The sequence below is a fragment of the Trachypithecus francoisi genome, unplaced genomic scaffold (genome assembly GCF_009764315.1).
Source record: "Trachypithecus francoisi isolate TF-2019V2 unplaced genomic scaffold, Tfra_2.0 Lachesis_group8, whole genome shotgun sequence".
Classification (NCBI taxonomy): Eukaryota; Metazoa; Chordata; class Mammalia; order Primates; family Cercopithecidae; genus Trachypithecus; species Trachypithecus francoisi.
Window position 1 is genome coordinate 102,306,093 of NW_022681473.1, and position 71,284 is coordinate 102,377,376.

At 47.9% G+C, this 71,284-nt stretch overlaps 1 protein-coding gene across 2 annotated transcripts; it reads left to right on the forward strand.

Annotated features, from left to right (window-relative positions):
* The first annotated feature begins 18,034 nt into the window (after positions 1–18,034).
* Positions 18,035–33,583, forward strand: HTR3A (5-hydroxytryptamine receptor 3A). Of its 2 annotated transcripts, XM_033204319.1 has the most exons (9): positions 18,035–18,353; positions 20,722–20,888; positions 22,201–22,245; positions 24,167–24,276; positions 26,031–26,200; positions 28,917–29,074; positions 29,417–29,627; positions 29,724–29,945; positions 32,691–33,583. In XM_033204319.1, exons 1-9 carry the CDS (start codon positions 18,287–18,289, stop codon positions 32,987–32,989), a joined length of 1,449 nt encoding a protein of 482 aa, XP_033060210.1. In that variant the 5' UTR covers positions 18,035–18,286; the 3' UTR covers positions 32,990–33,583. The 2 variants fall into 2 exon arrangements, with proteins under 2 accessions (XP_033060210.1, XP_033060209.1); XM_033204318.1 differs by having other exon boundaries at positions 29,417–29,945.
* Positions 33,584–71,284: the final 37,701 nt, after the last annotated feature.

The following is a 71,284-nucleotide window of genomic DNA, read 5'->3' on the forward strand; positions in this document are numbered from 1 at the left end:
CCAGGCACTTAGGTCCCCCTGAGCCTGTTGACTCTTCTGCCACACAGCCTGTCCTCCCATCACACCCTACTCCCTTGCACTTCAGCCACCACATCCCTCTCCCTGCCATCCTGAGCTTGACATAGAGGGCACTAGGCAGAGCCCCGGCTTATCATTGTGGCTTTATAGGCCTGGGGTCCCCTACTCTGCCTCTTTGGGCAAGAGGGAGAGAGTGAGTGTACATGTGTCTGAGGCAGTAACTCAAAGTTGGAGGAGAATCTAGACCAGCTCATGCAAAGCTCTCATTCTGCAGATGAGGCTGAGAGAAAATAACAGTATACCCAAGATAACACTAAAGACAATGATAATGATTACTGATAGCTACTGAAGTGGGAAGCGTGTTTGTGTCATGCATTGTATGAGGACTTGGTGCAGCTAATTTAGCCCCCATGACCATCTTCCATGGTATGTTACATTTACAAATACAGAAACTAAGGCTCAGCCAGTTTAAGAACCCTGCCTACCATCACACAATGAGTGAGTGAAAGAGCAGAATTTGGTATCAGGATGATTTGCTTGAACATCAAGCAGCTTTAGTAGCTTCTTCTGAAAAGCAAAGTGATGAGAGTAAGAGCCCATGCCCCTCCCACCCCAGGGAGCTGTGGAGGAATTACCTGAGCTCCTGGGGTGGAAGCTGCAAAGGTGAGGGGTTATCATCCCCATGCAGTGTTATACCCTGCTGGGGAAGAGGCCCCCCACCACTCCAGGTGAGAAGATGCACACATTGCCTTGGGCTGAAATCCTGAGGCCCCCAGAGGCCTCCCTGCCCAGGCCGAAGAGATGTAAATGGGAAGGGAAGCGGGGAAGGGAGAGGTATCAGAAATGGGGCTAGGCTAGGCCAGCATGGTGGCCTGTAATCCCAACACTTTGGGAGACTGAGGCCAGGTGGATCACTTAAGGCCAGAAGTTTGAGACAAGCCTGGCCAACACGATGAAACCCCATCTTTACTAAAAATACAAAAATTAGCCGGGCATGTGGTGGATGCCTGTAATTCCAGCTATTTGGGAGGCTGAGGAAGGAGAATCACTTGAACCCAAGAGACAGAGATTGCAGTGAGCTGAGATCATGCGACTGCACTCCACGTGAGACTCCATCTCAAAAAAAAAAAAAAGGGGGAAAAGAATCTTACTCAGATCACCTCATTAAGTCCTCCCCAAAACTCTGTGGTAGGTGACACGTATCCATCCTCCCAAGCTTCGGAGAGGCTGACTGACTTGTCCAAGGCATGTAGCTAGGAAGTGGCAGAGTTGGCATTTGAATGACGTTAGGACAGGCTAGGTTATTGCTGTGGTAACACGTGATCCCCAAATCTCTGTGGTTTATGACAGCAAGCTCTGTACCCACAGAGGTCAGCCCCAGCTCTGGTCTTACGTCCTTGCCCTGAGACCCAGGCTGCTGCAGCCTCCATTGGGAACATCACCAGTCACCATGGCAGAGAAAGATACACACGTGGCTGGGTGTTGTGACTCACACCTGTAATCCCAGTACTTTGGGAAGGTGAGGTGGGTGTGAATCATTTAAGGTCAGGAGTTCCAGACCAGTCTGGCCAATATGGTGAAACCCCATCTCTACTAAAAATACAAGAATTAGCCAGGTGTGGTGGCAGGCACCTGTAGCTCTAGCTACTCAGGAGGTTGAGGCAGGAGAATTGCTTGAACTCAGGAGGTGGGGGTTGCAGTGAGCCTAGATCACACCACTGTACTACAGCCTGGGTGACAGAGCAAGTAAGACTGTCTCAAAACACAAAAACAAAAAAAGAATGGTGGGCGCGGTGGCTCATGCCTGTAATCCCAGCACTTTGGGAGGCCGAGGTGGGCAGATCATGAGATCAGGAGTTTGAGACCAGCCTGGCCAATATGGTGAAACCCATCTCTACTAGAAATACAGAAATTAGCAGGGCGTGGTGGTGTGCACCTGTAATCCCAGCTACTAGGGAGGCTAAGGCAGGAGTATCCCTTGAACCTGGGAGGTGGAGGTTGCAGTGAGTCCAGATTGCACCACTGCACTCCAGCCTGAGTGACAGAGGGAGCCTCCATCTCAGAAAAAAAAAAAAAGAAGATACATACATCCTTTCTGCTCATTCCTACTGTCCTTGTCATGCAACCCACCGAACTACCACAAGGCCGGGAAGTACAATCCTTACAAGTGCCCAGAAAGGGGGAGAACTGGAATATTTGAGGCACAGTGCTCACAGTTACCACATAGTTCGCAATCACCAAGCTCAACTGATTCCCTCAGTGCACTGAGCTGACGTTTCCTCATTGGAAAGGTGGGAATAGTAACTCTACCTTGCAGGGTCGTTGTGGTGAATAAATGAGACAATATACAAAAATCTCAAGCCTAGGAACACTGAATCATAGCCATTTGTATGTTCATGTGTGAAGTTCGGGAATACTCTGGGGCTGTTCAGTTCGACCCTTGTTCAGTGCAATGACAAATCAAGATACAGGATTTAGAAGAGTTCTCTGAAACAAGAGGACAGACTTTGGGAAGTGCTGTTGCTCGCTGCATGCATGAAACCACCTTCAGGGAACCCAGAGAGGAAGGAAAATTTCCAGGATTGCCAATCACTGACAACAGCCAATGTGCAAATGTGATTATGTCAGCATACATGCAGACTGCTGAGCGTTTCTGCAGGACTCTTCATTTAGGACTAATTAAATGCTTGGAACTAGGAAGATTGAGAGGGTCCTCTCCAGGAAGCTACTCCAGGCCAGCGAGACACTTCAGGGTCTATTTACAGAGGTGGAATGCTCCAGAGAAGGAGGAAGAAGAGGGTAGCTCAACTTAGAGCACTCCAGAGGAGTTACAGGAGGCCAGAAGGGCTGAAAACCACTCAGGATATTGTGGGGTCCTCCCGCCCCAACCTTGGCCTCCGAGGGTCTGAGGTTTTGTGTGATGTAAGAAAACAAAACTAGGGTTTGTGCTGGTGATTGCAAAATGGGCATTGCCTGTGGAATGGCACAGGTTTGTTTTCCTTTGCCGCAGTGAAGAATTATCACAAATTTAGTGGCTTAAAACAACACGAGTTTATTCTCTTACAGATTGGGAGGTCAACAGTCCGAAGTCAGTTTCACTGGGTTAAACCATTTCTGCCGGTCAAGTTGGTTCCTTCTGGAGGTTCTCAGGGGAGAATCTGTGCCCTTGCCTTTTTCATTTTCTAGGGGTCACTGGCATTCTTCAGTTCATGTCCCCTTCCTCCGTCTTCAAGGTTCAAATCCAGTTTCTGCTTCTGTCATGCACAGCCTTCTCTTCCATCATCAAATCTTCTGCCTCTCTCTAATAAGGACACTAAATCATTACATTTAGGGCTGACCTTGGCAACCTGGTATAGCTTCTCATCTCAAGATCCCTAATTTAATCACATCTGGAATTTTCCCTTTTGCCGTCTAAGGTAAGAGTTATAGGTCCCAGGGATTAGGACCTGAGTATCTTTGGGGCAATTATTCAGGATACCACACAAAGCTTTTGAGATGGTTTGAAAAGCAAAAGGGCAACAATTGTCTTAGGCCATCTTGCACTGCTCTAAAGGAATACTCGAGGCTGGATAATTTATAAAGCAAAGTTCGTTTGGCTCATGGTTCTGCAGACTATACCAGAAGCATAGTGCCAGCATCTGCTTCTGGTGAGGGCTTCAGGAAACTCCCACTGCTGGTGGAAGGTGAAGGGGAGCAGGCTTCAATGGTGAGAGAAGAGGAAAGAGAAAGAGGGCAAGGGGGCTCAGCTCTGCAACAACCAGCTCTTGTATGAACAAATCAAGCAAGAATTCACTCATCACCATGGGGAGGACACCAAGCCATTCAAGAAGGATCCACCCCCATGACACAAACACCTCCCACTAGGCCTCACCTCCAACCTTGGGGATCACATTTCAAAACATGAAATGTGGAGAGGACAAACATCCAAACTATATCAACTGTGAAGCCGACTGAATCCGTAGATCTTCCACTTGGCCCTGGGGTAGGGGGCACCCTTCCGGGGGGTAGCTGCGGATAGAACCTCTGTGGTGACCCCCAGCAAGGCTGTCTCCCTTCAGCCGTGTTGCCAATGCCCAACAGACAGTGATACAAAGCAGTAATCATGTAATGATCACTTTCATGTAATCAACCAATGATTACATGAGTTGATTCCAAGAGACATGTCATGGAATCAACCAATCTATTAACAACCATAGTTTCGGTGTCTGTGTCCTGTGGGTGGCAATTCAGACCTGGGGCCCTGCAGATTCTCTGAGTAGGAGATTCAGTCAACAAATATTTATTGAGGTCCTACTATGTGTCCGGCACTGTTCCAGGCACTTGGGATAGATACATCAGTGAACAAAGCACACAGAGATCCCTGCCTTCATGGCGCTAAAGTTCCATCGGTAGAGACAGACAGTAAAGACTCAATTGAAGTCAAAAGAAGTTAATTGTGTAGAATGTTAGGTGGTAATGGGGCTATGGAAAAATAGAAAAAGCAGGGCAGGGGAAGAGAGATCAGGCATGCGAGGGTGGGATGGGGCAGATGAAGGTATTACATGGAGTTGCCACGGGAGGCCTCACTGAGCAGGGGAGATTTATGTAGACTTGAAGGAAGAGGGAGTATTCGCCAAGTGGACATGCAGAGGGAGGGAGCTCCCGTCAGAGGGGAGAGCTGGGGCATAGGCTGTAAGGCAGAGCATGCCTGGTCTGTGCAAGAAACAGAAGGAAGGCCATGAGGTTGAAGTGGACAGACTGATGGAGAAAGTCACAGCAGGCCAGGTGTGGTGGCTCATGCCTGTAATCCCAGCACTTTGGGAGGCCGAGGCAGGTGGATCACTTGAGGTCAGGAGTTCAAGACTAGTCTGACCAACATGGTGAAACCCTATCTCTATTACAAATGCAAAAATTAGCCAGGCATGGTGACAGGCACCTGTAATCCCAGCTACTAGGGAGGCTGAGGTGGGAGAATTGCTTGAACCCAGGAGGTGGGGGCTGCGGTGAGCCAAGATTGCATGACTACACTCCAGCCTGGGCGATACTCCTGGGCAACTTGCCTGGGGGGGGGTGGGTGGCGGGGGCGGGGAAAGAAAGTCACATCAGGGGAGGACAAAGAGGTAACAGGGGCCAGATGAGCTATGAGGGCCTCTGTGAAGCTAACCAGGCCAAACCTGAAAAGAGAAAAGAAGACAAAGTACATTAGGGCTGCAAGCACTCTGGTATGAGACGCTCGAAAATCCTCCAAACTGGGAGCTAGTTCCTGTGCTGGGAGCTGTGTGACCTTGCTCGAGTCACCTATCACTACAGAGATTCACTTTCCTCACTTATCAATTATGCAGCTTGCACCAGATTCATTCACTCGTCCACCCATTCCACAGGCTCCTTAGCACCTCTGAGGCCCCATGCACATGTACCAGCACTGCGGACACTCAGAGGAGTCTCTGCCCTCCCTGTCCAGAGTCCTGCCAGCTCCAACACTTGGTGCTGAAAGAACTGAGGGGTTTGTGCCTAGAGAAGAGAAGGTGTTATAGCGTAAGGACTTTCACATCCAAAAGAAATTAGTCCCAAAGGATAGGACTGGATGGGTGGAAGTTTTAGGGAAACAGTTTTGGAGGTCAATGTAGAAAAGAGTTCTCCAAAAATGAAATGGGCTATCCTGAGAGGTCTCATCCCTGGAGGTCTGCAAAGGCTGAAAGATCTTTTGCTGGGATGTCATTGAGGTTTGTGTGCTGGAAAGAGCCTGGACTAGATAGTTTTTAAGGCCCAAGGGAGTTTTTTCTGCTATCTCTATCTCTGGAGGACTAGGATACCAAAGCAGGCTTGTGTCCATTGGGATGTGTTGAGGGTCTTGCTTTCGGCTGGGAGTTGCCCTCCCACAAATGCTGAGGTGATTGAGACAGTGGCCCCGGGGAAGGAGGACAACGTGACCTCCTCAATGGGTCTTGCCTCTTCACAGAGTAGTGTGGACAGAATTCTTATAAGGTGAGGTGTCCCCTCAGGGGAATATGGATGTGGCACCTCACTGCCTCCACCCTTTCTCCCATGCCTGCCCTCTCCTCATTGTCTCATCTCTCTGTCTACTCATTCAGGGCTACAGGCTCCGTGTCCCAGAGCATTTGCTTTCTCTAGGTAACGGCAGCTTGGGGGCCCAAATGTTCCCCATGGCCAGTGAGTTCCATTATGTTCCACTGCTCGAGACAGCAGCAGACCCAGAGTCCAGGCAGCAGTGGGACAAGGACTGTCCGCTGAGCGCATTCCCAGAAATAGAGGAGGTAGCCAAGGATTCCAGCTCCAGGACTGGTGGCATCCTTCCCCCTCAGTTGACTGGCCTCTGAGGGAGCAGAGAGAGCCCCGGAGCACAGGTGCATTTTGCCAGATCCCCTTATTTATCTGCTAATACCACTCATTCATTCAACAAATATTTATTGAGCATCTACTATGTGACAGACACTCTTCCAGGTTCTGAGATTGGAACCAACAAAACAGATAAAAATCTCTGCCTTGTAGAGCTTACATTCTAGTGGAGGTGGGGACAGAGAGAGATAATAAACCAGAAAAATAAGCAATACATATATGTGGTATGTTAGATGTTGACAAGTGCTATGGAGAAGGTCTCTAGAGAGTACTGGGGGTATAATTTCATCTATAAAATAGAGTGGAGGATGGAGAAGGTCTCGCTGAGAAGTTGGCCTTTGAGGAAGATGATGGTCACTTGGGTCACACTTGAGCTACTGCTTTCCAGTCCTCTCTCCAGGCTCTGCCCGTGGGCCACGGAGACAGGCTGCTTAGAATAATCCCTCTCATGTTGTATTGCTGTATTTAACTCTTTTAGACTGCTCATGACCTATTCATTTATTTATTAATCCTCTCAATCTCTTCTATTTGTAAGTAAAAGGGACATATGGTTTGTTAGGGGTTATATAGTTTGATAGTTTGTTGAGTATATGCTACATATGCTGAGTACTTTATCTACAACAACTCATTTAATCTTCACAGCAACCTATGAGGATAAATATGGCCATGCCCCATTTATTTATTTGCTCATTCATTCATTCACTCATTCATTCATTTATTTGAGGCAGGGTCTTGCTCTGTCACCCAGGCTAGAGTGCAGTGGTGCTACTACAGCTTTGAACTCTTGGGCTCAAGGGATTCTCCTGCTTTAGCCTCTTGTGTAGCTAGAATTACAGGTGCATGCCACCATGCCTGGCTCATTTTTTTCTTCATAGAGGTGAGGTCTTGCCATGTTGACCAGGCTGGTCTCAAACTCCTGGACTCAAGCAATCCTCCTGCCTCACCCTCCCAAAGTGCTGGGATTGCAGGCGTGAGCTACCGTGCCCGGCCTATGCCCAATTTAGACATGAGAAAACTGAGGTTGGAGCTAGGCGCAGGGGTTCATGCCTGTAATCCCAACACTTTGGGAAACTGAGGTGGGCGGATCACTTGAGGCCAGGAGTTCGAGACCATGCCTGGTCAACATGGTGAAACCCCTTCTCTACTAAAAATACAAAATTAGCCTGGCATGGTGGCATATGCCTGTAATCCCAGCTACTCGAGAGGCTGAGGCAAGAGAATCGCTTGAACCCAGGAGGCAGAGTTTGCAGTGAGCCAAGATGGCTTCACTGCACTCCAGTCTAAGCTACAGAGTAAGACTCCATCTAAGAAAGAAATAAAGAAATGAAGGAAGGAAGGAAGGAAGGAAGGAAGGAAGGAAGGAAGGAAGGAAGAAAAGAAAACTGGTGTTGGGTTTGGACACTTGGTGTTGGGTTCTGTACCAGGCTTGGTCATACATAGCTGAGAGACCTTGGACAATTCCTTTCTTATTTATTATTGCTACTTGCTGTATTGTTAGTTATTGCTATAGACTGAATGACTGTGTTCCCCCAGCATTCACATGTTAAAACCTAACCCCCAGTGTAATGGTATTAGGAGGTGAGGTCTTTGGGAGGTGATTAGTGCCCTTATAAAGAGATTCCAGAGAGCTGGTAGCACCGTGAATTATCGTTTTTATGATTTCTGTGTAGGGTGAAGAGAGAGTGGATATCAGAATATCTGGGAGAAGGGGCATGCATAATTTGAACCAGGTGATGTTGATATTGCCTTACCCATTCCAGGTTAATAATTACTGAACTATAATATTCCCAAAAAGTCTGGTGAATTCAATACATAGGTGAATTTAGTAGGCAGGGCAATTGTTTCTTTATTCCCATTAGATAGGTGATGAAATTGAGTATATGATTGAGACAGTTTAGTTGGTTTGCCCAAGTTCACATAGTTCGCAATGGAACCAAGACGGGGGCCATGCTCTATTTCATTTTCCCATTGCTTCTTATTAAAAACTCACTTCATTTTTTTAAAAATAAAACACTCATTTTTAAAAATAAAATTTAAAGCATAACAGGGTGGAGAGTGAAAAACGTCTTTCTCCCCACCCTGTCTGCCAGACATACATTCTACCCTGAAAGGCAACAACTGTTACAATTGTTGTATTTTCTTCCTGTTTACATTTTTCCTCAATAGAAAAGGCAGAAGACAGAATCAGATCTTCAGGAATGCTGTCTTAGCTTGGCTTAGGGTTCTGTACCGGGCTTGGTCATACATAGCTGAGAGGCCTTGGGCAAGTCAGTAAATATCTCAGAGTTGTAGTTCCTCGTGTGTAAAATAAGTGTAATGTCACTGATAGGGTTCGGGTATTTGTCCTCCACAACTCTCATGCTGAAATGTGATCCACAGTGTTAGAGGTGGGGCCTAGTGGGAGGTGTTTGGGTCATGGGGGCAAATCTCTCACGAATGACTTGGGCCATGCTCATAGTAATGAGTGAGTTCTTGCTCTATTAGTTCACGAAAGACCTGATTTTTTTTTTTTTTTCAGATGGAGTCTCGCTCTGTCGCCCAGGCTGGAGTGCAGTAGGGTGATCTCAGCTCACTGCAATCACTGCAAGCTCCGCCTCCCGGGTTCATGCCATTCTCCTGCCTCAGCCTCCTGAGTAGCTGGGACTACAGGCGCCTGCCACCACGCCTGGCTAATTTTTATGTATTTTTAGTAGAGATGAGGTTTCACCGTGTTAGCCAGGATGGTCTCGATCTTCTGACTTTGTGATCCGCCCGCCTCGGCCTCCCAAAGTGCTGGGATTACAGGCTTGAGCCACCGCGCCTGGCCCTGATTATTCTTAAAAGCCTGGCATCTCCTCTCTCTCTTGCTCCCTCTCTAGTCATGGGACATGCCTGCTCCCCGCTCCCCTTCCACCATGAGTAGAAGCTCCCTGAAGTCCCTTACCAAAAGCAGATGCTGGCACCATGTTTCTTATACAACTTGCAGAACCATGAACCAAATAAACCTCTTTTCTTTATAAATTTACCAGCCTCAGGTATTTCTTTACAGCAACACAAGGGACTAACACAGTCACCTGCCTCAGAGTGTTAGAATGAGTTCATGTAAGAGAGAACATGCCTGAAAGCACATTGTAAACCATGCATGGCCATGCAAAGATTGGTCAATGTGATTATTCTCTGCTTCTGTTTTTTTTTTTTAATTTCCTCTGGAAGAGCCCATGGATGACCACTATGTTTCCACTGCTTCTCAGACTCTGAAAAGGATGGATCGGAGATGGGACTCATTTCCACAGGATGCAAGGATATGATTCAAAAGTTTACCAAGTGCAATTAAAGTTAGATATTAGAAGGAACTTTGTTTAGAATCCCAAAGGGATTTTTAAGGTCTCTGAAAATTTCTGAGCAAATACTAATAATACATTAAGCCTTTATTTTTCCCAGAAACAGGAAGATGGATTAAGATAGACTTTTTGTTCCCTTCTTTTCTAGAAGTTCTTTAGAATTCAAGTAAGAGAGAAATTTAAACCCAAGCAACTGGCCCCAGGTCCAGTTCTAGGGTGGTCGGATGGGTGAATGGCTACTCGCCAGGAATAGGATGACTTCTCTGGTTCTTTCGTCTTTGAAGTTTATTAACTCTCTTGAGTTAGAGAGAAATCTAAGCCAAATGACCTTCTACCCCCAGGTCTAGCTCTGGGGTGACTAACAGGCTGGTGACCCATCACTAGTCCCATTAAAGCCTAGCTTTTGCTACCAGCTTGCTAATTTTAGATACAATTTCCAGGATAACCTACCCTGAAGAGCACTCTAAAGTTGACTGAGTTGTTTGGGGGACAGATAAAAGCTTCCACCCACAAGTAGTTGAAAAAATTAGAATTTGATGGAAATTTGGGGAAATGAGTAGGGGGAAAGTTTCATTTTCTAGGAAGGAGAGATATTCAAGAGGCTAGAACATTTCCATCTTGAACACCTGTAAGAACTAGGGTGAAACCATCTTTCTGTGTCAGAAAGGAGGGGAAGGGAAGAAATAAGGAAGGATTCTGCCTACTCTGCCATTTCTCATACCTATCATTCCCTGATGGCTTGTATGAAGGATTACCTCCTCCCTTATGAGCATAAGTCCCCAAATCTCCAAAGTTTAGCACCAGGAAGATCTCCAGGCAGACAGAGCAGGAACCAAGCAGCACCATGCAGTTCTTTGGGTCTCGCCTTACTCTGGCGCTTCTCTCTCTCATACAGGTGTTGCTGCCACCACATTGGCCTAACCAGGAACAAAGACCCCTTCCTTCTCTTCCACTCAATGTGGAGCATGATGGTTGGAAATTCCAGAATGAATACACTAACAGAAGAGACAGAGGCAGTAAGCAAAAGGGGTATGTGAAGACTGAACTATGAACTTGTAACGCCCAGGGGTCTCAGTTCTTCTAGACCTGTGCAATTTTCCTGAAATAGCTTTATAGGGTCTTAAAAGTACAGTGCCACTTCAGAGGCCCACTTGGGTTTTTAAATTCCTTCTTCTTCTTCTTCTTTTTTTTGAGACAGGGTTTCTCTCTATCACCCAGGCTGGAGTACAATGGTATGATCTCAGCTCACTGTAACCTTGGCCTCCAGGGTTCAAGCAATTCTTGTGCTTCAGCCTACTGAATAGCTGGGATTATAGGTGAGCACTACCACACCTCGCTAATTTTTGTATTTTTAGTAGAGACGGGGTCTCACCATGTTGCCCAGGCTTGTCTCAAGCTCCTGACCTCAAGTGATCCACCGGCCTTGGCCTTCAAAAGTGCTGGGATCACAGGTATGAGCCACCGCACCCAGCCAGGTTTCATAATTCCTATTCCTTGCTTGTACCCGTGTAGAAGATGGCAATACACACACCCAACCAATAGGAACGACCTCCCATTCATCTGACCTTTTGAGGCCAAAATTGAGAATAAAAAGTTTCACTGTGCCACTACTTAAAATTTCCAACCTGTCCAGTTGGAGATCTAGAAAAGACCTCTTCCCCTCTTCTAGATGATGGGGGCAGGAGACAAAAAATAACCCCACCTTTCAGATGAAGCCAAACCTCATGCACTCAGACATAACATAACAATAATACACTCCCCAAACTCTAGCATCCCTTCCATACCATCAGGAGCACTGCAGACAGCTCACTGCAACCTCAAACTGCCTGGGCTCAGGTGATCCTCCCACCTCAGCCTCCCGTGTAGCTGGGACTATAGGCATGCGCCAGCATGCTGGGCTAATTTTTCTAGTTTTTGTAGAGGTGGGGGTCTCACCATGTTGCCCAGGTTGGTCTCAACTCCTGGGCTCAAGTGATCCACTCACCTTGGCCTCCCAAAGTGCTGGGATTACAGGTATGAGCCACTGTGCCTGGCCACTTTACCTCAATTTTTTCATCTGCAATATGCGAGTAATGACAATATCTTCTTCATAGGAAATAAAGATTAAATAAGATAAAGAGCTGAGCACAGTGCTGGGCACATAGTATATGCTCGATGAATAGAGGCTACTGTTGGCGGAGTGGTGCAGAACAGGGCCATTCCAAGGACCCAGGGCCTTGGTGGAGGAAAGCTCTGAGTCATACATGATTGGACAGTAGGGTAAAGAAGACCAGGAAGGAAGGTGCTCTCCTATGTCTGTTGAAGACACTGCTGTGCCTCTCTCCTTCCTATCATGCCCACTGCTGCCTCTTCAGGCAGGCGAACTAGGAAACCTGAGTCAAGCATTTTGCCATCCTGCTGGCTTCCACTCCCTCCATGAGTAGACAGCCCCTGAATCTTCCAGCCTCCATACCAGGGTGCGTCAAGTCTCTGGAACTGGGTGATAGGAAAGGTGCTCCTTATCTGACCCCTAGCACAGAGAGAGGTAGGCTCTGCAGGGGCACCGTATGAGCAAGTGCCAATCATGGGTGCCCAACCAAAGGGGCGATGAGGGAAGAGGAAGGTAAATCTTCCCTTTAGCACTGTGATGACAAACCTTAAGCCTCCCCCAGCCCTTTTCTAGCAGGTGGGTCCCTAGTGTGGCCAGATGTTACCACAGGTCACAGAGTTGTGGTACGTTTATAGGTTTTAAAAGGTCAGGCTCTTTGGTGGTAAAAGTTTTACAGACTAGTAAAATTTTACTGCAGAAGATGGGAGACACAGCTGTAATAGAAAAGACTGGAGCCAAGAGTCTGGAAGATCTCAGTTCCGTCTGTAACTAGCTGTGGGAATTAAGGCATGCTATGGAGGCTCTCTGGGTTCTGTGTTTTAACCTGGAAAATGGGAGCAAGAAAAGCAATAAGGGGTAGGACAAGGGGCAGCGGCATCCAGCGATAGGTGGGAAGTTGAGGCCCATGTGTGATCACATCCTTCTCTCCGCGGTGCTAGAGCTGCTGGACACAAGGGGAAGGAAGGCTCAGACCTGTGAGTCCTGCAGTCTCGGAGCTTTTCATTACCCAGACTGGATTGCTGCCATCTGTGTGTCTGCCTCCGTTCCTTGGGAGGAGCCTGGCTGTCTGCAGGCAGAGCTCAGGAATCAAATTAGTCCGGCCTCTGCTTTTCCCTCATCCCCATCGGCCAAGGCGAGTTCATCAAGGCCTCACACTAATTCTTATCTTATTTAAAAGGGGCAAAAGTGACTCCACAGTTTCATCTGAGGCAATTTACACCCCGCCACTGGCCACACGGCTCCAGCTTCCCCCTATCTATTGTGCCATCAAATCCATTAATAGGACATTTCTTCAGGGGAAACTTGATTGCCGCTCCATCAGAAAGGCACACAGGCAATACATCTCCATCTGAGGCCATGGCCTGCCCGGCTCCCTCTAATCCTGTTACCCAAGGAGCTAATTATCAAATGCACGCACTGTGCAGAGGACTTCCTCTTTCCTTCCTAACACAATTGGACAGTCCCAGAAGATTACAGGAGCTCAATGCAGAAATGAACTCTTGGGGCCCATGGGACAGGATCTCCCGGATTTCTCAGGACCTCTGGAGGGGTCGTAACACATGCTCATGGCTGGCACCCCACTCCCCTTTTCTAGAGTACTACGGTGGGGAGGGGTGAGCCACACCCAGGCCACCCTGGCTTCATAGTTCAGCCACCTCCTACTTCTGCTCCATCCTTCCTCCACCTCCTCCTTCTCTTTCTTTTCTCCTTTCATTTTCCTCTCTTTTTTCTCCCTTTCTTCTTTGCCTTTTCCACCAATCTTCCTTTTCCTCCTCAGTTTCTTTCCTAACTTTCTTCCTATCTGGTCTTCTTTTTCTTCTCGTTCCTGTTATTTTTTGCTTCTCCCCTCCTCTCCTTCTCCAGATCCCCACAACTTGAAAATATTGTTTTACCTTCCATTTTTTTGTGCTCCCTTCCCTCCTGCTTTGGCGCTGTCCTTTCAGAACAGGTTCAGTTTCTAATGCTTCTTCCCAGCTGTCTCCAAATGGTTCGGCTCTGTGGGAGGAATGGGCCCCAGGCCACACCAGCCTAGGTGTGGAGCAAGAGGTAGGGAGGGCCTCGTGGATATACACAAACACCCCAGGTACAAAATGGAGCATTGTGGTAGTGCTTAGGGTGTGTCAGAGGAGCAATTAAGTGTCTATTTGCTCTCCAATGAGGAAATGATTATAATGGCAACCCCAAATGGGTTTGTTACTGCTAAAGGCCACACCCTAGCTTATGGCTGTATGAAGGGACCCCATCAACAAATGGCATAATGCTCTATGCAGATTTCATAATGCACATAAACAGGAGGAGAAAGTCATCTAGAAATTTTCAGATTTCTAAGTGCTAATGGCCACTTAGAGGTAAGAGGGAGCTTAAATACTTTGTTGGCCAGGCACGGTGGCTCATGCCTATAATCCCAGCACTTAGGGAGGCCGAGGCGGGCGAATCGCTTGAGCCCAGGAATTGGAGACCAGCCTGGGCAACATGACAAAACCCTGTCCCTACTAAAAATACAAAAATTAGCCAGGCATCTTAGCACGCCCCTGTAGTCTCAGCTACTTGCGGGGCTGAGTTCTCTTCTCTTCTCTTCTCTTCTCTTCTCTTCTCTTCTCTTCTCTTCTCTTCTCTTCTTTCTTTCTTTCTTTCTTCCTTTCTTTCCTTTTTTCTTTCTTTCTTTCCTACAATTCAGAAAATTCCTCCTTACTGCAGGGTTCCTAGCCTATTCCACACTTAGAGTCAAGTGGAAAATAAATTAAAGGGAAAGAAAGCCAGGGAAGTTGAGGTTGCAGTGAGCTGTGATCATGCTACTGCACTCTAGCCTGGGTGATGGAGTGAGATCCTGTTTCAAAAAAAAAAAAAAAAAAAGAATCTTTGTTGGGCTTGAAGATGCATTTAGGAATCTATAGTGCTCTGCTTGGGCCCCATTCAAGACCTCAGCCTCGTGGCCCAGGAGGCAGCCTGGTTCTTCTTGCCTTGCCTTATCCTGCTGTCACACCTCGAGTCTGAGGCCATTCATTCTGGAATTCTGGAGAGGTCTGGCTCTATAATTCTCTAGAAGTTTGGGGCTCTCTTTCTATTCACTGCCCTCATCTCCATTCTCCCAAGGGAAAGGCTTGGAGCTGATTGTCCATGTATTTCTGGATTGTGCAGTGAAGAAGCACATAACTTAAGAGAAGAGTAGCCCAGGCTCCCTGAACTTGACTGCATGTTGCAGAACCACACCCCGCTAATGGCCCCAGGAAAGGACCCCATAGGTGAATGGTATAATGCTTTACGCAGATTTCATAATGCACAGGAATAAGAACCAAAAGGGACGCAGCCCTGACCAAGATAGTTCTCTTCTCTTCTCTTCTCTCTCTTCTCTTCTCTTCTTTCTTTCTTTCTTCCTTTCTTTCCTTTTTTCTTTCTTTCTTTCCTACAATTCAGAAAATTCCTCCTTACTGCAGGGTTCCTAGCCTATTCCACACTTAGAGTCAAGTGGAAAATAAATTAAAGGGAAAGAAAGCCAGGGAAGTTGAGGTTGCAGTGAGCTGTGATCATGCTACTGCACTCTAGCCTGGGTGATGGAGTGAGATCCTGTTTCAAAAAAAAAAAAAAAAGAATCTTTGTTGGGCTTGAAGATGCATTTAGGAATCTATAGTGCTCTGCTTGGGCCCCATTCAAGACCTCAGCCTCGTGGCCCAGGAGGCAGCCTGGTTCTTCTTGCCTTGCCTTATCCTGCTGTCACACCTCGAGTCTGAGGCCATTCATTCTGGAATTCTGGAGAGGTCTGGCTCTATAAATTCTCTAGAAGTTTGGGGCTCTCTTTCTATTCACTGCCCTCATCTCCATTCTCCCAAGGGAAAGGCTTGGAGCTGATTGTCCATGTATTTCTGGATTGTGCAGTGAAGAAGCACATAACTTAAGAGAAGAGTAGCCCAGGCTCCCTGAACTTGACTGCATGTTGCAGAACCACACCCCGCTAATGGCCCCAGGAAAGGACCCCATAGGTGAATGGTATAATGCTTTACGCAGATTTCATAATGCACAGGAATAAGAACCAAAAGGGACGCAGCCCTGACCAAGATAGTTCTCTTCTCTTCTCTTCTCTCTCTCTTCTCTTCTCTTCTCTTCTCTTCTCTTCTCTTCCCTTCCCTTCCTTCCCTTCCCTTCTTTTCTTTTCTTTTCTTTTCTTTTCTTTTCTTTCTTTTCTTTCTTTCTTCTTTCTTTCCTACAATTCAGAAAATTCCTCCTTACTGCAGGGTTCCTAGCCTATTCCACACTTAGAGTCAAGTGGAAAATAAATTAAAGGGAAAGAAAGCCAGGGAAGTTGAGGTTGCAGTGAGCTGTGATCATGCTACTGCACTCTAGCCTGGGTGATGGAGTGAGATCCTGTTTCAAAAAAAAAAAAGAAAAAAGAATCTTTGTTGGGCTTGAAGATGCATTTAGGAATCTATAGTGCTCTGCTTGGGCCCCATTCAAGACCTCAGCCTCGTGGCCCAGGAGGCAGCCTGGTTCTTCTTGCCTTGCCTTATCCTGCTGTCACACCTCGAGTCTGAGGCCATTCATTCTGGAATTCTGGAGAGGTCTGGCTCTATAAATTCTCTAGAAGTTTGGGGCTCTCTTTCTATTCACTGCCCTCATCTCCATTCTCCCAAGGGAAAGGCTTGGAGCTGATTGTCCATGTATTTCTGGATTGTGCAGTGAAGAAGCACATAACTTAAGAGAAGAGTAGCCCAGGCTCCCTGAACTTGACTGCATGTTGCAGAACCACACCCCGCTAATGGCCCCAGGAAAGGACCCCATAGGTGAATGGTATAATGCTTTACGCAGATTTCATAATGCACAGGAATAAGAACCAAAAGGGACGCAGCCCTGACCAAGATAGTTCTCTTCTCTTCTCTTCTCTTCTCTTCTCTTCTTCTCTTCTCTTCCCTTCCCTTCCCTTCCCTTCCCTTCCCTTCTTTCTTTTCTTTTCTTTTCTTTTCTTTTCTTTTCTTTTCTTTTCTTTTTTCTTTCTTTCTTTCCTTCCTTTTTTCTTTCTTTCTTTCCTACAATTCAGAAAATCCTCCTTACTGCAGGGTTCCCAGCCTATTCCACACTTAGAGTCAAGTGGAAAATAAATTAAAAGGAAAGAAAATGTGTTGTTGTTGACGCTTACCATGGTTGGTACAGGAGCATCTACCAAAATGGTGAGCTAGGGTAGGACTCCTTTACATAGAAATGCACGGTAATTCTTCTTGCGGGCAACTTTAGGGGTACACAGCTGAGGCCTGAGGGATAGGTACTTGTCTGTTTAACTTGCAATGAAAAAAGAAACACTTCTTTCAAGAAAGCCACTTTCATTTAAAAGGAAGGTATTGAAAATGCTTCTGAGGCCAGGTGTGATGGCTCATGCCTCTAGTCCCTTTGGGGGACTACCAAAAATACAAAAATTAGCCAGGCGTGACTTGCATCTGTAGTCCCAGCTCTTCAAGAGGCTGAGATGGGAGGATCAGCTGAGATGGGGGAGGTTGGGGTTGCAGTGAGCAGTGATCACGCCACTGCACTCTAGCCTGGGTGACAGAGTGAGACTTTGTCTCAAAAAAAAAAAAAAAAAAGGAAAGGAAGAAAAATGCTTATGAAATGATATCAAGCAAGAAAAAGAGGAGGATACAAAATTATATGTGTGTGATATTTACTTCGTTGCATACACATTGCAGAAGGAAATTATGGAAGAATATACACCAAAGTGTTAAGAGTGGCTATCTCTGGGTCGTAAGTTTACAGATGATTTTAATTTTTCTTTATATTTTTCTATGAAGTGCATGTATTATTATTATTTTTACTACATGTATTTATTATGTACAGTAAGAATGCATAAAATAAATACATATAGTAAAAGTTTATTTTTATTGTATATTTATTATTTGTTAATATATATTTTACTATTTAAGTATGACTAATTAGATGAGGGCAAAAGGGCAGACCTGTGGTGACCCCAGTTACCCTTCCTGTAACTGCAGAGGTGCCCAGTCACCTACTTGGTTATGTTATTCTGGGGAGTAAGAGAATGGCCCACCTGCTCCTGCCTGACTCACCCTATCCTGCCCCAGTCCAGTGCCACAGAAACATGCTTGCCAAGGGACATCAATGAAAGCAACAGCCTGGTTCACCTCCCGGGGGTCAGGCTGCACCCTTGTCTCAGGGGCTTCTGCAGCCCCTGTCCCCACCTAAGTTACTCCTTGGGGAAACATGACCAAGCCCCCTGGCTGAATGGGTGGACTGAGCTCCCACAGCATGACATCAGCTAGGGCGGGCTCCCCTCTCAGCCGTCCCCTCCCCTTTCCTCCCGCCTGAAACATGAACCAGCTGAAGGACTGATTGCAGGAAAACCTGGCGGCTCTCCAACCTTGGTGGCCCGGGGAGTGCGAGGCTGCAGCCTCAGAAGGTGTGAGCAGTGGCCACGAGAGGCAGGCTGGCTGGGACATGAGGTTGGCAGGGGGCAGGCAAGCTGGCCCTTGGTGGGCTTCGCCCTGAGCACTCGGAGGCACTCCTAACGCGTGAGAAGCTCGCTATGCTGCTGTGGGTCCAGCAGGCACTGCTCGCCTTGCTCCTCCCCATGCTCCTGGCACAGGGAGAAGGTAAGTGGACTTCGGGAAGCAGCAGGACTTGTCTGACCATCTGCTGAGGTGCGGTGGGGGATGCTTCCGTCCTTGGAGGGCTGTGGAGACGAGGGTGGGGAACGGGGTGGCTACAGGAAGGTCAGCTGTCTTACCACCTGTGAGCATGACAGCATTTGAAGCATGGTGGTCAAGCTAGAGAGAGTGGGGAATGTTGAGTTCTGGGGCAGGGCAAGAGCGGAGTTTGCAAAGAGGGGAGCAGAGAAGTAGCCTGGCATATCAGCAATAAAAAGACAGGCACCAGGAGGGGGCTCCTCTCCTCTTTGCCCCTTCCCTAAACTCTTTGAATGAAAGCTACAAGGGACCTTAGAACTCATTTGGTCCACCCCTGCCTGTTATAAATGGGAACGCTGTGGCCCAGGAGTAGGGGGCGGGTAATTCATTCAAGGTCACACAGTTTGTTAGCAGCAGAGTGGGGACCAGAACTAGTCTAGTCATCTTTCCTCAGCTTCACTGGTTTTGTTGCATAGGTTCATTCTCTGGGTCTGAGGTTTCCCCAAGTTCCTTTCCAGGACTAAACTACAGTGACACCCAATTTCTCTTTACATTCCCTACGCCCGTCCTTTCCTGACTCTCTTGAATGTAGGGTGTTTTAGCCACAAAGGGGCCTGCTTCCTTTTGCTGCAGACCATATTCATTCCCCTCTGGGAGGCTTCTCTCCCTACAGAGCTGGGGTGGAGCACACTGGGGCACAATTAGAAGGAGGCCATCCAGGGGTTGGACAGACGTAAAGGGCTCTGGGCAAGATGTCCTTCCTCCTGGGAGCGGTCATTTGGGGATGCTCCGTAGGTTAAGAAAACGCAAGCTGTAAGTGATGACTGTGGTCGGGGGCTTCCTTGACTGAGAAGAAACTCTGTCCCTCCCAGCAATGGTCCTTTGCCCTGGGCCTGCTGGGATGAGTTCAGTGCTCTCCAAGCTGGTTAGGATCCAGTCAATAGGACCCAGGCTGTTGCTGGTGTAGTGAAGACGCACACGGGTCTGCATTTGAATCTCAGTTCCTCCACTTGCAGGGCACAGTGTTCACCTTTCTGGGGCTTGGGGATCCTTGTCTGCAAATAGCCACTCTGGTGGACTGTTCTAAAGTTAAATGAAGAATATGTACATTAATGTTATTCCAAAGGACACACTTAAAAAAAAGTAGTGTGTGTGTGTGTGTGTGTGTGTGTGTGTATGTTCTCTCTTTGCTCTTCTCTGTCCTTCTGAAGGAAGCCAGCAGCTTATCAGGGAAAAGTGGGTGAAAGGGCGGGGAATCCGCAGGACTGATTTGTTGCCAGGTTGCACACAAGATGAGAGAAGACGCAGTCTTGTTTAGCAAAAGCCAGGCCTGCTGGCACCTGGTTAGTGAAAGACCCTGGCTACCCTGCCAGCTCCATCTCCCCTCTGCTCCCCTTTGCTGCCCTCTAGGTTGTACTCCCTTCACCGTCCCATGAATTTTCACTTTTGTATGTCAGGCCACCCTTCTGAAGTGCTCCTACTGCTTCCAGTGTGAAAACTGAGCTGCACATGAAAGCTTCATAGAACAGGACCAGGGCCCAGGAGCTGGGCTGTCTCATTACTGGTTTGTTCCCATAGGCCACCTGCCCAGGAAGTCATTTGATTTCTTCTCACTCTCTCCACACCTCGCCCCAACCGCCTTTTCTAAGCCCATCAAGTTTGCCCATACAGCAACCCTAGGAGGTGGACTGGGCCAGCCCTCTGCCCATAGTCTGTGTGTGCCTGGGGCAGGGTGCGAGGATCCTCTTGGGGTGGCTTTGCAGGATGTAGAGGGAATGTCAGTTTTCACCAGATGCCCACACTTCCTTCTTTCTTTACCAGTTTCAGACTCAAAAAGTACATGATGTGTGCAGATGCTGAGGTTTGACCTCGGCTGAGGAAAACCCTGATGCAGACCCTTGGGCTTAGAAATTGTGCACTTGGAGTCATGCTTTCTTGCAACCCTCCTGCTTTTAGTATCACACCCTGACAGCCAGCTTCCCTGTTGCTCCCCAGAGGCCCTTGCTTAGGCCCCATGGGCCACCTACTCTCCACCTTTTTTAGCCCTCAGCCTGCTTTGAGCCTCAGCTGTCTCGTGCCACCTGCTCTTCTAAGCCAGATCTCTGCTTCCTGTCAATTAATGCATAGGTCCTTTCTACAAGGTAATCCATTTGAATTATGGTAGCAATCTCTGCAGACAAAATGCTCTAGTGGTGAGAATATCAGTCTGTGGTGATATTTTAGAATTTTGTGAGGTGGGGATGGTGGGGATACATCTCTTTTAAAAGCTTACAAACCAGGGCAAAGGGAAGACTTGGGGGAGCTGGTGTCTACTTTGAACTGTTTTCCTTCCCAGCCAGGAGGAGCGGTGGCCTTCAGGGCCGAAACACCACCAGACCTGCTCTGCTGAGGCTGTCGGATTACCTTCTGACCAACTACAGGAAGGGCGTGCGCCCCGTAAGGGACTGGAGGAAGCCAACCACTGTATCCATTGACATCATTGTCTATGCTATCCTCAACGTGGTGAGGCTCAACCCCGAACTGCACACAGGCAGACCTTTTGGGGGTGGGAGAAGGCCATGTGAGACAAGTCACCCCCTATGCAGCTTGGTAGGCCTTTGAAAACCCATAGGACCTATGGTCTGGCACCACAGCTCAGGCTGGATTGCAGCACCATCTGCACAGCTGCCCAAACCAGAAACCTGGGCTCACCCTGTGGCTGCTGCTCCCACACCCGTACAGTGAGGAAGTCACTTCCCACATGTGGTTCTTCATACACTGCATAATGCTAACCATCTCTCTATGTCAGCTGTATGAGGATTAAGACTGTCCCATGCATCTCTATGCCCTCAGTGCCTCACAAACATCCCTGGTACCTGGCAGGTGTCACTAAATGATTGTTGAAGAATCAGCCAACAGATCAATTATTCATCAATTCCTTCATCAACTATCACAGTAGGGTGGGGTGCACTGCTCAGAAGAAGTAGGCAGACATTGTGCAGAGATAAACAAGAAGGCAGTTGTGAGATGCAGTGGCTCTGTGTTGGGGTCAGGTAGGCAGGACCTAATTTCACAGTCTCTACTAATTTTAGTCTACTAAAATTACTCTACTAAAATCAGTCAACCCGCCTGACTAATTTTTGTATTTTTAGTAGAAACAGGGTTTTGCCATGTTGGCCAGCCAGGTCTCGAACACCTGGCCTCAAGCCATCCGTCTACCTAAACCTCCCAAATTGCTGGGGTTACAGACGTAAGACACTGCTTCTGGCATTATATGTATATTTGAAGTTGAAACATAAATCGTTGTTGGCAGAGCATGGTGGCTCATGCCTGTAATCCCAGCACTTTGGGAGGATGAGGTGGGCAGACCACTTGAGGCCAGGAGTTCAAGACCAGTCTGGCCAACATAGCCACTGCATCTCTACTAAAAAATGCAAAAATTAGTCAGGTGTGGTGGCACGCACCTGTAGTCCCAGCTACTTGGGAAGCTGAGGTATGAGAATCGCTGGAACCTGGGAGGTGGAGGTTGCAATGAGCTGAGATTATGCCACTGCACTCCAGCCTGGGCAACAGAACAAGCAAGACTCTGTCTCAAAATCAATCAATCAATCAATCATTGTTGCTTCTTTCCGGGTGTGCCCTAGTGAATGACTAACTTTTCCTGTCTGGCCAGGGAGCTCCAGTCTATCTACTTTCCCCACCCCAGCCCCTGCTCTTCACTTTTACTTCCCAAAGCAATAGGGGCAGAAGGAAGCCTCTCCTTTAGGGGCTGGCGTGTGCGGGGTGCCCCTCCAGTCCACAGGGTTACTTGTTCAAGCTCCCTTTCCTTTCACAGGATGAGAAGAATCAGGTGCTGACCACCTACATCTGGTACCGGCAGGTGAGTAGACCCGCCCCTCCCTGCCCCCGTTTCTTGGGATAGGGACCCATCCTTCTGGGAAGGAGTCAGGAGTTTCAGTAACCTTGGTGACGGGAGGTGAGGGAAGAGGCTCAGAGGCACCCTCAGCCTGAGATCCAGGAGTGTGGAATCTCCTCATCTCAGGTCTGAGAGTGGAAGGAGGCTTAAAGATAGTGGAGGAGAAACCCTCCAAATCTCCTCTGGCTTCTGAAGTTCTTCAAAGCACCCCAAACTACGGTTTGTTCAGTCTCTGTTGAAGAGAACTCATAAGGCAGCCACTTCACTCTCAGCCAGCACTATTTGCTAGACCATTCTTCCTTTTATTCAGCCAAATTGGACAGCAACCAAATCGGGTGATTGAAACAGGATGGTTCGTTCCAGCCACTTAGTCCTCACATCCTCGGCCATTTCCCCACTCTTTTAGCTTCTGATGGGCCTGGGTCAGCCCATGGTGTGTGGATGTGTCTGAGGCTTGGCAGGAATTCTGGCTTCGAGCTGGGGTGGGGTAGGAAAAGAGTGGAGGTCACTATCCAAGAGTCCTGCTCTGGAAGCCCCTGGGGTTGTTGGGGAGAAGTCAGAGCAGAGGGGAAACTAAAGTGGCTGAACACACGGAGGCAGGAGCATGAGGACAGCTGAAAGAGGTCACGCCCAAGAGGCTCTGGGGACACACCTGGCATAAGTGGGTCTCTGTTATCCCTCCCTACAGCTTATGGCACATCCATCACCACCACCAGGCATGGGACAGGGCATGGGGTGGAGGAAGAAGCTAGAATGCTGATCCCTGGGATACTGCTCTGTCCCTGCCTCACAGAGGGATCCCTTACTGCAGTGCACAAAGGGAATGGACCCGAATAAGCACAGGCAGACTGGAGCTCCTTTTCCAGGACATCCAGCCAAGCTCCCACCTCTGGAGCTCTAGGGCCACTTGTTTGCCCCAGTTGCTTGCATCAGCAGTGAGGGAATGGCAGTCTACATACACCAGCGACTATGCTAAGAGACTGGAATTAGAGACACAAACTAGATCAAGGCCCTGCCCACCATGAGCTCAAAGACGAGATACAGGTACTGACAACTGAAATGCAACAAGACAGCCACTCCAACATAGCGAGGACAAGGTGCTAACCATGGGAGCACAGAGGAGACACATGTCAACCAGCGTAGGGTATGGGGGTCATGGACAATGTCCTGGAGAAGAGAGCAGACAGATGCCTTGCCTAAGTCCAGAAGGATGAGGAAAATGAACCTTGGTAAAGAAGATAGGGGAGAGGGAGCAGGGTATGCAGAGAGGTTCCAGCAGTGTTTCATTACATATGGCTGCAGTGTAGAAGTCACAGAGAGGCATGGCCAAAACTGAGGCTAGAGAGATAGCAGAGGTCAGATTATATCAGCCTGTGTTGGCTGTGAAGTTTAACTTTACCCTAAAGGCGATGGGGCACTCCTGAAGGATTTTAAATAAGGGAGTGACATGATCAAATTTACATTTTAGACTGGCCATCCTGTCATGAAAATGGAGAATACACTAATCAAAACTTAACAACAGCCATCTCCACCCTGTGAAGTAGATGTTATTATCTCCATATAAATATGTTGAGACCAAGATCCAAGAAGTCATTTGTCTGAGATTCTCAGCTGGCAGAGGGGAACTCACAGCATTCGAAATGACTGACTTCCTTCCCGGGGCAAGGCTGCATCTAGCTGAGTTATGTGTAGAGGCACAGTGTGAATGAAGAGGTCGGGGGACTCTCAGTTACTGCTGAGGGATTTGGATGCCACTGACACCTGCTTCTCCCAAGAAGATGCCCACCTGTTTCCTGGGCACTGAGGGTGAAGTCTGCCTGAGTTGCAGGCGACCCTCACTGGAGATGGAGGGGGCTGCCCGTGACCATCTCTGCTCCTCCCCTAGTACTGGACTGATGAGTTTCTCCAGTGGAACCCTGAGGACTTTGACAACATCACCAAGTTGTCCATCCCCACGGACAGCATCTGGGTCCCAGACATTCTCATCAATGAGTTGTGAGTACCGTTATCAGTTGTGGGGTGGCTGGGAGGCTTAGGGGCTGGAGAAGCCTGGGGACAGAGAGAGAAGATTGTCATTGTTGCATTTGAGATGTCCCACCAGGAATCACAAACTATAGATAAAGCTGATGTGAGCAAAATTCCCTTTGTCTTCTTCCCCCACCTTTTTCTGTTCTTTTCTTTTGAAAACTCCTTCTTTTCTGTGCTTATTGTTGAAATTCCATACTTCGTAGTCCAAAGGCCCCTGCCATGCGGAAAGAAGCCAGTGAATGAATTCACACTGAGTTATAATCACCTAACGGGACAGCTGCACTTCTAAAGAAGACAGTAAATGTTTCTTAAAAGAAAAAAAAAATGAGCACTTGTCTGGGCTCAGTGGCTCACACCTGTAATCCCAGCACTTTGGGAGGCTGTGGCAGGCAGATCACCTGAGATCAGGAGTTCAAGACCAGCCTGGCCAACATGGTGAAACCCCATCTCTACTAAAAATATAAAAATTAACTGAGCGTGGTGGTGAGCACCTGTAATCCCAGCTACTAGGGAGACTGAGGCAAGAGAATCACTTGAACCTGGGAGGTGGAGGTTGTGGTGAGCCGAGATCACACCATTGCACTCCAGCCTGGGTGACAGAGTGAGACTATCTCAAAAAAAATAAATGGAGCACTGATAGTGGCTGCTGCTTCTGGCCCCCAAAGGAGATTTGGAGCTGGGGGACACGCTTAGACCTCCCAAGTCACACATGTACCTGACAGGCCACAGATTGCTTCTCCAATACGAAGTGGGTCCCACCAGGCTTTATTTCTGGCAGCCAAACACGGTCCCATTTGGCCCCAGCTAACATTCCTTCTCCCCATCCTGCAGGTTCATTCAGGGCCCACTAATTGGGTTTCAGAATTCAAGGGCAGGGAAGACGACTGGGGAGACAGAGGGAAAGGGAAGGTGACCCACAGCATTATCCAACTCCAGGGGGTGCCACTGACATTTTTTCAAGGGAGACAGTTGACCTTGACCACACCCCATCCCCTGCATAGCTCAGACTGGAGGGTTCTGGGAAATCCTAGTTTCTGCTGGAGCTCCAGTTTCAACAATGAAGTGGTCTTAGTCTTGACTTCTCATCCCTCAGCCTGAACTCAGAGAAGGCTGAGGGCTTAGCACCCTGGGCTCAGCCCACTCCATGCCACAGTGGTCACTCAAGAGGGCCTACCACTTTGAGATCAGCTAAGAGAGTGGAATGAGGTCTTGTGGGGCTTTTCTGGCTTTCCCGAATTCATATCCATTTCTTTAGCTCCTTTTCATCCAGAGATGATTATTTTCATTTCAAAGGACTTCTAGCAGTGAAAGCAAAGAGAAGCCAGAGTCAGGATGGAACACAAGATCCTGCTTTCACCAAGCTCCCTGGGAGCCAAACTTTGCCCAGCCCGGGGCAGTGACGGGTTGGGGCCGCTGGGCACGCTCCCTACTGTCCATGGCTTTTGGGCCCATGGGTTTTCCTCCCTGCCTTGTGTGGCCAGGAGCCAGGGGAATAAAGGAGAAATGCCCACTACTGCTTGATAAGTAGCCTTGACAACAGCAGGTCAGGAAGCCTAAGATAGGAAGGTTGGAAAAACCGAGGCCAGACAAAACATCCAGGTTGTCCGGCTGCCTATACCCTCCCCGAATTTCATTCCTTACCCAGTTGTTCCAAGATATTTAGGCCCCCAGGGCTTGCCCTGCCTCTTGAGCTCCCAAACTGACCCCTTTTCCCTGGCCAGTGTGGATGTGGGAAAGTCTCCAAATATCCCATACGTGTATATTCGGCATCAAGGCGAAGTTCAGAACTACAAGCCCCTCCAGGTGGTGACTGCCTGTAGCCTCGACATCTACAACTTTCCCTTCGATGTCCAGAACTGCTCACTGACCTTCACCAGCTGGCTGCACACCAGTGAGTATGTGGGCTTCGCCGGGGCAGGGGTGGAGGTTGGGAGACCCCAGGGACACCTGAGCAAGGAGTGCTCCCCAGGGTGCCTTCTCACATATCCAGCCTACTCACCACTTATTAATCCTCTGGGCCTCTGCTTCCTCATCCTCTACATGAGGTGAATCTGCTACTCTTGCTGCTCCAACAGTAAGAGTTGACCACTTTTATCAGTAGAAATTTCATATAGCCCAGTTTATTTTTCCAGATCCTTCTCTACACATTTACATTCACACATGCATGTGTGCATATATACACACACATACACATCTATGGAAAGTACATGGAAATTGTTCTATGAGTTTGTATTTTACATTAATATAGCAGTATTCAATGAGAGTGTGAACTGACTGCAAGATGCTCAGTAAGGGACAATTTTTTCCAATATCTCCAACAGAATCTGGCACTAAGCATCTCTCAGATCCATTTATTTCCCTTCATCCCCGTGCAAGCCACCCTTGTCTCCTGCCTAGGTTTCTGCTTTAGCCTCCTACCTGGTTCCCCATGCATTCATGTCCCCCTTAATTCGTGATTCTCACAGAAGCCAGTGAGATTTTAGTAAAATGCAATCTGACCATGTCACTCAAAACCCCTCAATGGGAGCCCAGGTACCTTGGAACACATTGCACCCTCTTGAGCTGATTCTGCCACAGCCCGCTGCTCCAGGCTCATCTGCTTCCCTGAAGTCTGCTCCCCCCTAATTGCCTTCCTTTCTAGACCCAGCTCTCATATTCTTTCCCTTTATCACATGTTATTTCCTCTCCAATGCTACCTGGCCCTTTCCTCCCTCTCCCATCCTGCCCCACACCTGCTCCCCCCAACCACACCTAGCCTGGCCAACCCCTCTACTCACCCTTCTGATGGCAGCATAAGTTTCAACTTCTCAGTTTCCCCTCTCATCCCCTAGACTAGTCCATCCCTGTTGTCCAATTTATGGCATCCTGGTCTTCTCCCCACCTCTGTTACCCATGTAAGTACTTGTTCAATGTGTACTTCTCTCCTAGATATAAACTTAGAAAGGGGCAGATGCAGTGGCTCACAAATGTAGTCTCAGCACTTTGGGAGACCAAGGCAGGAGGATTGCTTTAGCCTAGGAGTTTGAGGCCAGTCTGAGCAACATAATGAGACCCTATAAAAATAAAAAGTAAGAAAACTTGGAAAGGGCAGGGACGTGATTTCTTGCCCACCTTTAGATCCCCAGCACAGGGCCTGGCACAGAGGAAGATTCTCAGCAAATGTTACCGAGCAGATGAATGTTAGCTAAGGGCTTGCTAGAGGGTTGGTGAAGTGTACACCACTCTGCTGCAAGAAGCCATCCCCCAGGCCGGGCACGGTGGCTCACGCCTGTAATTCCAGCACTTTGGGAGGCCGAGGTGAATCATGAGGTAAGGAGATCGAGACCATCCTGGCCAAGATGGTGAAACCCCGTCTCTATGAAAAATACAAAAAATTAGCCAGGCACAGTGGCAGGCGCCTGTAATGCCAGCTACTTGGGAGGCTGAGGCAGGAGAATCACTTGAACTCAGAGGGCGGAGGTTGCAGTGAGCCGAGGTTGCGCCACTGCACTCCAGCCCGGGTGACAGAGTAAGACTCTGTCTCAAAAAAAAGAAGAAAAAAAAAGGCATTCCCCACTTCTGTTTTGATGTATTCATTACCTTAAACTTAAGTTATGACAGTGATGCATGACTGCCTTGACCAAAACCAGAACTACAGATAAGACTAACATCTCCTTTGACTTCTACCCTCAATCCCAAACTTCATCAACAAGAGTTAACCACTTTTATCAGTAGAAACTTCATCTAGAACAGCATATTTTTCCAAATCCTTCTCTACACATTTACATACACACATACACATCTATGGAAAGTACATGGAAATTGCTTTATGAGTTTGTATTTTAGATAAATATATCTATATAAATTATTATATACTACTACTTGATTCTTTTTACTCAACAATAGGTCTTGGACATTTTTCGAAGTTCATGCATATTTAGGTCATCCTCAAAAATTTTAGCTGCTATAAAATAGCTCAGGATATTGGAAGGCAGCTGTGCTCACCACTACCACCAATGCAAACATCTAATGATTTTGGTTGCATCCTAGCTTATTAAGCATTTTTATGATTGATGGATATTTCAGTATTTTCCAATGTTTTTCTGCAATGGATATTCCTATCTTTACCAGTGCATATGTCTCTGCTGCAGATGTTGAGAAGTGGAATTGCAATCTATAAGTGAGGATTTTGCTTATTGTCTTAATTCACTTTTAAAGACAGGCAGTTCCATCAAGGCAAAGGTGAAGAATGTTGACTTCTGTTCATTTTTGCAATGGGTAATTCTAACAGGGAAACCTAGAAAGCTGTTTGGAAGGGGCGTGTGTGTGTGTTTGTGTGTGTGTGTGTGAAAGAAAGTATTTTTTAATGAATGGTTTGCACGGTTCTTTGCACCGTGTGTTTTCATTTAAGACTTCATCTGCCCTCAGTGTGGCCCTGTGAGAGAGGTATGATGAGTACCTTATTTTATAGCTGAGGACAGCGAGGCTGAAGGTGATGTGCTGAGGCTGAGGTTCGGCCATCGGATATCTGCTCCCCTTCGTTGCTGCCCACCTGTGTCCCATTATCACAGGGTCCGGCAGGCTCTGGGCACTAGATTCCAAAGCTGGCTTGCTTTATTCTCTCTCAGTCCAGGACATCAACATCTCTTTGTGGCGCTTGCCAGAAAAGGTGAAATTCGACAGGAGTGTCTTCATGAACCAGGGAGAATGGGAGTTGCTGGGGGTGCTGCCCGACTTTCAGGAGTTCATGGAAAGCAGTCACTGCTATGCAGAAATGAAGTTCTATGTGAGTGGGAGTGAATGTGGGTAAAATGTTGAATAAAGCTTCATACCCAGGTAGACTTAAGGAGGCATGCTGGGAAGAACTTCTGTGCCTTTGTCCAACTCCAGGTTGCACACATCTGGAACTTCAGTGAAGTAGATGGGGAAACTCCGTGAATGTCCTTTACTTATTCTAAACAGCCATAAGCCTGGATTGAGAGACAGGGTATGGGGGTCTGTCTGTTTTCTTCTCTGAGTAATCCAGGCTGGAAGCCCCATAAAACAAGGAGTCTGAGCTTATGGGCTGGTTCCTGGGAGCAGAGCCTGTATGCCCCAGGCTTCCCACAAGCTCCTCTCCTGATCCCAGGTGGTCATCCGCCGGCGGCCCCTCTTCTATGTGGTCAGCCTGCTGCTGCCCAGCATCTTCCTCATGGTCATGGACATCGTGGGCTTCTACCTGCCCCCCAACAGTGGTGAGAGGGTCTCCTTCAAGATCACACTCCTCCTGGGCTACTCGGTCTTCCTGATCATCGTTTCTGACACGCTACCGGCCACTGCCATCGGCACTCCTCTCATTGGTAAGGTCTCTCCTGGCAGCAGAGCTCAGTCTGGTGAGAAACCCACCCCCTCCCACCTCCTGTATGTGTCTCTTGCCTCTGCCCTGGACTGCACAGGTGTCTACTTTGTGGTGTGCATGGCTCTGCTGGTGATAAGTTTGGCTGAGACCATCTTCATTGTGCGGCTGGTGCACAAGCAAGACCTGCAGCAGCCCGTGCCTGCCTGGCTGCGTCACCTGGTTCTAGAGAGAATTGCCTGGCTACTTTGTCTGCGGGAGCAGTCGACTTCCCAGAAGCCTCCAGCTACCTCCCAAGCCACCAAGACTGATGACTGCTCAGGTGAGAAACAGAAAGGAAGAGTCCACACAGAGGGGCCGCTTCTGGCTTGGATGTTGTGGAAAGTCTCTGGAGGGTGTGGCCTGCCAAGGAGGTGCTGTACTGCACATGGCATCCCATGCCCTGCCTTATTGGGAGGGGCAGACTTCAGCCAAAGGTGTCAGTCCAGATCCTTTCTTCACTTACACAACCTCTCATCACCTTGGATATTGACAGAGAGGGTAGGAATCCCAGAGGCTCAGCATGTCAGGAGCTGAGACCTCTGGGCTGAGAATGGCCTCTCTCTAGGAAGGACCCATGGGGGAAGTCAAATGGATGCTCCTTAGGCAATTATTGGTCTCCCTGCCTCAGACAGTTAAATACTGCCACTGGGATTTCTAAAACTCTTATTCTAAACAGCCCAAACCAGGGCATGGTGGCTCATGCCTACCATCCCAGCACTTTGGGAGGCTGAGGTGGGAGGATCACTTGAGCCCAGGAGTTCAAGACCAGCCTGGCCAACATAGTGAGACCTCATCTCTACTGATTTTTTTTTTTTTTTTTTTTTGAGACAGAGTCTCGCTCTATCGCCCGGGCTGGAGTGCAGTGGCCGGATCTCAGCTCACTGCAAGCTCCACCTCCCGGGTTTACGCCATTCTCCTGCCTCAGCCTCCCGAGTAGCTGGGACTACAGGCGCCCGCCACCTCGCCCAGCTAGTTTTTTGTATTTTTTAGTAGAGACGGGGTTTCACCGTGTTAGCCAGGATGGTCTTGATCTCCTGACCTTGTGATCCGCCCGTCTCGGCCTCCCAAAGTGCTGGGATTACAGGCTTGAGCCACCGTGCCCGGCCCTGATTTTTTTTTTTAAGTTGGCTGGGCATGGTGGTGTACACTCCTGTGGTCCTAGCTACTTCAGGAGGCTGAAGTGGATCACTTGAGCCCAGGAGGTTGACACTGCAGGGAGCTGTGTTCGCATTACTGCATCCCACTTAGAGACAGAGTAAGACCCTGTCTCAAAACTAAAAACTAAAAACAACAAATACACAGCCCAAATACCAGGTTCTTTAGAATCTCAAACACCTATGAGGCACAGAAACATTAAATGTGGAGTTCATACTTCCTGAGGAATTGTTATAGCTACCATTTGTTGTTGTTGGTGGTGGTTAGTTGGTTGGTTTATTCACTGAACATTTTGTGCCAGGTGTGTGCAAAGTGCTTTGTCTACATGATCACATGTAATACTCATGACAACCCAAGAGGATTCTCATTCTCATTTTTCAAATAAGGGAAGCAGAGCTATAGAGAACTTGCTTGTCCTAAATCACAGAGCCAGGAATTGGTAGAACCCAGGCCCATCTAACCCTAAGCTTTTCTTTCTAACCACTCCTCTCCACTCCACTCCTCTTTGTCCTTCCTCCTGGCTAGGGCCAGGCCTTTTACATGAGATTTTTGGCTCATCTAAGGCCATCTCATCAAGAGCTAGTGAATGAGTCTGCCAGCCTAGTGCCTAATTTACCTTGGTAAAGGAAGCCACTTCTGTAGGTGCATTTCCTGGTCCAGGACCTGCAGTCAGGGACATGAGAGCAGCACCCTCCATCCTCCTGCCCCTCTGAGGCAACAAAATGGAGCAGAAGTAGCAGTAGATTGGGAGTCCAGACACCTGAGCCTTGGTGGTCTCGCCATTAAATGATCCTCCAAGTATGTGATCACACGCTAGTTACCTAACCTCTCTCAGCTTCACCATTTTTTATATGGTGGGAATAGTTGGCCGGGCACAGTGGCTCACACCTGTAATCCCAGCACTTTGGGAGGCTGAGGGGAGTGGATCACGAATGAGGTCAGGAGTTCGAGACCAGCCTGACCAACATGGGGAAACCCCGTCTCTACTAAAATTACAAAAATTAGCTGGGTGTGGTGGTACACGCCTGTAATCCCAGCTACTCAGGAGGCTGAGGCAGAAGAATCGCTTGAACTGGGGAGGCGGAGGTTGCAGTGAGCCGAGATTGCGTCACTGCACTCTAGCCTGGGCAAGAGAGTGAGACTTGGTCTCCGGAAAAAAAAAAAAAGGAATAGTAATCACACCTCCTCTGCCTCTCTTGTGAGACTATTGTGAAGCTCAAATGAAATAATGGATAGCCAATTGCTGAGGAAAGCCCATAGGTTGAAAAGCAATGTATAGGAAGGATACTTCTTGATATTAATGATCTGGAAGGGGGTGGAGGATGTGCATAAGGAGAGGTACTCAGTCGTGAGTCTGAGTCTGGGTACTCAGGTACCCAGAGATACTAGGGTCCTCAGTCATACTGGTTTTTCAATTTAAATTGGATGATGGGTTTGCAGTTATGTAAGTTACTCTTTATACTTTTTATGTCTGAAGTTGTTCCTGGCCAGCCACGGTGGCTCACACCTGTAATCCCAGCACCATGGGAGGCCAAAGTAGGTGGATCACTTGAGGTCAAGAGTTCAAGACCAGCCTAGCCAACATGGTGAAATCCCGTTTCTACTGAAAAAAAAAAAAAAAATTAGCCAGGTGTAGTGGTATGTGCCTGTAATCCCAGTTACTCAGGAGGTTGAGGCAGAATTGCTTGAACTCGGGAGGTGGAGGTTGCAGGGAGCCTAGATCGCACCACTGCCCTCCAGCCTGGGCGACAGAGTGAGGGAAAAAAAGTTATTCCCAGCAAAAATGTGCAGGCTATAGAAGCATAAGGGACCATGTTCAGGTCACCACCTGAGGTCTCCCTCTCCTGCCAATGCTCTGCTCTTCTTCCAGCCATGAGAAACCACTGCAACCACATGGGAGGACCCCAGGACTTGGAGAAGAACCCGAGGGGCAGATGTAGCCCTCCTCCACCACCTCGGGAGGCCTCGCTGGCAGTGTGTGGGCTGCTGCAGGAGTTGTCCTCCATACGGCACTTCCTGGAGAAGCGGGATGAGATCCGAGAGGTGGCCCGAGACTGGCTGCGCGTGGGCTCCGTGCTGGACAAGCTGCTGTTCCACATTTACCTGCTGGCGGTGCTGGCCTACAGCATCACCCTGGTTATGCTCTGGTCCATCTGGCAGTATGCTTGAGTGGGTACAGCCCAGTGGAGGAAGGGGTACAGGCCTGGTTAGGTGAGGGCAAAGGATTTCTGTTTAGGACCCAGGGTTCTGTTAGGTTCTGTTAGGACCCTGCATTCCCCTCAGGACCCAGGGAATGCCAGGGATGTTTTCAAGACACAGACAAAGTCCCATGCCCTGTTTCCAATGCCAATTCATCTCAGCAATCCCAAGCCAAGGTCTGAACCCTTCCACCAAAAACTGGGTGTTCAAGGCCCTTACACCTTTGCCCCACCCCCAGCAGCTCACCATGGCTTTAAAACATGCTCTCTTAGATCAGGAGAAACTCAGGCACTCCTAAGTCCACTCCATTTCTGTATATATCAAGCCTTTTCCCCATTGACCCTCCCCTGAATAAGGGACTTTGGAATTCTGCTCCTCTCTCACAACTTTGCATTTAGGTTGAAGGCAAAACCAACTCTCTACTACATAGGCCTGATAACTCTGTACTAGGCTTCTGTAACCCCTAGTGTCTCTTTCTTCACCTCACTTGTGGCTGCTTCCCTGAACATCCATCCCCTATCAGATGATGGGAGTGGGAAGAATAAAATGCAGTGAATCCCTAAATTCTCTTCTTAACCATTTGTCAGCAGCTTTGGGAAGAGGTTGGATGGTTAGAAGAAGAGATTTACAGTTAGTTAATCCCAACACTTTGGGAGGTCAAGACAGGGGGATCACTGGAGGCCAGGAGTTTGAGACCAGCCTGGCCAACATGGTGAAACCTCTCGTATACCAAAAGAAAAGCAAAAATACAAAAATTAGCCAGGCGTGGTGGTGCATGCCTGTGATCCCAGCTAATCAGGAGGCTGAGGCAGGAGAATCATTTGAAGCTGGGAGGCAGAGGTTGCAGTGAGCCGAGATCGTACCACTGCACTCCATCCTAGGTGACAGAGCTAGACTCTGTCAAAAAAAAAAAAAAAAAAAGGAGAGAGAGAGAGATTGGTGCCTCCAGGCCTAGGAAACTGGGAGATGACAAATAGGTTGAAAAGCATTTGCACAGGAAGGATAAACACTAACTTCATAATATTAGTAATCTGGAAAAGGAGTGAAGGATGGGACTAAGTAGGGGTATACAGGGATTCTCAGTCATACTGGTTTTCACATTTAAATTAGATGGTGGGTTTGCAGTTATGTAAGTTACTCTTTATACTTTAAGTAGCTATTATGAAGAAGAAACACTAGGAGGTGGGATTTAAGGTACGAGGCTCAGGACCATGAACACTTAGCAATGGATAGAAGAGTGGGGGGAATCTCCGCTTTACAACCCCTTGGAAAGATGTTGGAAGGGTCCACACAACCCTGTTACCTGGGCTCATGATCTTTTAGTGAAGGTGGGAGCAAGCTCTTTCCCTGCAAGTGGATGCTGCAACGGAACAGAGACGAGATCTTCAGCACCACGGCCAGCACCAGCTGGTTTGGTGTTTGGGAAACACCAAGAAAGCCAAGCTTTGGATTTCTTCCTTTTTTTCTTTCTTTCTTTTTTTTTTTTTTGAGATGGAGTCTCGCTCTGTGGCCAAGCTGGAGTGCAGTGGCGTGATCTCAGCTCACTGCAACCTCCACCTCCCGGGTTCAAGCGATTCTCCTGCCTCAGCCTCCCAAGTAACCAGGATTACAGGCACGTGCCACCACATCCAGCTAATTTTTGTATTTTCAGTAGAGACAGGGTTTCACCATGTTGGCCAGGATGGTCTCAATCTCTTGACCTCGTGATCTGCCTGCCTCAGCCTCCCAAAGTGCTGGGATTACAGGCATGAGTCACTGCACTCAGCTTGGATTTCTTATCTCCTTTGGGAATTGTCAGCAGTCAGTCCCTGGCACATCCACCAGAAAGCAGGGCCAGGAGGACGTAGAGTTAGTAGAATGGTCTTTGATCATATTTCTCATATCCTAGTTCCCTCTCCCAGACACCAGAATTTAAGACACGCTGAGGAACACCCAGCCCCATCGCTTCATCAACCTAACAAGTAGTTAGAGAAAAAGAAGGTGAGACCTCACCAAGGGCGACCTATCTTAGTGTCTGCAATGTATGGACAAGGCTTTCCTTGGTTGTCTCAGTCTCATTCCAGCCTTGTCCCTCTCCCTATCTTGGGCTGCCTGTCACTCTGAGGAAGACATGGTGGAGAGGGATTCAATGCTGCCAGGCTAAAGGGAGAGGACTCAAAAGGACTTTCTGGAATGAGTTCTTCTAACATTTTCATTGCCTCCTCAGTTGGTCCAGGTCACCCAATTATAAGGGACTCAGTATGAGAAACCTGAAATTATATATTCCACTGACCCCAAACTCTGTAATTCTAGTTCATAAACCACTGGGCAAAACTTTTCATGGGATCTTTGGAGCTTCATGTCTAAAAGAGCACAGTGGCTGAGGAAGGGGGCTTGTCTAGTTTAGCTTCTCTCAGCTTCTCATCCCAGATTCTTCGGCATGCAGAAAGAACTCATAGAATACTGTCTAACTGGCTGGTTGTTCCTAAGATGAACTAGTATTGAAGTTTCATCTGATACTTCCACTCCAGACATATGTGTTTTGATTCTAGTTATCAGGGATTCATTAGAAATTTTATATTTATTTTTGCTTTGTTGATGGATAGAGATTAGGGTCTCCCAGCAAAAAGCAAAAGATTGTGAGGCTGGGAATTGGCCCTCACAATTGTTGTCTCCTGCTAAGCAGAGATTGGGCTAAAGGTGGGGAGTGCTCATCACTTCCTTCTTGGGATGCCTCCTGGTGCCCATCTGTTGGAGCCTGGTCTTAGAACCAAAAGCTGCCCCATTCCACTAGGACTTGCTTGGACCAGCCATGCTGTTTGGTGATTCTCATGTCTCAGGCCAGAGGAATAGGAAGGTGAACATTCTGGCACTGTCAATGCATCACTGGTCAGTAAATGGGTGGCTATTGGCAAAGTGTCCAACCAGAGAGCTAGTAAGACACTAATCATCCTATTGATTCTCCATCGTCCTCTCCCCACCCTTCACCCACAATCAATGGGGTGACAGAGCCCAGCATCAAGGCAGCCAATTAACCACCTCGAGAATGAGCCACCGCATGTAACATCTTCTGCTCCAGTAGCTACATCCAATCAGCTCATCGATCTGGCATGTGGGCTGTGCTGCCCAGGTATGAGAAACTGAGGCCCAGGGCCAGAGAACCCCCCCAGTGAGCTAACTCCTGATCATCAGTACCGATCTTGGTCTTCTCCCAAGGAGACCTTTGCTCCATCAAGGGTTTGAGAACACCCAGAATTTCCCTCCCACCTGTTATACCTCCTGGAAGCTGCTTCCTCCTCTCCTCTTGACGCTTTAGCCAGTTGCCTCTCATTCTGTCCTAGCAGAAAGGAGACCAGAAACACTCATGTCTTTCTAAGTGCTTCCGGGAAGCTTGCCAATTCTCTTGCCCATCACCACTTCTCTTCTGCAGCCTTCTCTATTCACCTACAAGTACTCCCAGTTCTCATTTCCTTTTCCCATTTACCCCATTTCTCAGTGATGTCATTTCTACTAAAAATATTCCATCAAACGTTCTGAAAGTGCCCAACCTGAACCCTTCTGTGGGTTTGCGACTGGCGCTGCTTCAAAGCCATGGAGACTGTCTCTTGCCATCCTGGAAAGCAGGCTGCCTTTCCTCTGGACGTTGGCAACCTGGCCTCCAGGATCTCAAGGGCACCTCCCAGGAGTGGACACTCAGTGGTTTTCCCAATAGCTCAGGCAGAGTGGCTGCACTCAGAGGCCAGGATATAGGCATAGGGGAGATTCCCTTCAGAAGACCTGAGGCAGAAAAGTTGCCTGGTTGGGTGAAGGAGGGGGAGGAAGAGCTTGCAGAGAGGTGCAGTTCAGCATTCACCAGCCAGATCCTCTTCCCTCCCCCACCTCCCCCCAGCTTCTGAATCAATACATTTTGAATCTAATCTAATAACAGAGATTTAACGAGGGGATAATGCGTGTGGAGCCGCCAGGCGCTTTGTCTCTTCTTTCATGCAGCAGCTGGGGCCCATTATCTGGGGACAATGCCCCGTGCTAATCACTCCCTCTCTTTCCTCCCTCCCAAATGTTTGGGGAGGGGAGGTGAGTGAGAGAGGGCAGCTCCTCCCTTGATTGGAGGGAAGTGGAAGGGTGGAGGGGGGAGGATGAAGTCGAGAAGGTTCTGGATGGTCCCCACACAATTGTCTTGACCTGACGCCAACTCACTGGTCTTCTTCCCAGGCCACACTGTGCACCCTGATCAGTGAGAGGTTGGGGGAGCCCTACCAGTGCATACAAACAGCAGATAATTAATTATCAGCTGCAGTATCAGCTCTGGAAGTTGGGTATTTTTTTTTTCTTTTTTCTAACTTGGTCCTCTATAATTTAAGCTATCCCATTGAGGCCTGTGATTGGCCAGTCCTGACTGTCATGGTTAGAGAATTAAACCCTGGTTTTAGAGACCAAGAATATCCCTCTCTGAAATAGAAGCTTGATCTGTATTCTCTTTCTTCTATCTGGAGGCATGGAGTTTAGACTGTAGGAAGAACTTTCTGATAATGCTATTACTAACATGAATTAGATTGGGAGTGGAAAGGGAAGGATTGGAATCTCATTTCCTAGAAGCCTTTAAAAAGAGACCTTTATCTCTTGAGGTTGGGAAGGGGCAGATCAGGAAGAAGAGAAGATCTGCCTCGATTTTCTATCAGAGTTCCAGTTGGGAGGGCTCCCAGAGCTGGCACACCCAAAGCCTGACCACTCCCATTCCTTTTTTGAAACGTATTTATTGAGGACAGAGAAAGAGTGCCATGTGGACAGGGAGATCCAAAACTTGAAATCTGGCCCCAACACAGGCTAGCTCTGAAACCCTGGACAAGCACTTAGCTGCCCTGTACTTCAATCTTCTCACTTGTAAAATGGGAATCATATTAGTACCTGGCTCATAGGCGTGGTGAGGACCGTGCTCCCAATATGGGGCAAAAGTCCAGGGAAATCAGGAGGCTGTGGTGGGGAGACGGCTAGTGGCATACGGAGGGCTCACATCTCATTCTGAATGGGTGAGAAGTGCTCTAGGGCACTGTGGAGGAGAAGCCTTTCTCCTTCATTTCCCCATTTTACAGATGAGCAGGGTGAGATGAACTGGTCACTCAGCATAAGTCCAGACGGGGGTAAAGCTCCTGTCCCTACCAGGCTGAATCCAGACCTCTGTGCCCAACTTCCTGACTTTTTTCTCCCATTACCACCTTCTCTCCTTTGCCTCTGCACACTCAGAGCTTCTTTGCACACAGGTCCTCCCTAAAATCACACCTTTGAGTTCCTGCTCTGGGAAAGCCTATGGGATACTGGCACACTTTTCTGGGCCCCTCCTATGCAACACCACCTCCTGTGTCCCTGTATCTGCAAAGAGAGCTAAACTCTTGGCACAGAGACACATCATGAGTATGACAGCTGGGACTAGGGGAGCCTGGGAATTCAGTACCATATGCCTGGGAGAACACCCCCGGCTCCACTTCAGATGAGAAAAAAGTATCCACCCTAAAGACCCCAGTGAGAGGTCAATCTTTGGGCCAGGCGGCCACAACCCTGCCTTCTAAACGCTTTCCACAAGGTGGCAGCAAAGTCCAGAAGTTCTATGGAGGGGCCTTTATGAAACATTTTCTTGCCCCCTTCCCTCCTCCAGCCTCAAAATAAAACCCTCATCCCTCTCCAGGGGCCTTTGAAGCCCCCTTCCTTCAAGACCAATACTTTCCTTTAGGTCAGCATTAAGGACTGTGCTCCAGAGTGCTTTGGAGTGCTTTTACTCTGGTCTGATGCTCTGGCAGAGGGCCAGCCCCCAGTCCCCACCGCATCACACACCTGTGACCACGCAGATCCCCCAGCAACTCAGCCTCCTGTTCATGTGCTCACACCTGGACCTCACCCTCAGCTACACGTGCAGTTGCTCCAGCTATTTCCCTTTCTGCTCTTGCAATGAAGATATTGATGTCTGATGGCAAAGAGGGTCGTTTTCCCCAAAACCCATGTACACACAGGCTGTGGAGGACCATCTGCCTTTCTCTTCTGTCCATGTCTCTAAAGCCCCAACTCCAGCCCATCCCATACTGGCTCTGAGGTGCTCCCCAATGGTTCAAGGAAATGAGGGGCAAGAGTGAGGTGCTGCCCAGAGCAGGAGCTGGGGGAGGACGAGGTCCATGGTTAGATGGGGAGGATGTGACCCTGGGAGATGTTCACTCATCGAAGTGCTCCAGAGCAAGGACTGGAGAGAGGAGGTTGGTTCTAGGTAGAGTTTTCGTGACGTGATTAACTCACCCGTCCCATGGCAGCTACTGTTACTCCTGCTGGCTGTGTGGACTAGTTTCCTGTTGGTGCTGTAACAAGTCACCAATGTGAAATACAAGTTTGTTATCAGACAGTTCTGATAGTCAAAAGTCCAACACATGGATCCACAGGGCTGTGTTCCTTCTGGAAAATCTAGGAGAGGATCTGTTTCCTTGCCTTTCCCGGATTCCAGATGCAAGACACCTACACCTGTATTCCTTGGTTCACAGTCCCTTTCTTCAGCTTCAAAACCAGGAGCTCAGTACCTTCAACTCCTCTCTCTCTCTCTCTCTGTGTGTGTGTGTGTATGTCTGTGTCTCATCTCTGCTTCTCTGCTTTGCTTTATCACATTCTCCTTCTCTGATCTCCTAACTCCGTCTTTCCTTTATAAAAACCTTTGTGATTATAAAGGGCCGATCTAGATAATTTAAAATAATCTCCTCATCTCAAGATTCTTAAATTAATTACTTTACAAAGTCCCTTTCATCTTGCATCTTAACATAATCACAGGTTCTGGGGTTTGGGAAGTGGGCATCTTTGGAGGCCCATCATTGTGTCCACTATCCTGAGACCTTGGGCACATTGCTTGACTTCCCTGTTTCCTCACCTGTAAAGGCGACATCATAAAGGCACCGCCTTATGGATTGCTGTGAGGAATAAAGGAACCAATACAGGTAAAGGGTCTGGCACAAAGTAAATGGTCGACAAATTTTAACTATGGTTTTATTATTGCTCTTATGCATAAATCTGGAAGCTTCCTGCATAGCAAAGTTGAGGTATGGTTCATCACAGACCTGTTGAATTAATACTGTAAAGGAAATAATACTTTTTTATCAGGCATTTGTGTAAAATGGCAACTTCATAGTGATGAATATTGAGTTCCTTTACAACTTTTTTTTTTTTTTTTTTTCAGACAGTCTTGCTCTGTCACCCACGCTGGAGTGCAGTGGCACAGTCTTGGCTCACTGCAACCTCTGCCTCCGGATTTAAGCAGTTCTCCTGTCTCATCCTGCCGAGTAACTGGGATTGTAGGCATGCACCATGCCTGATGGCAAAGAAGGTTTACCCAAAACCCATGTATACACAGGCTATGGAGGACTCTCTGCATTTCTCTTCTGCCCATGTATCTATAGGCCCAACTCCAGCCCATCCCACACTGGCTCTGAGATGCTCCTCAATGGTGCTAGGAAATGAGGGCCAAGAGTGAGGAGCACTCATCCAAGAGAGCAGGAGCTCGGGGAGGATGAGGGTCCTCCCCCAGCCAGGTCCACACCTGGCTCATTTTTGTATTTTTAGTAGAGATAGGGTTTTGCCATGTTGGCCAGGCTGGTCTCAAACTCCTGGCCTCAAGTGATCTGCCCACTTCGGCCTCCCAAAGTGCTGGGATTACAAGCATAAGCCACTGTGCCCAGCCTCTTTATAACTTTAGAAGAAGAGAATAGGAAAGCAGAGTCATGGAGGTAATGATTCCAGGACACCACACAGAGGCCAAACATGACCTCTGTCTTTTCCCTATCTCCTCCTACTCCCAGGATCTGCTGATCTTCCTGGGAAGACGAGGGGTTTAGATGGTGGTCAGGACTTTTACTGAACAGAGTCTTGCTCTGTTGCTCAGGCTGGAGTGCAGGGATAAGATCTCTGCTCTCTCCAACCTCTGCCTCCTGGGTTCAGGCAATTCTTGTGCCTCCGCCTCCCAAGTAGCAGGGACTACAGGTGTGTGCCACCACTCGCAGTTAATTTTTTCTTTTCTTTTCTTTTTGGTACAGATGGGGTCTCACCATGATGGCATGGCTGATCTTGAACTCCTAACCTCAAATGATCCACCTGCCTCAGCCTCCCAAAGTGCTGGGATTTCAGGCGTGAGCTACTGCTCCCAGCCCAGATGGTGGTAAGGACTTCTTGAAGCAAGAGGTGTTAAACACAGAATGGGTGTAGAATTATTCGCTCCGAAGCCTTTAACAGAGACACCCACCCCTTCCAAGCCTCTCCTGTAGAGGCAGGAGATGGACAGGATGACCTCTAGAGACCTTCCGAGCTTCAGGTCCAGGAAATCCTGCCTTTCCATCTGCGTGACACCTAATCATGGGCTCAGGCTCCAGCTCTGTGCACTCCATCCTTTCTTCTTGGCCGACACATCCACCCCCTTGCCCTTTTCACCCAAGGGCTCATTTTTCTGATTCTTACTAATGAAACTCAAATCCATATGGGCTTGTCTTTGTGCTTAAAATTCCCATGAGGTGTTCACTCCTAAAAGTCCCCTGAAGGTGAGCACAGCATTTCTTCTCCTACTTTGTCCTCAGCCAGGATGTGCTCTCTCAATGCCCTTTCTCACATCTTTACTCTCCCAATACCTGTAATCCATGCGTTTATTGTTGGGTGATTTGTTTAGCGTTTATCTGGCTCCCAGCCTGTAAGTCCTGGAGGCAAATATTTCACACCCTCTTCTCCACTCACACAGCACTTGACACACAGTCCACGCTTTGTATTTAGTGAGCACGGCGATGAATGAATGCACTGGGGCTGGGAACAGGGACATGGACCATGCAGAAGGAAGACCATATCTGAAACGCTTCTCTGAGCTCTTCTTCAGCTCTCACCATCACTACCGGTTTGAGTAGAGAGAAAGGAGTGGAGGCAGCTGAGAGTGAACCTCCTCTGAGACCCCTTAAGAAAATGAATTGGCCAGGTGTGGTGGCTCACACCTGTAATCCCAGCATTTTGGGAGGCTGAAGTGGGTGGATCACTTGAGTCTAGGAGTTTGAGACCAGCCTGGGCAACATAGTGGGACCCCGTCTCTACAAAAAATAAAAAATTAGCTAGGCTCATCCCTCTAGTCCCATCCCCTCAGGAGGCTGAGGCAGGAGAATGGATTGAACCTGGCAGGTCGAGGTTGCAGTAAGCTGTGATCACGCCACTGCACTCCAGCCTGGGCAACAGAACAAGACCCGGTCTGAAATAAAGAAAAGAAAAGAAAATGAATCATTTTCCCCCGGAAGTTCCACATTGTGCTCTAGTGGGTTTGGGGCTGTGTCTGCCAAAACCATGATCCCCTGTGGCAAGGACTTCACTGGATTTTACTCAGTGCCATATCCAGCCCTGCAGGGTGTGCCCAGCATGGGACAGAGGCTCAATCTTTGTAGAATTAATGAAGTGGGTGTTAGCGCATGTTCTCTGGAAGTCCCTTTCCTATTAGGATGACCATAAAAGTTATCATTCAAACCGGAGAGTTTCTGTCCTGGAAAAAGAAGTGCATTGACAATTGTACATGGACAATGCCCTCAGGTGGGGCTGTCCCAGGCATGCAGGGTGCACGGCCACCCTACCTCTCAGGTTCTCCCCTTCTTCCTCAGCTGAGACCAGAGCCCCAGCTGCTTGGGCTGTGAGTTAATTCCCGGGGATTCTCTGATCTGCCCCCTTGAGTCAAGAGATCTACGGCTAGGGGAGGAGGGGAGAGGTCTCAGCAAGGCCCTTTGTCCACTGTGGAGTCATGGCGTTTCTCCTGAGGTTCGCCTCAGGTCAGAAGAATTTCCTGCGGGGTCGCAGGTCAAATGCCGCATGTCCTCAGCAGAGCTAGGAGGAGACCTAGCCCGGCCTCTGCCCTCCCCTCCCCCAGGAAGAAGGATGGGCTGATTGTGGAGCAGGAAGCAGCCACGGAGAGGGTCAGGAGCCCTGGCCTGCAGGCAGGGAGGGGCTCTGAGGGAATCCCCTCTCCCTCCCCCTCGCCCCATCTGCCCTCCACCATCAGAAGGGCAGGGTTCTGGTCACTCCCCCCACCCTTACCCAGGAGGCTCCTTGTATGTGGGGTGGGTGGAGGGGTGCTGCTGGCAGAGCAGACTTGCTCCGTTGGGTGGAAAGTTGGCTAAACGGAGCTGAGTTGACAAGGGATCCCCAGATAAGCCATTGCCTTAAAAGTCTATTTTTCAATAATAATCCCATTTGTAGAGGAGAAACCCATATACTCCCCTGCAGAGTAAAGAGAACGCGCAATTGCTTTTGCTAAAGGGGGAAATAGATTTGGGTCTCTCCAGAGCTTCCTGAAAGCTCCCTGGGGGTTCCCAGAGTTTGAGAGTGAAACAGAATCCCTCAGGGGCCAGGCCATGTCTAAGCAGCAGCCCCTCTAAGCGGTCTGATGTCAGAGAGATGGTGGGAAATGGGGTAAGAAGCCCTGCCCTGAAAGTCTACAATGGTGTAAGCTGGGATTTGGGATCAGCATCACCATCTCCTGCATATGTCTGGGGCCCCAGCTTCAGAGCATTGCTGTGTCAGGTTGCACAGGTTGTACACTGCACCATTTACATAGACTCTGATGTGAATGGGCCCCTGGAGTTGTATCACTTAGGAAGCTCTCATCACATGGCTTTACACATGCTAGTTTCTCTGCCTAGAATGTCATTCTGTTAAGTTCCTACTCAACCTACGAGACCCAACTCAGAGTTCATCATCCTCCGTGGAGTCTTAATGTCTTCTTTTGGATCATTTATCATGCCCACACAGACTTCTGTTCTATGACTTACTACACAGTGTTCCCATGATTTTTTTTTTTGAGACTGAATCTCGTTCTGTCATCCAGGCTGGAGTACAGTGGTGTGCGATCTCAGATCACTGCAACCTCCACCTTGCAGGTTCAAGCGATTCTTCTCCCTCAGTTTCCCAAGTAGCTGGAACTACAGGCGTGCACCACAATGCCTGGCTAATTTTTGCATTTTTAATAGAGACAGGCTTTCACCATGTTGGCCAGGCTGGTCTTGAACTCTTGACCTCAGGTGATCTACCCGCCTTGGCTTCCCAAAGTGCTGGGATTACCGCACCCGGCCCCAGTGATCTGTTTAAGTGTTTGTCTTCCCCCTCTTCTCAGAATCTTAACCTCCCCCATATTCCTGCCTCCTTAGCACAGTGGCTAGAATATGGAGGCAGTGAGTGAATAATGATGACTGAGGATTGGAGCTGGAAGGGCCTGTGGGGGATCTCAAACCCTTTTGTTGTACAGAAGAAGAGACTGCGGCACCGGCAGACAGGTGACGTGTCTTTCACCTTTGCGGCAGATGGAAACATGCAGGATAGATTTGGGCAGTGACAAGCCCTCAGTACTGGGGACAGGGCAGTCTTACAGGAATGAGAGTGGTCTCTACTCTAAGAACCCTTGGAAACTTGGACCCAAATCTTTTTAGTAGGTTGCTCCCTCCTGTCCTCTCTCTCCTCTCATTTCCATTGCTGGGTATTTTAAAGGCTATTTTGACTCTCTCTGTTGTAATAAGAAACTAGCAATTAACTATTATAAGGCTGTTTTACAATCGTGTGGAAGCCCCTTTCATCCACTTTGCTTTAAATGGTTATATCTTTTATCCCTAGTTTTCAGGAATATAAAACTTTACAGCGTTTGTTGCAAACCTTCATACTTTGCTTTGTGGTTTATTGCTCCCTCTGCAGAAATATCTTTCACATAAATAAGACTTTCATCCGTACAGTACTGGGCTTGGTCATTGCAGCTCCCTGTGATTTCATTAGTGGAACTTGGCCTTGGAGCACAGGGTGATTCATATGGAGCCCCCAGATCCCTTGTCCTCTGATCAGGGCTACAGCAACAACCCTGGGATGAAGGAGGTCACAGACCCCAGAAAGAGGGAGGCACAGTGCAGAATCCTGAGGGGGTAGCCCCCATTCATCCTGTGCCTGATCTGAGGTTTGTGTCCCCGGAGACACAGGTTGAGAGTGTCCTGGCTTCTCCCATCCTTGGGTGGAGAAGTCCTCCCTGGAAGTAGCTAGGGAGCATCAGAAATAGGCTTACTCAGAGCTCCCTGAGGCATGTCTGAGCAGAGGATGAACCAAGCTCATGGGCAGCCACTGCTCTGGCCATCTTGAGGCACCAGCCTGAGGGGGAGTCTGAGCAGAGGCACCATTTGGAACAGCCATGGTGGTGGGGAGAACCACACAGACCCCCAGATTTGAACTGATTTTCTCTTTTATTAAATTTGGAGTGTTTGGATCAAACACAAAAACGGATGAATGGATAGCACCTCATATGGTGGCCATGAGAATGGCCTCCTCTGCACCCCCAACTACAGCGGGTGTAATGGATCAAGGACCCTAACAGTGCTCTGAAATCCATGGCAGCCCGTGGCTGCTTTTGCCCTAGGCCACGCTGCTCCTAGCCAGTGACTGAGTGGGACAGGGATGCTAAGGGAGGCCTCTTCCTGGGAGACAGGGGACTCCTCTGAGGGCTGACAGGCTGGAGAACTCCCCAGTGGCCTTGCCAAAACTTCCTTATGCTGCCTGGCAGTCTGGGAAGATCCTGCCCAAGCTTCCTTACCTCCCTCCTTCACTCGCGTCAGCACTGCATCACGGTCTGACAGCTCTTCCAGCGTTCCCTGGCTCCCTCCCCATTTCCCTCACAGGCTTTTGCCCTAATAAAATCCTTGCACATTTAATCCCATCTTGGCATCTGAGTCTCAGAGGACCTGGAATAGAGCATCTCTCATTTACATAAAGAGAGGACGTTGTATGTATGAGGGTCACAGTTAGAGATTCCGTGTCTCCGTATTATTTGTATAGATAGTTGTTAGGAAGATACAGAGACAGGTAGAAGAGGTGTGTAAATGTTTATTTGCAGTCCCGGAAGCAAAGGTATATGTACCTCTAGGTATAGACATATGCAGGTGGGTATAAGTCAATAGCTACAAATATGCTTTTAAACTTGTCATCCAACACTTGGGAATTAAATGCTAATTAGCTGGTGATGTTATTACATATGTGGAAAGAGTAATGGAGGTGTAGCTATAATAAAAATTATCTAACATATACATCTTTATTTATACACATGATTTCACTTAATCCTCCCAAGAACTCTGAGAAGTTCAATTATGATCTCTATTTCACAGTTGAAAACTGGAGGCCAAGAGAGGTATTCCAGTAGCAAGTGGCAGAACCTGGATTTGTCTGCAGATAATTGTATGCATATGAAGCTAAACAATTAATGTGCATGTATAGAGAGGAGCAGGTGGGAAAAGTTTATGTATCTGAACATATGCAGTGGCTATGTTTGGACCAGCAAATAGATTAGGATATATAAACTTCTTCCCACAATCTTGTCTGTAACTCAGGACTCAGCATATGATTGTGTTTGAACCTGAGCTCAGACTGTGTTTGAACCCCAAGTTCTGCAAACTTATTTCACGGCTCAGCAGTGAAAAACCCCATTGCCCCCTCTTATTCATCTCATCACCTGGATTCTAGGAATCCGTGAATTAGCTCTAGCACTTGGCATCATCAGTAGCAGATAATGATGCATAAATCACTTCGTGTTTTGTGTAATTGTTCTCCTGTCTTGTTTTCAAAACTAAACTGCTCTTGCTAAGATCAATACAGACTTCCTAGTTGTTCAATCCAATGGACACTTTTCAGGCTCTCTCTCCGTGACATTAACAGTGTTGAGCGCACTCTCCCAAGTCTCTTCTCTGTGGCTCCTTTGATGCCACCTTGTTCTGACTTTCTTCTCCTCTATCTGGACGCCTCCCTCTCAGTCTCCTCTTGGCTGTCCTTTGTCCATTCTGAGGCAGACACTACTGGTTGCCTACCTAACAGTTTTCTTCCCTTGCTCCTTTCTGATGGAATCCTGATTTTGGCCAAGCATCCCCCTTCCACTGAGTGGCAATGGAGTTCCTGAGAGTTGAGCCCAGTCCTTGCAGTGAATCCTGGTCTGTCTAAACTACTGGTTTTCAAAGTGTGGTCCAGAACTAATGGCATCCACCTCACCTGGGAACTGTTAGAAATTTGAATTCTTTGCCAGGCGTGGTGGCTCACGCCTGTAATCCCAGCACTTTGGGAGGCCGAGGCAGGTGGATCACAAGGTCAGGAGATCGAGACCATCCTGGCTAACGTGGTGAAACCCCGTCTCTACTAAACATACAAAAAATTAGCCAGGCGTGGCAGGAGGCACCTGTAGTCCCAACTACTTGGGAGGCTGAGGCAGGAGGATGGCGTGAACCCGGGAGGCGGAGCTTGCAGTGAGCCGAGATCATGCCACTGTACTCCAGGCTGGGTGACAGAGCGAGACTCTGTCTCAAAAAAAAAAAAAGAAATTTGAATTCTTAAGTCTCATTTGAGTCCTACTGAATTGGAAACTCTGGGGTGGAATCCAGTAACTTGTGTTTTAACCAATCCCAGGCCATTCTGATGCATATGCGTTTGAGAACCACTGGTCCAACCCAATCATGGTGAGTGGTCTCGTTCCCTTTCCAGTGATTGGAGTAGGCACGGATATGATAAAATTTTTGCAAATGTGAAATGAGAAGTTTGCTGGAGGAGAAAGTCTTAGAGAGAGTTCTTTGCTTCTAGAAGAGACTCAATGAAGAAGAGATGAGCCCTCTTCATCCGATGAACACTGTGGTGCCAATGTGATGCCTGGGACTGTGGTAGCCAGGTTTGATCGTGAGGAACAGCCTGAGGCAAGCCAGCATGTTGAGAACGGCAGAGCAGAAAGATGGAAAGGGTCTTCTATGGGTTGAGTTGAATCCTCCCAAAAGGAATGTTGACATCCTCACCTCCAGCACCTCGGAGTGTGACCTTATTGATATAATAAGTAAGACCATTGCAGATGCAATTAGTTACACTAAGGTCTTACTCGAACAGGGAGGGCCCTGTATGCAGCATGACTGGTGTAATAAGAGGAGAGAGACACTCCAGAAGAGGAGGGCCATGTGATGACAAAGGCAGAGGCTGGAGGGATGCATCCACAAGCCAAGGAATGCCAAGGACTGCTGGCAACACTGGAAGGTGGAAAAGTCCAGGAAGGATTCTCCTCTGCCAGTTTCAGAGAGAGTGTGGCCCCGATGACACCTTGATTTTGACGCCTAGCTTCCGGAACTGTGAGAATACATTGTGGGTTTAAGCCATCCAGTTTGTGGGACTTTATTACAGCAGCCCTGGGACACTAATGCCAGGACCTCATGATCTAGAAACCAGCCCTACAGATACCCAGTCCTGAGACCACTTGTTATGTGAAATAACTTTCCTTATCATTTAAGCGAGTTGAATAGGGGTAGGCTTTGTTTTTCAATTACTGGCTTGCTATAGTTTTCTGACTGATAACCCTTAGGTCTTCATGTTCCTCAGGGTCTGCTCTTGGCCTCCTCTCTTCTAACTTTACAGCTGGGGAGACCTCATCCACTCTCATAGCTTCAGATACCACCCAATGGGCTCTTAACCCTCAAATCTGTGTCCCCAACCCAGACTGCACTGTTGAATTACATATCTAGTTTCTATCGAACATCGCTCCCTGGAGATCCCCCTCAAGCTCAGCATGTGCGATTTCAATTCGCTACCGACCCCCTCCTACAAGATGTACTTTCTATGTTTCCAGTTTCAGTGAATGTCACAACTACCGACTCAGGGGTCCCAACAACACACCTGTGTGTCATTCCATCTTTTTTCTCTTATGTCGAGAACATCCACAAGTTCTGGGTTTGTTTTTGGTTGTTTCATTTTGTTTTGAGACAGAGTCTTACTCTGTTACCCAGGCTAGAGTGCAGCGGCATGATCTTGGTTCACTGTAACCTCTGCCTCCTGGGCTCAAGCAATCCTCCCACCTCAGCCTTCTGAGTAGCTGAGTTTACAGGCATGTACCACCACACCTAGCTCATGTTTGTATTTTTGTAGAGACAGGGTTTCACCATTTTGCCCAGGTGCTGGTCTGGAATTCTTGAGATCAAGCGATCTGCCCACTGTGGCCTCCCAAAGTGTTGGGATTACAGGCATGAGTCACTGAGTCTGGCCAAGTTCTGTTGATTCTATCTTTTCTCCCTATTATCTGTTGCATTTATCCTCTCTTTACCATCCACATTTTTCCTGAAAGTCCCCATCATTTTTGCCTGGAATATAGCAATGCCTAACTCTAGCCTTGAACAATTCTCCATGTTACTGATGACTTAAAATGAATCTTTTAATGTTTGGTAGAATTCATGAGTGAAGTCACTTGGGTCTCTAATTTTCTTTGTAGAGATTTTAATTTTTTAAACTACAAATTCAATTTCTTTAACATATATAGGAGGCCAGGTGCGGTGGCTCACACCTGTAATCCCAGAGCTTTGGGAGGCCGAGGCGGGTAGATCACCTAAGTTCAACAGTTCGAGCAAGCTTGACCAACATGGTAAAACCCTGTCTCTACTAAAAATACAAAATTAGTTGGGCTATGCCTGTAATCCCAGCTATTTGGGAGGCCGAGGCAGAAGAATCACTCGAACCTGGGAAATGGAGGTTGCAGTGAGCCGAGATTGTGCCATTGCACTTCAGCCTAGGCAACAAGAGTGAAACTCTGTCTCAAATAAATAAATAAATAATAAATAAAAAATACAAGAAGATGTACACTATTGGTTATCAAGGCTTATTACATAATCACAAGCAAACACAGTTTGGCTCCTGAGATCCCAAAGCAGTTTTTACTCCAGACCCGGAGGATCCCTGGACAAGGAGAATCACCATGGCATTACCTGTGAGGGCGCGAGGCTGGGCAACCCAGGCGCCCATCACTAGGTGGGTGCATCCATCAGTATGTATGGTGGCTGCAGTGTGGAGTACTCTGCGTCCATTGGAAGCAACAGATTAGATATGAACATGAACAGAGCTTAACAGGAAAGGTAAGAAACAACAGTAGAGCCATAACAAAATATTTATGTACATTTAAAATGCATGTACATTAAGACAAAAATGCATTTTAAGCCAGGCACAGTGGCTCATGCCTGTAATCTCAGCTCTCAACTCAGAGGTCGAGGTAGGCGGATCACCTGAGGTCAGGAGTTTGAGATCAGCCTGGCCAACACGTTGGAACCCCATGCCTGGCCAGGTGCGGTGGCTCACGCCTGTCATCTTAGCACTTTGGGAGACTGAGGTGGGTGGATCTCTTGAGGTCAGGAGTTTGAAACCAGGCTGGTCAACATGGTGAAACCCCATCTCTACTAAAAATACAAAAAAAAAAAAAAAAAAAAAGCTGGGTGTGGTGGCGGGTATCTGTAATCCCAGTTACTTGGGAGGCTGAGGTAGGAGAATTGCTTGAACCTGAGAGGCAGAGGTTGCAGTGAGCCGAGATCATGCCGCTGCACTCCAGCCTGGGTGACAGAGTGAGACTCCATCTCAAAACAAAAAAAAAAAAAAAAAGAAAAAGAAAAAGAAACCCCGACTTTACTAAAAACACAAAAATCACCCAGGTGTGGTGGCACTTCTATAATCCCAGCTACTCCGGAGGCTGAGGCAAGAGAACTGCTTCATTGCGGGAGGCAGAGGTTGCAGTGAGCCGAAATCGTGCCACTGCACCCCAGCCTGGGTGACAGAGTGAGACTCCATCACAAACAAACAGAAAACACATTTTATAAGACTATATAAAAGCAAAACCAGCCAGGCACAGTGGCTCATGCCTGTAATCCCAACACTTTGGGAGGCCAAGGTGGGGTCACTTGAGCCCAGGAGTACGAGACCAGCCTGGGCAATGTAGCAAGACCTAGTCTCTATAAAAAATAAAAACAGTAGCCGAGCATGGTGGGGCGCACCTGTGGTCCCAGCTACTCAGGATGTTGAGGAGGGAGAATGGCTTGTGCCTGGGAGGCCAAGGCTTCAGTGAGCCGTGATCATGCCACTATACTCCAGCCTGGGTGACAGAGCGAGACCTTGTCTTCAAAAGAACAAAACAAAAAACCAAAACCAAAACAAAAGCAAACGTACACACACAAAGTAAATCAAATAGAATGGCTTCTTAGAGGGGACACAGGAACAGATATACAGTACGAATGGGTGCCCGGGTGTTCTACTTGCTGCAGCAGGCCTAGTTTCCACCTGTGAACCCAGCATAATAAATATTAGAAGTTCTTTTTTTTTTTTTTTTGAGATGGAGTCTCGCTCTGTCGCCTAGGCTGGAGTGCAGTGGTGTGACCTCGACTCATTGCAACTTCCATCTCCTGGGTTCAAGCAATTCTCCTGCCTCAGCTCCTGAGTAGCTGGGACTACAGTTGCATGCCACCACACCGGCTAATTTTTATATTTTTAGTAGAGACGCGGTTTCACCATATTGGTCGGGCTGGTCTCGAACTCCTGACCTCAGGTGATCCACCTACCTCGGCTTCCCAAAGTGCTGGGATTACAGGCATGAGCTACCGTGCCCAGCATCAGCATAATGATCACTAAATTGCCTCCTTTTCTTCTAAAAAGTGCTCTTGTTGGTATGGTAAATATATGGTCACTGTAAATATGAAAATAAGAGGAATAAAGAAATAAGAGAGATCTTACACAGACTTCACATTCTCCAGAGGTGACATGAACTGGGGCCTACACTTAACCCTCTGCACCTGAGATCCAAATCAAAATAAATAATCCACCAGAACTAGAGTAAGCAAACAAAACACCAGCTCAAAAAAAAAAACCAAAACCAAAAAACAAAACAAAACAAAAAACCAAAACCAAAACAAAAGCAAACGTACACACACAAAGTAAATCAAATAGAATGGCTTCTTAGAGGGGACACAGGAACAGATATACAGTACGAATGGGTGCCCGGGTGTTCTACTTGCTGCAGCAGGCCTAGTTTCCACCTGTGAACCCAGCATAATAAATATTAGAAGTTCTTTTTTTTTTTTTTTTTAGATGGAGTCTCGCTCTGTCGCCTAGGCTGGAGTGCAGTGGTGTGACCTCGACTCATTGCAACTTCCATCTCCTGGGTTCAAGCAATTCTCCTGCCTCAGCCTCCTGAGTAGCTGGGACTACAGTTGCATGCCACCACACCCGGCTAATTTTTATATTTTTAGTAGAGACGCGGTTTCACCATATTGGTCGGGCTGGTCTCGAACTCCTGACCTCAGGTGATCCACCTACCTCGGCTTCCCAAAGTGCTGGGATTACAGGCATGAGCTACCGTGCCCAGCATCAGCATAATGATCACTAAATTGCCTCCTTTTCTTCTAAAAAGTGCTCTTGTTGGTATGGTAAATATATGGTCACTGTAAATATGAAAATAAGAGGAATAAAGAAATAAGAGAGATCTTACACAGACTTCACATTCTCCAGAGGTGACATGAACTGGGGCCTACACTTAACCCTCTGCACCTGAGATCCAAATCAAAATAAATAATCCACCAGAACTAGAGTAAGCAAACAAAACACCAGCTCAAAAAAAAAAACCAAAAACCAAAAAACAAAACAAAACAAAAAAACCAAGATTTACACAATACTTAGATCTTCAAGTATCTGTTTACATGAACTGACTCACTTGGGTTGAAGATGGTTGGTGTATGAGGACAGGGACTCTAAATATCTCCATTTGGATTCCAGGCACAGAAAGGCACATCCGGTACACTGGGAAGCAGGGAGGTGGGAGAGTGGGAGTAGCTAGCAGAGGACAAATCATAAGAACTTCGGAGCCTCTGGGAGAAAATGCCCCATAAAGGAGACTGGCAAGATGAGGCATATCCAACAACAGTGTCTAACAGTCAAAGGAGGGCAGGGATCTAGGTACTGCAAGGCAGACGATTTGGAGGAACCCTCAGAACCCAGTGGATGGCAGGTTGCACGCTGGGAGCAAGGGCTCTGAGGGTGGAGCTGAAGATCTGGGGCAAACCATTATGCTGTCAGTCACTACGACAGCCTCCTAGCCAGCGGGGAGGAAGCATTCCTCTTCTGAACCTCCCAGAAGGCAGCCACGTGGCGCCACCTGCACTGCCTGCAGCTTCTGTGGCACCTGGGGCAGAGCTACGCTTGGCTGCTGACACCTATGAGAAGGCAGACATGGTGGACCTTCTGCAAAGGTGGGATCAGTCATCAACAATGGATTCATGAATGTGGGTGAAGGCTTTTTAAGATGCCAGGAGTTCTTGGGGAAGCATCTTTGCAAAGATCTTTGGGTGGGGAATCAGAGCTAATAAAATTGATATTTGGTTGGGCATGGTGGCTTACACTTGTAATCCCAGCACTTTGGGAGGCTGAGGTGGGCAGAGTCACTTGAGGTCAGTCAGGAGTTCGAGATCAGCCTGGCCAACATGATGAAACCCTGCCTCTACTAAAAATACAAGAATTAGCCAGGTGTGGTGGCAGGCACCTGTAATCCCAGTTACTTGGGAGACTGAGGCAGGAGAATTGCTTGAACCCAGGAGGCAGTGAGCCAAGATTGCACCATTGTACTCCAACCTGGGTGACAAAACAAGACTCCGCCTCAGAAAAAAAAAATTGGTATTTCCGTGAATATGATAACATTTGTTCCTGTGAACTGGTAAGACGAAGGGACAGCCAGCTGACACTGTCACAGTAAAAGGAACCATCTCTCACTTAGTCTCCTCAAGCTAAAACCCAGATATTTTCATAGACTCTCTCTCCCTCATCTTTCAAAATTAATTGGTCCTCAACTCCTGTTCGACTTTTTTTTTTTTTTTTGAGACAGAGTTTCACTCTTGTTGCCCAGGCTGGAGTGCAATGGTGCGATCTTGGCTCACTGCAACCACTGCCTTCCGGTTTCAAGTGATTCTCCTGCTTCAGCCTCCGGAGTAACTGGGATTACAGGCAAGCGCCACCATGCCCAGCTGGTTTTTGTATTTTTAGTAGAGATGGGGTTTCATCATGTTGGCCAGCCTGATCTCAAACTCCTGACCTCGTGGTCCGCCCACCTCGGCCTCCCAAAGTGCTGGGATTACAGGCGTGAGCCACTGCACTCGGTCCTCAACTTTTTGACACTTTTCTAATCTATAATTATTGTGTAATTGTGGCTACCATGCTTCTTCAAGCCCTGTCATTTCTCTCTTGATGTGATGTTTATTTGTCAACTCGACAGAGCCATGTAGTGTCCTGATATTTGGTCAAATATTACTATGGGTTTTTGGATGAGATTAAGATTTGAGTCTGTAGGCCGGGCACGGTGACTCACGTCTGTAATCCCAGGACTTTGGGAGGCCAAGGCAGGCAGATCACCTGAGGTCAGGAATTCAAGACCAGCCTGGCAAACATGGTGAAACCCTGTCTCTATTAAAAATACAAAAATTAGCTGGGCATGGTGGTGTGTACCTGTAACCCCAGCTACTTGGAAGGTTGAGACAGGAGAATTGCTGGAACTCAGGAGGTGGAGGTTGCAGTGGTAGTGAGGCAAGATCACGCACTCCAGCCTGGGTGACAGAGCAAGACTCCATCCCCTCTGCCAAAAAAAAAAAAAGATGTGAATCTGTAGACTGAGTAAAATGGGTAGAGTGTCCTCCCTAAGTGTGGGTTAACCTCATTCTATCAAACAAAAAGGTTCACGGTCCCATGAATAGAGAGAACTCCTCTCGCCTGACTGCTGTGAGCTGGGACATCCATTGTTTTCTGTTTTTTTGGATTTGAACTGAAATGTCGGCTCTTCCTTGATCTTGAACCTGCTGGCTTTCTGACGGGAACTTGCACCATCAGCTCTCCTAGTTCTCAGGCGTTTGGACTTGGACTGGAATTACATCATCACATCTCCTGGGTCTCCAGCTTGCCATCTGCAGATCTTGGAACTTCTTGGCCTCCACATCCTGTGAGCCAATTCCTTATAATAAATCTCTTTATACATATATACATCCATCCTATTGGTCTGTTTCTCTGGAGAACCCTGATATACTTGGATCACTGCAGTAGCCTCCTAAATAGTCTCCCTGTCTTACTAAGCCACTTGGCCTTCTACATTACTTTCAGAGTGATCTTCCCAAAACATAACCTGAATATGCTGGTTTTTTTTTTTTTTTGAGACATAGTCTTGCTCTGTCACCCAGGATGGAGTGCAGTGGTGCGATCTTGGCTCACTGCAACCTCTGCCTCCTGAGTTCCAGCGATTCTTGTGCCTCAGCCTTCTGAGTAGTTGGGATTACAGGCACGTGCCACCACGCCGGCTAATTTTTGTATTTTTAGTAGAGATGGGGTTTCACCATGTTGACCAGCGTGTTCTCGAACTCCTGACCTCAAATGATCTGCCTGCCTCGGCCTCCCAAAGTGTTGGAATTACAGGCATGAGACACCATGCCTGGCCCTGAATATGCCTTCTTGATGTCTAGCTTATTTCAATGACTTCTCCTCCATGATAACATCAAAACTCTTTGGCATCTTCACAAATTCCTTCATGAGTAACCACTATCCTATGCCCTTCTCTTACCTCTGTCCACATGCATACATTCCAGTCTCACTGAACTGCCAGCAGTTCTTCAAAAGGGCCTGGCCACTTCTTCCCTTTCAGAGTTTGCTCAAACTGTTCCTCCTGCCTGGAATGCCTGTGCAGGACATGGCCCATAGCTGGTCTAAGGGCTTGACAGCCTGACTCAGAGCCTGCAAGGGCAACTAACTTTTATTCCAGTTCTATACACTGAGTTCAGGAGTGAGCATGACCAGGCTGTGGTGGCGAGTCTGGATCAGGTTTTCATTATGACTTAATGTATTGTGTGCAAACTGGAGCTTACACACTGCTCGAAGATGATCATGTACTCGGTGACCCCAGGTGTGGGGGTCTTCGGCAAGAATGCTGCGTGGGTCATGTGCTGAATGTTCTAGCCTTGTGTGTAGGTATGGATATGTGTATATGAGTGTGAATGCAAGCAGATTTATCAGAAGCTAGGTGTCAAGGCCTGTCATTTGCACAAATCCCTTCCAAGGCCCTTAAAAGATGAATATTTGGCCAGCCACAGTGGCTCATGCCTGTAATCCCAGCATTTTGGGAGACCGAGGTGGGCAGATCACTTGAGGTCAGGAGTTTGAGGCCAGCCTGGCCCAAATGGTGAACCTCCATCTCTACTAAAAATACAAAAATTAGCCAGGCGTGGTGGCAGGTGCCTGTAGTCCCAGCTACATGGGAGGCTGAGACAGGAGAATCACTTGAACCTGGGAGGTGGAGGTTGCAGTGAGCCAAGATTACACCACTGCACTCCAGCCTGGGCAACAGAGCAAACTCTGTCTCAAATAAGAAATAAATAAATAAATAAAAGTAAAAGCATGTTTGCTGTATTTATTAGCTTTTTATTTTTATTTTATTTGTTTTTGAGATGTAGTCTCGCCCTGAGGCCCAGACTGGAGTGCAATGGCACGATCCCGGCTCACTGCGACCTCCACCTCCTGGATTCAAGAGATTCTCCCATCTCACCTTCCCAAGGAGCTGGGATTACAAGCATGCACTACCACACCTGGCTAATTTTTTGCATTTTTAATAGAGATGGGGTTTCACTATGTTGGTGAGGCTTATCTCGAACTCCTGATCTCAAGTGATCTGCCCACCTTGGCCTCCCAAAGTGCTGGGATTACAGATGTGAGCCACCGCACCTAGCCTTTATTAGCTTTTTAAAATGTGTAATTTGTTGACTTCGTTTTTCATTTTAAATCAATATTCACATTGTCCCTAGTAGTATATTCATATTTGTATTATTATTCTTGAAGAGGGCCCTTCATAAGCTTCATGCCCACAGCACCTTGGAGAGATTCAGGCTTCCAGAAAATCTAATGTGACCCTCATTCACTCCAAAGCCCTCACTTGCACTGTCCTGGGAAAGACTGTTAGCGTCTCTGCCATGTGTCCCAAATCAGCTGGCTTCCTTCCCAGTCTGTAAATAAGAAGCCTTGCTTGATTGACCCAGGTGGGGCCTGCACCTGATCTTTCTCTCAATCCTAAACTAATGTGGTCATATAGGACTCCAACGTCTGAATTTGAGGGGTATACAATTCAACATGTCACATAAGTATCATCTCTGTTTTATATGTGAGCAAACGGAGACCCAAAGGGGTTCAGTAGCCTGTCCCCCGCCAGTCAGGCAGTTGGCTGAGGAACTCAGTCTTCTGATTCCAAGTCCTAATGTTTTCTGCCACATTCCAGTCTCTAGGATCACAGCCCTGTCCTCTGATTCTTTCCAAGAGCTCTCTGTCCCCACTGTCATCTTCCTGCCATATATGCAAAGCAACATATCTCTAGATGCCATGTGAACCCTGGTAACCATGTAACTGCAGGATACATACTGGAGACTGCCTAATTGGAGGGCATGGGCTGGGAATTCCTAAGCCAGCCCCGGCAGCTGCAGTGGGAGGCAGGAGGGCTGAGCTGCAACAGAGAGGAGAGGTCGGGGCGCACACCCTGAAGCCAAACCAGCCAGGTTCCCATCTTGCTCACTCATCTCTCACTGTGTGGCCAAGGCCGAGTTACTCAGCCCCTTAGTGTTTCACTTTTCCTGTCTATACAATAGAGATAATAATAGTAGCCAGTCTGTTTATTATTTATTGAGATGATTAAATGAAGCAATATATGAACAGTGCCCAGCACTTAGATGTCCTGAATGAATGATAGCAATAATAATTATTAATTAATTAATAATTAGTATTGGCTCCTGGGCGTGGTGGCTCACACCTGTAATCCCAGCACTTTGGGAGGCCGAGGTGGGCAGATCACTTGAGGTCAGGAGTTCGAGACCAGTCTGGCCAACATGGTGAAAACCCGTCTCTACTAAAAATACAAAATTAGCCGAGTGTGCTGGTGAGTGCCTGTAATCCCAGCTACCCAGGAAGCTGAGGCATGAGAACAGCTTTAACCTGGGAGGCGGAGGTTGCAGTGAACCCAGATCACAACACTACACTCCAGCCTAGGTGACAGAGCGCGACTCCATCTCAAAAAAGAAAAAAATTATTATTAGCAATAATTATTATTGCTATAATTCTCTCTAGGGATAGAGTTTCCTTAGTTCCACGTTTTCCCCATTGAGTTGAATTAAATCACTCTAAAGCAGTGGTCTTGGTTTCCTATTGAAAACTTACGGCAGGGAAAGAAAGTCACAGACAGACAGATGTCTGGACTATGCCCAGATCTCAGAGAAAAAAGATACTTGCTTTCACCTTTGAACAACAAGGTTCAAGGAGACGCAAGGTCCTTGGGGTTTCGGGCTGGCAGGGCCTCTGAGGCCGTGCTCCTGCCTCTGGGCAGCTGTTTTGGAGAGGCTCTGCTAGTAGGAGGCCCTAAGGAGCCAGGTGACGGCGGGTGGCTGCCAAGAAGCTTTATGGTGTGGCATGATAGCTCTGGCTTCTCTTTCAGGACCCACAAAGGTCAAAATCAGTTCCCGCCTGCAGGGATAGAGAGATATGTGCGGGGAGCAGCTGGGTTTCCCAGCCTCCTGGGTCCCACTAACCGGGAGGCACGAACCTCGAACCCATCAAGCACACGGGTTGACAGAAACTCCTTCGCTGAGCCCCGAGGGTCTGCTCTGTACGGCGTCCCCAGTGAGCCAAAAATGGAGAGAAATACAACATGGTACAGCTCATTCCTGGAGCTTGCCTGCCTCCACCTTCCCCATTCCCACAACCAATGGAATAGCTTGGCTAACAATTAAATACAGTAGCAATTTAAAACTGCTCTGAGGTGGGAGCCCCCATGGGCTGAACAGGCTGCTGTTTACTCTGGCAAGGCTCAGTGCCTCAACCTGCCCTGATGTTGGCACTGAAAACTCCCCCATAAAACACCCTGTAAAAGCAGCTCTAGGGGCCAGTGAGCCGGGCTTGTGACCGGTGTCTCCATCCTCAGACCTTCTCCCCTGGTTCTGGAACCCAGCATACTCGGTGCTTGCTTTACCCCATGTCTCAGCGGCCCTGTAGATTTACGGGGGACCCCTGATCATCTGTAGGACCTCCAGACTTCCAGGTTAATAGATTTCAGAGCATTGACAGAGATCCTACCCAGGCACTCTTCAGAGGGAAGGCAGCTGTGGTGGAGGAGAAGGAACACTAGATTGGGGACCAGAAGCCTCGAATTTCCATCCTGGGCCTTTCACTTACCAGCCATGACCACTGAAGTCAGTGGCCTCAATGTTTGGTCCCTGAGCAGCAGCGTCTGCATCACTTGGGAACTTGCTGAAATGCCAGTTATCCACCTCTGACCTACTGAGTCAGAAACTCAAACTGGAGCCTTTCAGGAACTCAAACTGGAGCCCTGAACGCTGTTTTAACCAGCCCTTAGGGAGAATCTAGCGCACACTCAAGTTGCAGAGCACCCTGCCTTCATTTCCCTTGTCTGAGACTTACTTTCATTCATCTGGTAAATGGGAAGAAAAAGTCTGTTTGCAGGATTGTTGTGTTAAATAGGGAGACAGCATGAAGTGCTTGGCACCACATCTTGTCACACATGGGGCTCTGCAGTGTTGGCTGTAGTGGACGGCTGAGGGTCCAGGGTGGATCCAGCACCTCAGCCCTTAGTCTCTTTCTGTGGAGGAGGGAGGTCTCTCATGTGGCTCAGGCTTTGAGGGATTCTAAAGGCAGACACCATCTCAGCAAGGACCAGAGACACTGAGCAAGCAGGTGCCCCCAAAGGTCTCACTAAGCCACAGGCTGGAAGGAAAAAGAAAGAAATCAAAACAAAAGCAGGTAAGAGATCAGAAGAAGGCAGGAGAAGGTGGCCGGGCATGGTGGCTCGTGCTTGTAATCCCAGCATTTTGGGAGGCCGAGGCAGGTGGATTGCTTGAGGTCAGGAGTTCGAGACCAGCCTGGCCAACATGGCGAAACGCTGTCTTTACTAAACATACAAAACTTAGGTGGGCATGGTGGTGTGTGCCTGTAATCCCAGCTACTCAGGAGGCTGAGGCAGGAGAATTGCTTGAACCTAGAAAGTTTAGTGGAGGTTGCAGTGCACTGCAGCCTGGGCGACAGAGCAAGACTCTGTCAAAAAAAAAAAAAAAAAAAAAAGACAGAATGTGAAACTGAGAAGAAGAAGTTGTGATTGATAAATCCAAACTGCCATAGACATTATTTAGTTGACTTTGGTGCCAATGGTCACCTACTTGTGGAAACCCCTGTGGCTGTGGACTTGGAACCAGATAGAAAGGCTTCTTGTCCATTTTGCTCCTTCCAGACAGCACAGTGTCTAACCCAGCCTGCCAGAGCCTCCCCATCTTGCCTGCCCTTTTGTTGAAACACCCTTGTTCCTCATCTTTGCCATCAACAAGTGTTGATTAGGCACCTGCTGTGTGCAGCATGCCAGCAATAGTAAAACATACTCACTGCCCTCTAAAGCAGAGGGGTCCAATATTTGGCTTCCCTGGGTCACAATGGAAGAAGAAGAAGAATTATCTGGGGCCACACCTAAAATACACTAACACTAATGATAGCTGACAAGCTAAAAAAAAAAAAAAAAAAATCCTCCCAAAATCTCATAATGTTTTACGAAAGTTTACGAATTTGTGTCAGGCTGCATTCAAAGCTGTCCTGGGCCACATGTGGCCCATAGGCTGTGGATCGGGCAAGCTTGCTCTAAAGTATAACAGGCTGGTAGCCCGGGAAGAAAAGTGTGTTCTGGCACCAAAGACAACCCGTATCTCTCACCTGGGGATGCCCTGGTAGCTGAATGACTGCGGGGCATAGGTGTGGCCCTGGGGGATCGTCTTTAGACGTTTGTGAGAAAGAGAGGAGGAGAGAAGTGGGCAGCCACGTGCTCATGGGTGGGCTGCAGACCCCCACATCTCCTGGAAGACATGGATAAGACAGGCAACATGGCTGCTTATTTTATGCTTCAGCACCTGGCTCTCCCTAGTCATTAGGGGACAACTCTATCCCACGGGCAATGGGAACCCAGAAACCTAGAACCCCAAGGCAGGCTTGGGCCCCAGATCTTCATCTTAGGTGTCCATCCTTCTGTCTCTGGGCAGGACTGTTCTCGAACAACACCTAAATCTGCTCTCTTTGCTAATGTTCTTCAGAACCTTCTCAGTTTGAGTGGTTCTAACTACATAAAAAATCATTAAAGTAGCTACTATTTATTATCTACCTCATGCCAGGCACTGTGCTATGCATGCTGCTTAGCACACCCATTATCCATTCAATCCTCATCAGAACAAGGAAGGAGCAAGCTATTCACCTTTGTTTGTACAAGTGAGAAAAACTGAGGCTGAGGGAGGGCGAGCAACTCACCTAAGGGCACATGAGAAGGAGCAGGTCTAGAACATAAACTTGGTTCTCATTTAAAAGGTCTTTCCACAATAAGCTACTAAGGGTTCTCCTATATTTACCACTTGTTCATTTGTTCAGTTAACATGTATTTTATTTTTATTTATTATTTATTTATTTATTTTTGAGGTGGAGTCTCACTCTGTCGCTCAGGTTGGAGTGCAGTGACGCAATCTCAGCTCACTGCAACCTCTGCTTCCTGGATACAAGCGATTCTCCTGCCTCAGCCTCCCGAGGAGCTGGGATTACAGGTGCCTGCCACCAGGCCCAGCTAATTTTTATATTTTTAGTAGAGACAGGGTTTCACCATGTTGGCCAGGCTGGTCTCGAACTCCTGACCTCAAGTGATCCTCCCACCTCGGCCTCCCAAAGGGCTGGGATTACAGTCGTGAGCCACCGTGCCCGGCCTCAGTTAACATATATTTTTGAGCACCTACTATGTGCCAGGCATTGTGCTGGGCACTATAGCTAAACTGAGTTCCTTCTGCTTCAGTATAAGCTAGCTATTTCTTATCCTTCTTGTTAGGGAAAAGGATAAAAGTGGACTAATGAGTGATTTCCTCCATTATTTAGGGAGTTGAGTTAAATATGGTAACATGAAAAACCGGAAATAATGGTTTTGGGTCCTTGATTCTGTCTGTTGCTCCCATGCATCTCTCCATCAGCTGGGAGAAAGATCAGAGTTATCTCTGAATGTATGGGAGAGCCAGGGGAAGGTCTTCAAGGACTGGGACAAGCAAGTATCCTACAGGGCCCACTCCTGGTACCTGGAGATGTGTGAGATGTAACTTTATCCAAGTTTATCTAGATATCCCTCAACGAATGGGTGTCCTCAGTCCCTTCCCTTCCCCATTCTACACACGTACACACACACGCACACATCCATCTGTTCTGATATGGTCTAGGAGCTCCAACAAGGGCAATCTCGATTGGCCCAGATCATGGGTCCTTTGGTGCTGGGGACACGTCACAGGTTTGTCCTGCTATCTGCTGCTAGGGTAAGTTTTGCATTACCTTTCCTCTGACACTACCATATAAAGGCTGCTGTTGGCCATCAAGAAACCCCAGGGGCTGCTGAATAACTGGGGGTAAAAATAAGAAAGTCAAGAGTGGACAAAATGGCAGATTTGTTTCTCTTAACGCCACAAAGACCTGCAGAAATGGGACTTGTTAAAGAAGACTCTGAGTGTGTCATTGTTATGGAAGCAGGCTGGCTTGGCTACGGACTGTCTTATAGGCTTTTGGAGTTGGCCTGGGAAGAGGGTATGGTGGGCCTTGGTTAGACTGCCATTTCCACACTTGCTGTCTGCTGAGGATGGCTTCTCTCCATGCTGGGTGGGCCCAGGAGGGGACAAATCAATGAACCTTCTGGTGATTGACAGATCACCTTTCCCTAGGCTGCCTGGTTCCTAAATTAAGGGGCAAGATTGCTCAGGATCCCACTGATGGGTTAAATGTCTTCCTTCCCTTCCTGTAGAACGTGCTCAACTTCCCCCTAGGCTCCTAAAAGTTATAAAATTCAAAGGGAGGCAATGGAGATCCTGGCGGCTATGACTGTGCCGTAAGGAAGGCATTTAAGGGGAAAGGCTCAGTAAAGGGCTTTCATAAAGGAACCTCTCTCTGGAGAACGAAGCTCAGCTGATGAACTGAACAGAAGATGCTCTTGGCATTAGGCCTTTTGGAAATATCTGTTGCTGTAAGCCCCAGATCCTGTATTCTATGGAAGCTTAGAAAAGACAAAGAACTGTGGGTTGGTTGTATGTGGACACTCATTGCAATGCCTTTGCTTTTGTGCCTAGAGCACTTGACTCCATTTATTTATTAAATAACCATGTATCAGGCTCCTAATATATGGCGCATGCTAAAAAGGTAGCCTGTGCCCTCAGGCTCTGATGTGTCAACTCTGTAAACTTTCTCCCAGGAGGAGGGACTTGGGAACTTGTGTCTAACTTCATTTTCCCTTTCTGACTCTCTGTATTTATGTTCTCACTCTCCACATCTCACTAGAAAACTGATGAGATCTGAATAAAGTCTGTGCTTGAGTAATGGCATTGTGCCAATGTTAATGTCCTGGTTTTGATAACTGTGTTATGGTTATGTAAGATGCCAACTTCAGGGCAAGCTGGGTGAACGGTATGTGGGAATTCTCTGTACTATTTTTTCAATGTTGCTGTAAGTCTAAAATTAGTTCCAAATACGAAGTTAAAAGTCTCTCTAGGAGTCTTGTCAACTTTCCTTTTCCATCTCTCTCTTGGTGTCATCATTCCATCTGTCTTTCTATCATCCTTTTAGTCTCTCTTTGCCCTTTCTCTCTGCCTATCTCCCTTTCTCAGTTTCTGTCTCTGTCCTTCATCTCTCCTCCCCACAAAAATCTGCTCTCCTCCCACGTGAACATCTAATCAGTCAACAAATTCTGTTGATTAAACTTCCTGAATAGCTGTCAGCTCTTCCCTCCTTTCTAGTGCCACTTCCAAGGCTCCTGGGTCATAGCATTACTGCCTATACTTACAGTCACCCAGATGCCTCCAAGAGCCCCTTATCGGACTTCCCACCTCTTGTACGGGCTCAGCTAGTTCATTCTCTACCCTCCTGCAGCTCCAATTAGGTCTCTCCCCCGATTAACACCATCACTGGCTCTGTGTTGCCTACTGAGAAGTGCCCAACCAAGCTTCATCATAATCAGGTCCCTATTTCCACAGCGTCCACTCTGTCCACCAGTGACATAACTAGCTCAAATGAGTCCCAAAGCAAAGCCCAACAGGGATTCGATTCTGTTCTGCAAGAACAGTGCTTCTTTCTCCTGAAGGCAATAAGGTGTGTTTGCATATAGAAAAGTGGGCTGGGTACGGAGGAAAGCAGAGGAAAGACCAGAGGGAGATGAGAGGGGATTTTATTTCAGTCCCTGCAGGGGGAACCAAAGAGAAGGAAGGAATCCTGTAGGCCACTGTAGTCACGTGGTCTTCGTGTTCTGGTTGCTGCTGTGCAGAGACTACAAGTGATGCGAAAGCAGCCTGTGTCTTCCAGGTGGATGGGAAAAGAGACTGGGGTCAAAGCAGAAACTATGGCCTCACCTAGCCACACCCACACCTTGTCCCTTTCAGCTGCCAGCTTTCAGCAATGCCGCCTCTAGCCCTGTCATTGAAATGAGTTCACTGCATATGCTTTAAAAGCTCACAGTTCCTGTGCAAAGCAGAGGTTGTATATTCCTAGTTTCATAACTGCCTACCCCCTCCTCAATCTTTTATGTTTCAACAACACCCAACACCTCACAATGTAGTAGCCACTGGGGGCAAGTATTGATAGATTTGTACACATGAATTCAATGAATATTTAAAGCCTACCTCCAGGGTGGGTAGCAGTCAGTTTGTATACATTCCCAGGCACCTACACCAAAGTAGGTTCCAGAAGCTTTGAAGACAGTGAATCTACAAAGGGACGCAGGTGCTGGCTGCTGGGAATGAGTGCACGCTGGGAGTCCACGCACATGAAAACGGCAAAGGGATCTGAGGGGATATTGACAGAGCAGGACCAAATCTGCTATAAAAAAGAGGTGTTGCAATTCTAGAGAAGGAGGCCCAGAGAAGACTTCCTTGAAAAGATGACATTTGAATAACAACCTGCAAGAAGTATGAGCCAGTTATGCAGGTACTCCTAATTTCCATCGCAGTGCCTGGCATGTAGCACCTACTCCATGTTGTTTGTTAAACAACTGAATGAATGGATGAACAATGAACAATGTTTCATGTTTCCTTTCACCGGCATAAGAAGGATTCCAGGCTCCTGGACCCTACCTTGAGATCGGATGCTGGAGCAGGTGACTTGTACCAGCCAGGAGGTCCAGCTGCAGGCCTCTTGCATGCTTTCCTGTGGACCTCGCAGAGCTGGAGAGAAATTCGCATTCCAAGTCCCACAGCATCCTGGTGAAGAAAACACTCCAAGTGTTGGAGAGTTACAAACTTGCTGGGTGCGTGTGGGCTGCCTCGGGAGCAACAAATGAGCCTGTGCAGATGGCGCTGAGATAAACGGCACCATCTTTTTACTGTAGCAGTACAGTCATAATTTTCCAGAGACATTTATTAGGCGGCGTCTCCCTTCTGCAGGACTGTGCTGTGGCTGGCGCATAGAGCTGCTGAAAGCAAGGTGGAGCGCGGAACTCAGTGCTAATGGCGTGATGGGCACCCAAATCTCTCCCATTCCTTTCCCCTCATTCTCGCGTCTGACAATTTATAGCTTAGTTTGATGCTTGAATAGCTGTGTCTCTCTAGTCATATGTATTCTTTGTAAGTATTCCCTGCTGTGGCATATCCTAAAAGAACTCCATCAAATAATTATCTTCCCTTTTATTTATTCTCCTTCTTTTCACTTGATCTGCATCACTATAAAATATTCCAATGGTCTCCTCTGAGTAGAAAGTCTTCTTCATGATTGTCAAGTGTATTTATATACAGTATTAAATGCACACTCGGTGGCTCTTCATCATAGCACTTGCCTGATGTGACAGAGCTCTGGTCCATGGCGGGGTTGATGAGGTCCCACTACTTCCTGTTGGGAGAGGGAAAGCTGGGGTTTTTGAGGCCACTGGCTTGGCTGCAGGCCCCAGTGGTATGGAGAGACCATCTCAGGAGCCTACATTTAGTTTTAGTTTTCCCTTAACACATCTTGACTTTGAGAAAGCAGCCATTCCCCCAGTGCCTCTGGGATCTTTGTCCAGAATCCCCAGAGAGCCTCCTTTGCCATGGGAGTCTTGGTCCAACTTGGTCCAACTCCCCACTCTTCCCAGAATCTAGAGAAAGTGAGAGCTCACTAGTAGACCACAGCATCTGTGTCTCGGTCCTGGTGACTTGCTTCCTTTAGTGTCCTACAGCCCTTTCATGTGCACATCGCTTCTCTAACTAGACAGAAAGCTCCCTGTGGACAGGCACAAGATAACATATCTTGATTTCCCCAAAGCCTTTAGCACAGAGTTGAGTGATCAACTTATGATGAGCAGTAAATAGGTATTGCCTTGAGTCCCTTTCTAGGAAGCATTGGCACATTAGGTCCTTCATTCCATGTCCCTGATGCTCATATTAACTTGTGTATTTAATACATGGCTTTGTCAAATGTTTAAAAGTCTCTTCAACCAGATGACAAACCCTTGTAGCATCTGACAATCTCAGAACTGGAAGCCTCCTCAGGGGTCCCACTGTCCTTACATCCAATGTATGAATATGAATCCTGGAATTTCTCTTGCTCGTTTTTCATTCTCTCAATGCACAGATTATATAACTGGAATCAAAAAGATGCAACAAATAATCCAGAAAGAGAACATACTTAGAGTCAAGACACCTTGGTTCTAGTCAATTCCTTCACAGAGTCACAGAACCTTTCTGGCCTTTATTTTCCTCTATAAAATATGGAAATACTTAAAAGCTTACAAAAGTTAAAGATCTAAAGGTCCTTTGGCTCAACCTTCTGCCTCCAGATGCGTATCTGTGTAACCTGGAAAGGCTGCCAGAGAGGGGAACTCAACAACTTTACTTAACAACTTTACCTGTGTCCTTACCTAGGGCTTAACCACCCTGGAGTTAAGAATGTCATCCTTTTACCTCTATGTCATGCTTGCAGTTCAGGCTGAATCTCTGTGTTCCTCAATTGCTTACCAGGGAGAGTGTAGATATTTCTCTTTCCACCATCTGGAGCTGAGAAGGGGAAGGTTAGAGTGAGGGCCGGGTGTGGACCTTTCAAGGGAAATAGTTCTCCATCCAGTTCTGCATCAGTAACACCTGCGGTGCTTTCAACACCTGCACAGGCCAGGGGCACATCCATTGGATTGGAGCCTCTGGGGATTGGGTCCCTGCGTCTGTTTTTCAAGAGTGCCCCCAATTGATTCTGAAGCTCCAGCAGAGTTCAAGGGCCATGTGTGGATCCTATGGCCCTTCTCCCTCACCCTCTCTGTAGGTAGGAATTGGGAATACCTTTGGGGTCTCAGCTTCTATCACTGGGTTTGGTGATAGGAATTATAAACAAGGCAGATAATAGACTCCACTTCAGGACCACAGCAGTGGCTGAGTACCACAGCCTCAGGACAAGCCCAGGGCAGCAGAGAAGGCTGAAAACCAAGAGTGGGGCTGAACAGGAGGCTGGCTCCTTTCCTACCTAGTAGACCATGGTGATCCTATAGCCCGGCAGCACAGCCTGGAGAAGCCGTCACCCACACTGACTGCCTGGCAAGTTGGGTTCACACAGTGCTTCCTCTCCTGGTCACCTGTGGAGTATACTCTTCTGATGTCCGTCTCACTCAGGTTCCCAAGTGCGTACAGGCTTGCTGCTAAGATCAGTGGGTTCCCTGCCTTCTAGAAGCTTAACATCTATAGATATGCCCCATCCTTCATCCCACCCCCAAGCCTCAACCTCTGCCTTATGTAGAGAACTTCTCAATGCCAAAGCTCCTGAGGCCTCTCTCCTATAAATCCTGCTGTTGAGTTTCTGTAGCCTACCCAAGATCCCTGCCTTCCAGAAGAGGTTGAATGTGCCTTAGACCACAGTAGGAAAAGAATCTTTGTCCTAGCTCTTGAGGAAGGAGGGACATGGCCATTCATGGTCATCCCTTGCAGGGTTTCACATTTTGGGCCAGACCCCTCTTCTATACCTGCCTCTGTGTCTTACCTGGTCTCAAGACCTTCCTAAGTCCCCTCTGTACATTTTTGGCCTTCTTGGCTTCTCCGACCCAAGCTTTTCCCATTGTCTTCTTGTGTTATGCAGAGATTCCTTATTTCCAATCCCCTCTCCCACCTCTCAGCCTGCCCCCTTGGCCTCTCTCTGAATGCAGGAAAGTTTAGCACAGGGAGTGCCAAGTGGGGTTTCCCATCTCTTTTAGAGTACTCTTCTGGAAAGGAAATTTCTGAGCTCTCCAAACCACAGCCTGGGGCATTGCCATGGGAAGTGGTCTGGTGGATGAGAGGTGCCCTGGCACGGGCATCTTCTAGGGAGAGCCAGGGTCTTGAAGCATTCTCTCTTGTCACACCTGGCTTGACCTGTTACCAGCAAGTTCCCTTTCTACAGTCAATCATTCTCCTCTATCTTATCCAAGGCTGGAGGGCCAGTTACAAGCTCCAAAAATGAACTGGGAAGAAATGCCTTTCCCCTGGCATTGCGGTGTGCTCTTCTCACCCAGGGAACCTTTCAGGCACCACTGAAAGTTCAGCAGCAGCTGTTCGGCATTTACATTTTACACAGTGCAAGGTTATTTGACTGCCAGGATTTGATCTTCTCTAGTTAATAACCTTGACTTATGGAATAATAGCAGCAATGGCTCAGTTTCTTTTCCTGCCAGGGATTCCTGCTGCTGGGAGTGGCGGGTGAGCATAGACCCCGCTCTCCAAGACCTTCTGTCTTCTTGTCCCTCAATGAAGGAGACCCTGTAAGACTGGAGAAGTATGCTGAGGTCTGCTATGAGCACCTCCCCTACGTCCTCTCTTTGCTTAACAAGGCTCCTTAGAACTAACTGGTCCCCTCCTTTGGGCACACCTTTCCCGACTCTTGTCCTTCTTAGTCCACAGCCAAGTAGAAGGGGCTACAATCTTGATCCTTCTCTTCTCTGGGAGTACTTCCTGGCAAGGGTTAACTGTGTGTATAAAATTGATTGCGATTTTAGTAATTCGGTATAATCACAGTCTACCAGCAGGTTGCTTTTCCAGCAGGAGGGTTTGGAATTATTTTCTGGAGTTTGCAATATAGAACTTAAATTAAGCCTCAGAAGTCAGGGGAGCTCCACAGCATCCCTAATGTGGTGCTAAATTCTCAGCAGCACAGTCTCTGTATTAAAGCCTTTGCTGGCAATTAGGTTCATTAACTATCACAATACCTTATTTATTACTCGTCGTGCCATATGGTTTCCCAGCTAAAGAATGGCGCCCGTTCTCCTACAGACCATTTGGCATCATAAAAATGTTAACAAATAATATTATGGCTCTCGGGGGCACAAGGCCTCGCTGGGTTCTGGGTCTGAGCGGCGGGAGAGAATATGAAAACATTTTTCTTCTATGGCAAAATAAAAAATTCCTCAAGACAGAAGTATTCAAAGAACAGAGCACTTGCATAACATAAATGGGAGTTTTATTTACCCTCATAATGGTTATGTCAATATTTGCATCAGCTGGGACTTGCACTCATCTTCCTCCCCAGTCTCTTTTGGGGTTGTTTTCACTTTCATCTTTCCCCTCTTACTTCTCTATTTCTGTGGCATGAGGTCAATCTCAGCCCACACCATCCCAAGGCCTGGGGGTTTGCTGCTGATGGGGTGACGGATACGCTCGGGATTCTCCCAATTCATCTGCTCCTGGGGTCCGTCACAGCCCAGGCCCCTGGCCCTGGCAGCCCACTGGGCTCTAATCCCACCTCAGGGCTTCGTCTCCCTGTTCTGCCTTCTTCAGCTGGTGTTTTCAGCAGAAATTGGAAACGGATGCATGTGCCAATGTTGCCCTGTGTTGAGCAACACATTCTGCTGCCCGGGCCTTGCCAGTCCTCCCACTGTGGAGGGTGGGGCCAGGGTGGTCAGAGCAGGAAGAGGAGACTTCAGGAGGGGTGGAGAGATGCACCTCCTAGGGCCAATCCGACAAAGCCATCTCAAGAGGATGAAGCATCTCCCTGTTCTTTATCCCCTGGATGTGGAAGTGCAAGGCATTTGCCTTGGGGCTACAGGCAAAGAACTATAGTAGGAACTCTGCGGTTTCTTTAGTAAGCAGGTCCTCCAGCTGTGAGGGGCTTCCCTCATCTCCCAGCTGCAGCGTCCTCTGAATGAAGGGTGTGTCTGGGCAGTACTCCCATGCAGGTTCCAGAGAGTACTTTGTACTTTACCTTTTCTCAAATGACTTCTTAGACCTGGATGGCAACTCTCTTTGGAAAGCCACCAAATGTAATGGTTAAAATGATAAACCCTAGAGTCTCTCATTTCAAATCCTAGTGTCATCATTTACTTATCTGTATAGCCTTTTTGTGGTTCAATGTCTTCATCTGTAAAACGAGGATAATAATAGTACCTTGCTATAGGGTCATTCCTACAACTAAATGAATTGGTCTCTTTAAGGGCCTAGGACAGTAGCTGGCACAAGGCAAGTGCTACACAGGAGAGAGCTGGGATTGGGGAAGGCTCTACTGAGCTATCTCTTTCTTTCTTTCGGTCTCTCTTTTTTTTTTCGAGACAGATTCTTGCTCTGTCGCCAGGCTGGAGTGCAGTGGTGTGATCTTGGCTCACTGCAACCTCCAACTCACTGGTTCAAGCGATTCTCCTGCCTCAGATTCCCAAGTAGCTGGGACTACAGGCACGAGCCACCAAGCTTGTTAATTTTTGTATTTTTAGTAGAGACAAGGTTTCACCCTGTTGGCCAGGCTGGTCTCGAACTCCTGACCTCATGATCCACCTGCCTTGGCCTCCTAAAGTGATGGGATTACAGGTGTGAGCCTCTGCACCCAGCCTGGGCCATCTCTTTCTTTTGCTCTGATGTTTCCTTTTATCCCTTTGAGGCATTTGGGAGGGTGGACCGCTCCCAATTCCACAATCACACTGTATCATCCCACGTCCTGATTCTGACCCTGAGATCAAGCCATGTGGGCAGGCGCAGCATCAGGGTGACATTTTTCCCCATTTCCACATCATTTCCTCCACTGGACCATGTGTCGTTTAGGGCTAACAACTACATGACTTCCCCTGCACACACTACCCCTACCTTCAAACGGTGGCAGCCAAGGCTGCTGGAGACCCAAATGGAATCCGAGACTCAGAATGTCAGGCTGGATGAAACCTTATAGATCCCCAGAGAAGGCAGTGATGAGGCCAGCATTATACAGCAGGGAGAGGGCAGAGGCCAGTCCCTAGACTACGTTCCCATCCTCCAGCTCCACTCAGCAGACCAATGAGGAAGGGAACTGAGTGCAGCAGAGGAGAACTTGAAATTAAATTCCATTAAGGGTCAATCACATGCAAAGCACAGAAGGGATCAGGCCTCATTGCTGGAATCAGTGGATGAGGCTTTGAGATTAGCTGACTCTAGCACAGCAATGCAGGGAGAGCTGCCCCTCATGCCCAACCTGCTG

Coding starts and splice junctions, on each gene's coding strand:
- HTR3A (XM_033204318.1), top strand. CDS start 18,287: ATGCTGCTGTGGGTCCAGCAGGCACTGCTCGCCTTGCTCCTCCCCATG. Junction 18,354..20,721: donor GCTCCTGGCACAGGGAGAAG/GTAAGTGGACTT, acceptor TTTCCTTCCCAG/CCAGGAGGAGCGGTGGCCTT. Junction 29,946..32,690: donor CAAGACTGATGACTGCTCAG/GTGAGAAACAGA, acceptor CTCTTCTTCCAG/CCATGAGAAACCACTGCAAC.